The 62,376-nt window shown below is 43.4% G+C and overlaps 1 protein-coding gene across 1 annotated transcript; it reads left to right on the top strand.

The window, feature by feature from the left end:
- Positions 1-9,526: 9,526 nt before the first annotated feature.
- On the top strand, positions 9,527-56,275 carry LOC115464498 (vomeronasal type-2 receptor 26-like). Its single transcript, XM_030194865.1, has 6 exons — positions 9,527-9,630; positions 18,451-18,742; positions 24,443-25,231; positions 27,464-27,691; positions 47,481-47,607; positions 55,377-56,275. The coding sequence occupies exons 1-6, from the start codon at positions 9,527-9,529 to the stop codon at positions 56,273-56,275; spliced, it is 2,439 nt and encodes an 812-aa protein (XP_030050725.1).
- Positions 56,276-62,376: the final 6,101 nt, after the last annotated feature.

Genomic DNA, 62,376 nt, shown 5'->3' with positions numbered 1-62,376 from the left:
TAAAAAGACCACCAGGAAGAAAGGGGAACATGTGGCTAAATGAATTTAGGTCTGCTTTTGATTGTAAGCTCTTACGTGTTTAGTGTACAGCTCTGTGTATGTCTAATAGCACTATAGAGATGATAACTAGTAGTAGTTAGTGGCATTTTTGCAGTATCTGTGTTTTGCTTACTAAGTTAGGTGACTAGCTCTGAAATCCAATCCGATATTTATATTCCACCTTTTTTCAATCATGATTCAAGATGGATCAAAGTTAAGAGATTAACATGTTTGTGGTAAAAGTTTCAGTTACTTGAACCATCCATATGATCAATCAAATTACAAAACATTCTATCAAGACCCATATGATCTGGACAGGGTTGTAAAATGGTCAAGCATTCCTGAGAGAGGAGAAGTGGTCATCCCATAGAAAGTTTTCAACACAATACAATTAGTCTTAAATTGAATATGCACTTCTATCAGCACAAGTATAACTCCTTCCTCAAAGGCAAGGATGGGAAAATTAGGTTCTTACCATGATAATTTTCTTTCCTTTAGTCATAGCAGATGAAGCCATTACGTATGGGTTGTGTCCATCAACCAGCAGGAGGAGATAGAGAGCACTCAACGTTTCACAGTGCCTCATGGCCAGCTAGCTCCACTGCCTCTTCAGTATTTGAAGCTTCCAAAGCAGTATGGCAAACCGCAATGGGAATAACATGAACTTTCCTCACAGTGACCGATGGCCTCTTAACAAGGGCATAAACTCAACAAAAGGAGGGAATTAACTCACCCTCCTGGAGGGAATAAACTCATCCTCCCAAAACGTGAACTGGAGGGAATGAACTCATCCTCCTATCACTGTAACAAGAATCCTGAAGACCGTTTTCCGACTCCCCAAGGAAGGAATATAACTTCAGGAAACAAGAACAGCACCTAAAATCAGAATCACTGCAATACAGACAATCATACAGGGAGGGCTCATGTCTTCATCTGCTATGACTAAAGGAAAGAAAATTATCATGGTAAGAACCTATTTTCCCTTCCTTGTCATCAAGCAGATGAAGCCATTATGTATGGGATGTAACAAAGCAATCCCTAAATAGGGTGGGAAAAAGCCACACCACCTGTGCTCCAAAACGTGCATCCCTCCTGGCAGCCACATCCAGCCTGTAATGTCGGGCGAAAGAGAGCTTAGAAGCCCATGTTGCAGCACTGTAAATCTCATGAAGAGATAGTGCTCCAGTTTCCGCTCAGGAAGAGGAAATCGCTCTTGTGAAATGTGCCTTAAAGGCTTCAGGCGGAGCCTGGCCAGACAGCAGATATGCTGAAAAGATAGCTTCTTTGAGCCAACGGGCAATAGTGGCTTTAGACGCTGAAGACCCTCTGCGAGGACCTGCAAACAGCACAAAAAGATGATCAGAGGTCCTGAAAGAATTTGTAATTCGCAGATACTGCAACAGAGTCCTGCGCACATCCAAAAGGTGCAACTGCCCAAATGAATCTGGAAACTCCTCCTCAACAAAGGAGGGAAGAAAAACAGGCTGGTTTAGGTGAAACGCTGAAACCACCTTAGGCATGAAGGAAGGCACGGTCCGAACCGTGACCCCTGACTCTGAGAATTGCAGAAAAGGGTCTCTACAGGACCTGGAGCTCTGACACCCGTCTCGCCGAGGTAATGGCCACTAAAAAGACGGCCTCCAGTGTAAAATCTTTCTATGAAGCACGCCGAAGCGGTTCAAAGGCAGCCCCCTGAAGGGCCTTCAATACTAACCCCAGGTTCCAAGCTGGAGAAGGTGCCCACACGGGAGGACGGAACCAAAGCACCCCTCTAAGAAACCGTGCCACATCTGGATGAGCAGCTAAGGACACGCCTTCAACCTTGCCACGCAGGGAGGCCAATGCTGCCACTTGCACCCGCAGGGAATTATAGGCCAAGCCTTTGTGTACACCATCCTGCAAAAAAGTCCAGAATCGGCGAGACAGGAGCCCGCAACAGAGAAAGCGCTCTTGAAACACACCAGACTTCAAACTGGCGCCAAATCCTGGCATAAGCCACAGAAGTGGAGTGCTTACGGGCCTGCAGGAGAGTGGAAATTACCTTATTTGAGTAGCATTTTTCTTTCAATTGCGCCCTCTCAATCGCCATGCCATAAGACCAAAGCGGCAGGCATCCTCCATGGCCACCGGACCCTGTGACAGGTGCGGAACCAGAGGTAACGGAAAGGGAACCTCCAACAGCATCTGTCGGAGGTCCGCATACCAAGGCCTCCTGGGCCAATCCAGGGCGATGAGCACCACTTCTTCTGGATGCAGCCGAATTCGCAGGAGCACTCGCCCTATCAAGGGCCACGGAGGGAAGACATACAGCAAGCCCAGGGGCCAGGGTTGAGCCAAGGCATCCAACCCGGCAGAGCGAGGATCCCTCCTTCTGCTGAAGAAGCACGGGACTTTGGCATTGGAACTGGTCGCCATAAGATCCATCACTGGCTTGCCCCATTTGGCACATATCTGCAGGAATACATCGTCTGTTAGTTCCCACTCCGCTGGATCGATCTGATGCCTGCTTAGATAGTCGGCTTGCACGTTGCTCTGACCTGCAATGTGAGCTGTTGACAGGGACTTTAGATGCAGCTCGGCCCAGTGGCAAATTTGTTCGGCCTGCGCGGCTAGAGCTCTGCACTGAGTGCCGCCTTGTCAATTTATGTAGGCCACTGCTGTCGTGTTGTCCGACATCACCCGGACAGCCAATCCTTCCAGGGTCACTTGAAAGGCCAGAAGAGCCAGAAACACCGCTTTCAACTCCAGGCGGTTGATAGACCACTCCGACTCGTCGGGCGTCCACAGACCCTGGGCATGCTTCCCCTGGCAATGTGTGCCCCAGCCCTTCAGGCTGGCATCTGTCACCACTAGGCACCAATCGGGGAGCACCAGCGGCATTCCCTGCCACCACATGCTGTCCGAGAGCCACCAATCCATACTGAGGCGGGCCGCAGGGAGCCAAGAAAGTCTGCACTGATAATCCTGAGATACTGGAGACCATCGTTGAAGTAGAGAATACTGTAGAGGTCTCAGGTGCGCTCTCGCCCATGGCACCACTTCCAAGGTGGCCGTCATCGATCCCAACAGCTGGACAATGTCCCAAGCTCATGGGCGGGGCATCCTCAGGACCTGATTCTGAAGCTTGCACCGCCTTTGCTCAGGAAGAAACATATAGCCCAAGGCTGTGTCGAACCTGGCCCCCAAATATTCTAGAGATTGCGAGGGGGTCAGGTAACTTTTGGCCATATTGACGACCCAGCCCAGAGATTGAAGGACTGAAATCACTCTGGCTGTAGCTAGATGACTCTCTTTTTCTGAGTCTGCTCTGATGAGCCAGTCGTCTAGGTACGGGTGAACCCGGATACCCTCTCACCTGAGAAAGGCAGCTACTACCACCATTACCTTGGAGAAGGTTCGAGGAGCTGTGGTGAGGCCAAGAGGCAAGGCCCAAAACTGGAAATGTTTTCCCAACACCGCAAACCGCAGAAACTTCTGGTGCGGGGGCCAAATTGGTATGTGCAAGTAAGCTTCTTTCAGGTCCAGAGAGGTAGAAACTCTCCTGGCTGTACCGCCGCAATGACAGAGTGCAGGGTTTCCATGTGAAAATGCCGCACTCTTAAGGACTTGTTTAGCTCTTTTAAGTCCAGGATCGGGCGAAAAGACCCGCCTTTTCGTGGCACCACAAAGTAAATGGAGTAGCGGCCTAGACCTTGTTCGGCGGGAGGCACCGGGGTCAGAGCCCCTATCTGGCACAGACTGTGCAAAGTCTCCTCTACCGCTGCCCGTTTGGCGGCAGAACCGCATCGGGACTCCACAAACATGTCTCTCACCGGGGCATCGAATTCTATTCGGTATCTGTCTCTGATCAGGTCCAAGACCCACTGATCTGCGGAGGTTTTGGCCCACTCCTCGAAAAAGAGGGAAAGTCTTCCTCCGATGACAGGAAATGAGGCGGGGGCCGGCGCACCATCATTGAGAGGATCGCCCCTGAACTCCAGGCCTTGAACCAGCAGCTGCGGAACGTTTGTCCGAGCGAAAGGAGTTTCTCTGCTGAAAGTGGGCACGCAAAGTGAACCCAGCAGCACGCCCCGGGCGGTACCTTCTAGCTTCACAGAAGCGAGGTCTGTAAGAGGAGCGGACCGCCTGACCCTTAGAGGAAGGCTTCGGCCTATCTTCGGGCAAGCGCTGAGATTTGGAATCCCCCAGGCCTTTAACAATGTTTTCCAAGTCCTCACCAAACAGGAGAAGGCCTTGAAAGGGCAACTTCACCAACCTTTGCTTAGAGGCCATGTCCGCCGCCCAATGTCGTAGCCAAAGAGTGCGGCGAGCCGCCACTGCTACAGCCATTTGTTTAGCTGAAGCTCTGACCATATCATAAAGGGCGTCAGCCAAAAAGGACAAGGCTGACTCCATCCGCGGAGCCACTCAGATAGGGTCTCCGCTCCATCACCGGGCTGTTCCACTGCCTGGTGTAACCAAGCCAGGCAGGCTCTAGCAGCATAACAACTGCATGCAGACGCCCAAACAGTGAGACCTGCCAAATCAAAGGACCGCTTCAGAGCTGAATCAAGCCTGCGGTCTTGAATATCCTTCAGAGCAACACCTCCTTCAACAGGGAGGGTAGTTCTCTTTGTCACAGCCGCGACCAGGGCATCCACTTTAGGCATTGCAAAGCGAGCCAAATGTTCCTCACTCAGAGGGTATAATTGCCCCATAGCCCTGGCAACCTTTTAAAGGTCCCTCGGGGTCAGCCCATTGAGCCGAAATAAGCTCTTGGATGGAGCCATGCAAAGGAAAGGTTTGAGCAGGCTTTCTGGTACTAGCCATCCTTGGATTAACAGAGGAGGCTGTGCCACTCCCAGGATCTTCAATCGAGAGGGCTTGTAAGACATCTGAAATAAGCGCTGGCAGCTCCTCACAGTGGAAAATCCTTACCGCAGACGGATCATTAAGCTCCTGTGGCAATTCTGCACCCGACTCTGGCTCCTCAGCCCAAGAAGTTCTGCCAGACCCCTCAGAATCCTCATAGCCCGACCACAGGGGGGGGGGGGAAAGGGGGGGCACACTCAGAAGGGGAATTAGCCCTTCTGCGTTTATCAGGAGGATAAGAAGCAGGCAAAGCCAACTCCAAAAGGCCAGGATCCACCGGGCGGGCAGGCAGAGGGTCCGAAGATCCCTGTGGAAGAGCTCTTTTATGCATATACGCCCTATGCAGCATTAAAACAAAATCAGGGGAGAAAACTGCTCCCTGACCGCCCGGATCCTGCCCAGGGCTATCACCTCTTAGAGGACCCCCCCCCCCGGATTCAGGGCTCTCCATCGCAATGGAGGCCGCACCATGTGGAAAATCCAAAATGGCGTCCGCTGCCAGCTCAGAGCACAACAGATCGCCGCTCGCCATGCTCGGGCCGGCTCTACCGTCTGTAAAGCACGAATTACAGAGCCCCGCTGCTGATTTGCGCTTGCCACATTTAGAACAGCGCTTTACAGTCTCCGCAGCCATCGCCGAAAAACGGCAGTAAAATTAAAAAATGGCGGTTCGCGCCAAAAACGTCCCGATCGCGGGCCCACCCCGGAGGAGTCAGAAAACACTTACCTCACTAGACCGAGTATCACAGCGCCGGTCCTGCAGAAGAATCTCAAGAAAAAAAAACCTCTTTTTCCAAGATCGCTGCGCTAAAGCGCAACTTTATTTATTTATTTGTTTATTTATTTATTTTTATTTATTTATTTTTTTAACGCTGTGAGGAAAGCAGAGGCAAAAGAGGTAAATAAAAACACTCCGGAGGCTCAGATAAGTGGGAAAGGCAGGGAAAGGCGAACCAATGTGCCTGCATCCACTGAGTGGGAAAGGACAGGGAAAAGCAAGCTAATATGTCCACATCCACGGGGGCATGGGTAAGGCAGGGAAAGGGCTGACCTATGTGCCTTCAAAGTGAAGCTGCTATAGCCTCTAACACCCCGGCTAACAACTGGCAAACCAGGAGCCCCTCCCCCCCCAGGCAGATTTTTGATGGAGCTCGAAGAAGCTGCAGCCACCCTGCTTGGGGAGATAGAGAATACTGAAGAGGCAGTGGAGCTAGCTGGCCATGAGGCACTGTGAAAAGTTGAGTGCTCTTTATCTCCCCCTGCTGGTTGATGGACACAGCCCATACATAATGGCTTCATCTGCTTGATGACAAGGAACTTTCAAATTTATTTTGGCTATAAATCAATGTGGCAGCTGTATTCCGTAGCAACTGTAGCTCAGATAAAGATTTAACTGAAATCCCCCTACACAACAAATTACATTAATCGAAATGGGGGATAGAAACAGCTTGAGCCACAATTCTAAAATTGTCTTGGGCCAGAGATGATCGAATACTGCGTGATTGCCTCAGCTTGAAGAAAATCTTCTTAACGAGACTAATTCGGCCTCAGAAGTCAAATTAGAATGTAGTATAATGCCAAGGACCCTCGATTGGGAGTCTATTGAAAGAACAGTCTCTGTCCTAATACATTGTTTTTCAAATTCATGACCTATCCACTTTCCCTAATCTGCTCATAATTTGGCCAACTGAATTTGGCTAGGAAAAATAGATGCAAGTGCACCACAGGAAAATATGAGTAAAATAGTGCAAATAAAAGAAATGAAATGAACTCTGTTTCTATAGTAAAAACCATTTATTCAGGCATAAACAACATAACAGGTTTCGCCAACAGTCTGCTTCAGGGGTTATTGAATTATTCACAAAAGCTGTGTGGCAGTTCTGTTGTTAAAAGAACATCACTATTGATTTTGTAGAATTTCTTTTACAGTATTGAAAGGGTGATTATATCATTTATTGATTTGTGTTACAATAACCCTTGAAGTAGACTCTCAGCAATATCTGTCAAGTTGTTTGGTTCTGAATAAACAGTTTTTACTCTAGAAACACAGAGCTCAGTTGATTTCTTTTGTTCACACTCTTTTTTTAACCAACTAAATTCAGCCGTATCATATTTTTCAGTTGCTAAATACAACCTGATAGCTCAGTCAATTTTCACTTGTTGTGATCTAGTCGACTATCTCCTTATGTAGTAAGGTAGATTTCTAAAGGCCTTATATTAAAATATAATAATAATAAAACAAAACAAACAACCCCTCCCTCCCCCCCCCCCAAAAAAAAAAACCCCCATAGCAATGTAAGTTTTCTGCTGAAAATACATTTAAATTTAGGAGCTTAAAAGTTATGTCAGTAGTGCAGTGTGCCCCATGATATATTAATATCCCTCAATATCATTAGTTTTGGATGTCAAAGAGCAATATATAATAACAATCCATTACCAAATGAGCTAAACTGTAGTCAGTAATTTAATATTTGCTAACTTCCAGCCATTAGGAATGTTGGCTGTTTTAAATAATACATTACTACTAATATATTTGAATTCTTTCAGAACTTTGAAGTCAATACTGTACTATCTGGTCCCGATGATATACACATATATAGAGTCATATATTCAGAGCACATAGACTTGCAAAGTTACATAGAAGGGCTTTTTTGATATAATGTCTAACTCTAATTTGGGATGTTTTCATTAAAATTGTGAATTGTTTGTATGAAATGGAATCTTAATCTGGCACTCAAATCCTTGCAGAGTATACTGTATGAACCTCTATCAAGAGCTACACTTAAGGATCTATGCCAGGAACTTTGGAGCCCAGTGTATAAAAGCAAGAAACCACACTTATACAGACAGACAAAAGCAAAGCAGGCATTTATTTACAAAAGGAATCATGGCTATATCATCAAACTCAACATCATCTCAGAGCCTCTATGACCAGTCACACCTGAGAGCTTGGTGTGATAAAGAGTCTCTCCCTTCATCTTATAGTTCACAACAAACAAAGCAACTCATGGTCAGCCAGCATTGACTTCTCCCTTATTTATTTCCATTTTGCTCACACTTTTTTCAGTAGTGGCTCAAGGTGAGTTACATTCAAGTACACTGGATATTTCTCTGTCCCAGGAGGGCTCACAATCTAAGTTTGTACCTGAGGTAATGGAAGGTTAAGTGACTTGCTCAAGATCACAAGGAGCTCAGGTAAGCGGTGAGGGTAAGCACCGCGGCGGCGCCCTCCAGAGGTCGGCACTCCCCTGCGGTGCTTACCCCACTTACCGTATTGGCACGGCCCTGGCTTTGTGCAGCATGTAAAGCCTACACACTTGGGAAGGTTGGAAGAGGAGGGAGGTGGCCATGTAGATAATGAGGGAAAGGACAGAGAATGTCATGCACAGAGAGATCTCAGGCTTTATTGCAATTGTACTCACATGCATATCTTTGGTAGACACTTCATGGTTTATGGTTTATTTAAACTTTTTATATCACCCATACTAACAAGTAGAGCTGAGAGGTGTACAAGCTTAAAAACTAAAATTAAAAAGAAAATAATTAAAGAACTACAATATATGATAGGAAGAAGACACACAGTTAAAGAGAAATCTTAAGTAACTGACAGTGGGGAAAGCCCTAACCCGTCTAATTGATCAATGCCAAAAGGCCACGTCTTTAGCGCAGTTTTAAAATCTTTTAATGACAAAATAAAACAGAAAGTTAAGGGCAAATTATTCCATGTCAAGGGGGTCAAGAAATAAAAAAACTGAGTGCATCATTCATTCCATTCTAGCTTGTTTTGGGCCTAGAAGGACCAATCGGTATTCATTGATAGATTGAAGAACCCGTGTCAGAGTTTAGGGAACAGTGAAAATAGCTAAGTAACTTGGAAAGCCCATTTAAATGCTTTGAAGGTCATAAATGCAATTTTATAAGTAATTCTATGCATAACAGTCAGCCAATGATGTTTTTTAAACAATGGAGTAATGTGATGTAATTTTTTCACATCAGTTAACAGAGTGAATTGCTTTATTTTCTACAGTTTGCAACTCTTTCATTAAGAAATGTGTAAGACCAACATAGACAATATTACAATAATCCAATTTGGTGATAAATAGAGAAAGAATAAGGCCATAAAATATATTATCATCAAAAGATGTCTAACTGAATGCAATTGATGGGGAACGAAAAAAACTAGCTTTATATAACTGAGAAATTTGTGGAGCAAAAGATAACCTAGATTCTAGTATAATTCCAAGATATTTAAATGAATCAACTGGCACTACAGGCTTCCCAGATAGTGAAATAGTGTTTGTTGAGGAAGACAAGTGGCCTGTGATCCAACATGCGACAGTTTTGTCTTTATTTAACACAAATCTATCATTGAATAGCCAGTCTGCTATACAATTTAAGCAGTCCTAAAGTGGATGTAGCTAAGGTGAAAAAGGGTCTGCAGGGTACACAAAGAGGATGTTGTCAGCATAAAAATGAGCTAATATATCTTTAGATTGGATGAGAGTGGCCAAAGGGCTAAGGAAAAGACTGAAAAGAAAAGGTGAACGTATAGAACCCTGGGGGACCCCACAGTGTAAAGGCTGAGTTTCAGAACAAATCGAAGAAATCACTTTAAAAGACCATCCTAAAAGAAAAGATGACAACTACTCCAAAACAACACCAGAAATTCCCAAAGCAAATAATGAAAGGAGCAATGTTGGGTGAATCAGATCAAAGGTTGCTGATAGATCCAGTGAGAATGTAAGTATCACCTTATATTGGTCTGTATAAGAGCATATTTCACTAAGAAGAGCTGCCAAAACTGTTTCAGTTCTATAATTTTGCTGAAAACCGGACTGCCTGGGGTGTAAAGCCAGAATTTTTTCTACGGAAGATGAGAGTTGATGAAAAACAATTTTTTCTACGATCTTTGACAGAAAGCAAAGATTCAATACTGGCCCATAGTGTGCCAGGATAGCTGGATCCAACAATTTCTTTTTTTAATATGGGCTGAATAACAGCCATCTTCCATATGGATTGTACCTGACCAGAATTTAAGCTATGGTTAATAACTTCTAATAAAGGTGGAAGAATCTTTAGCTCTGGTAACATTACTCTATTCATTCCCAAAAGTGATTGCAAGTATCCACCCCTCACTAGTGATGGAACACATTTCAGCAAGTATCAAGGGAACCCACTTTACCCCTTACTATCCTCCCCCCTTTAACAAAGCCACACTAGCGGCTGTCGTGTGATAATGCCGACAAAGCCCATTTACTTTGAATGAGCTTTGTCAGCATTAACCCACCATCAGCCGCTAGAATGGCTTGATAAAAAGGGGCCTATATTTACAAAATATGCATCTAGACATATACCACCCTCACAATCTGCCTCCTGCTTCCTTGAAGCTTTCCCTCTCTGCTGCAGTCTGCCCAGACAGAAACAGGAAATTGCAAGGGGAACAGATTGTGACAGAGAGGGAAAGCTCTGGGGCAGCCAGAGGCAGCTTGTGAGAAAGGCCACTGCACTGTAGCCCCTCTGAGAAGGGAAATGAAATTTTAAAGAAGATCCTTAAGGTGAGGGAAAGGGAGAAGGAGATGGACTGTGGTGGGGAGAAAGGGAAAAGATGCCTGGATCGTGGGGTACCCTGGAGCTATGGGGCTCAGGGTAGCTGCCCTGTTTGCCCCCCCCCCCCTAACGCCGGCCGGCCCTGTCAATAGCAAACCCATGCTGACAGCCTTCTAAGTCTTGCCCCAGGCCAGAGAGGCACAAACCTTGGCCCAACCTCCTTCCACCACCACTCTCTGGAAATTTAGCTCTGTTTTTATTTTTGTTTTGCAGGAAAGTTGTGACTTCTACCTGTGTCTGAAACTCTCTTTGCAGTTGTCAAGTGTATTCTTTAATCCATCATAAAGATAATATTGTTTAAAATTAAAAGATGACAACGACACTACTTCATAAAATATGAAGGGAATGTAATGTCACTGATTATAATCATTTTCTTCTCACTGAGATTTTCTATATAATTAATAGTTGTTAGTTAATAAACATGCAATTTATATAAGATATATTAAGAAAGCAAAAAAAAAAAGTATACTTAATGTCAAACACATATATCTGGAGAAGACATCCCTTGAGTCTGAATCTTTCAGGAGCAGGACTCTATAAAGATTTAACAGTGTCCTCACCAGCTGCTGAATCACAGCTAATAATACACAGATCTGTGCAAGATCAGAATGAGACTTGTGCTGTCTTTCCTCAACCTCCTGTGTGTCTTTGCACAGATTTACTGGTCTGCACTTTGAAAATTCTTGGTCATAATAAGACTTTATCTGCAAATTATTTCAATATCTACGACCTCTTAAACTTCCTCCTCATAGCACAATTGCAGAGCAGGACAAGCAGGTGTTTCTTTCATAGGAAAAGCCAATTCACAACCTGAAAGACGGCAGCAACTCTGGTCCTGATTTTGATATTTTTCTACATTCAATGGAAGACCACAGAGAGGCAGGATCCACTATTAAAATATGGAAGCAAAAAACCAGGATACCACAAGGATGGGGACATCGTGATAGGAGGAATTGTTACAATGAGAAATTTAAGAATCCCCAAACCACTGTCCTTTACAACTTTTCCCACATGGAATTATAGTTACTTGTAAGTAGCACAGTAGTTTAGTTCCTATTGGACACACACTTATGATTCATATGTTTAGGATGGTCTCTGACTTTAACTGTCAATTTGATTTGTAGCTTAATGAAGGATCTTTAGATAAGAGAGTCCTTCTTGGGATTTTACATTTGCCTAACACCATTCAATGGGATGCTAGGAATTTAATCATAATCTGAGGGTTTACAGTTCTAAATCAATAAATTAATTGCCATTACCAAAACACGCAGAGGAAGATATTCAAAATCATTTAAGCAGTTAGCTTCAGATTTAACCACATTAGTCTTTTTGTTGTTGTTGTTGTTGTTGTTGTTTTTTTGGAGTTATCAAACTGAATACCTTAGGTCAGCTATCAAGATACCTTGTTTGAGTTATATATGTAAAAGGAGATGATGACAGAATTCTTCCCAGGGCTTAACTTAAATTCACCTGGAGAGTGGAGATATTCATCTCCTTGTTGGTCAAATTTATTCTGTTTAAGTTTAGGACTATATATTCATCGGTCCTATTTAAATGGACAGTTTGATTGAAACAAAGCATCAAAGCAGTCAGATAAGTCACTTGCTTATCTTTATATAGAGATCACCTTGCTGAATATCGACCTTACACTGTCCAGGTAAACAGATGAAAAACTGCTCAGCTGAATTCTTACTTAGCACAAGGTACAAAATGAGCAAAACTAGTGACCTTAAAAATGTCATATAGGGAAAATTTTTCCATCACCATAAAAATCTAAGAGGTCGGTATTCACAGTGGCATCCAACCAGTTAGTGCTGCTAAATATCATACTAACCACTAAAAGCAAAACGGCTATTTTGTGTGTTCAGAGAGCAGAGTCAGCACTTATGTGGTTAAGTGCTGCTAATCAGCACTTACATGCATATGATGACCTCATGAATCAGACTGGTTAAAAGACTTCTAGTTATTTCTATGACCTTGTTTCGTATGGAGCTTGTAGCAGTGGCATAGCCAGACTGCCAATTTTGGGTGGGCCTGAACCCAAAGTGGGTGGGCACAAAATTTTCTCTCTACCCCCCCACCTCCCCCAGCAAAATTTAGTCACATTTTCAGTGAGCTTTCAGAGGCCAAAACTTCCTGCCTCAGGTCAGTATAATGCTGTTATGGTATCCTCTCCTGACCTAAGGAAGGAAGTATTGATCTCTGAAACTTCATTAACACAGGTACCATATTACTTTATCCTAAATTAAAAATAAAATTATTTTCTTTACCTTTCTTGTATGGCCATTTACTTTTTCTCATTGTGTCGCTCCCAGTCTCTAGATTCTGCTTTCCTTCGTTTTCGCTTAACTCTTCTGCCACGGTTTCCTGGCCATTTCTCATTTTTCTCTCCTTTTTCTTAGCTTTCTTCAATATTTTTCTGCCTCTCTCTCTCTCTCTCTGTCCTGATTTAATTCATTCTTACTATCCATTCTTTAATTTCCTTCATCTACTTATGGCTTTTCATCTTTTTATCACCCTTGTTCTCCCCATGCCCCTTCCTCTTATTCTCCAATGTTTCACTACTCCCCCTTTCCATGCAGCAGCTCTCCTCTTTCTCTCCCCATCCTTCCAGTGTCTCCCCTCTCTCTCCCCATCCTTCCAATAGTCTCCCCTCTTTCTTTCTGCATCCTTCCATCCAGCGTCTTCCCTCTTTCTCTCCCCATCCTTCCACCCATCTACCCTCTCTCCTGATCCTTCCATCTAATGTCTCTCTCTCCCTCCTTCTAACCAGTGTCTCTCTATCTCTCTACCCTTTTCTGTTCAGTGTCCCTTCTCTCTCCACATCCTTCCAGTCTCTCCCCTTTCTCTCTGCATTCTTTCATCCATCTCCCCTCTTTCTCCCCATTCTTCCATCTGTTTTCCCTTTTTCTCTGCCATCATTCCATCTGTTTTCCCTCTTTCTCTGCCATCATTCCGTTTTCCCTCTTTCTCCCCATCCTTCCATCCGTTTTCCCTCTCTCTCCCCATCCTTCCATCCGTTTTCCCTCTTTCTCTGCCATCATTCCATCTGTTTTCCCTCTTTCTCTCCCCATCCTTCCATCCGTTTTCCCTCTCTCTGCCATCCTTCCATCTGTTTTCCCTCTTTCTCCCCATCCTTCCATCTGTTTTCCCTCTTTCTCCCCATCCTTCCATCTGTTTTCCCCTCTCCTGATTCAGGCCCGCCAGCCCCAGCTCCCATTGCTCCAGTTGAGCAGCAGGGCCGGCGCTACAAAAAGAAGAAGCGCTCAGCTGATTGAGCTGAGCGCCAACGCTAACGAGAAAAAATGTTTAAAAAAAAAAAGCGCGGCACCAGGTCCGCAGGCAGCCTTGAGGCATTGGCTGCTGGCTCTGCAGGCTCCTCCCTTCTCTTATGTCACTGCCCCTGGAGCGAAACAGGGGCAGTGATGTAGGGAGACGGGAGGAGCCTGCAGAGCCAGCAGCCAATGCGTCAAGGCTGCCTGCGGACCTGGTGCCGCGCTTTTTTTTTTAAACATTTTTTCTTGTTAGCGTTGGCGCTCAGCTCAATCAGCTGAGCGCTTCTTCTTTTTGTAGCGCCGGCCCTGCTGCTCAACTGGAAAAGCAGCAGTGGCCGGCAATGGGAGCTGAGGCTGGCGTGGGCCTGGAAGAAAAGTGGGCGGGCGTGTGTGTGCGATTGGGTGGGCGGGCCAGAGGTGAAATTGGGTGGGCCTGGGCCCACCCAGGCCCACCCGTAGCTACGCCCCTGGCTTGTAGGGATCTGTACCCTGAAACTTTTCTGTTTGGTTTCCTGTTTCATTTGCTTTTGAATCATGAAAGATCATTTGTTTCCATCAGTGTCCTGGTCAGTGCTTTTTTTGTAGAAAAAAAGGTGCCGGTACTCATTGTGGGCGGGGTCACCACACATGGCACTGCCCCTATTATAGCCACACCCACATTAGCCACACCCCTTATACCAGCCATGGCGCATATAAACAGACATCATTGAAAAATATTATACTAATATAGGAGAAAAAATAATGTGATTTTTTTTTCATTATAAATAATTTCTGTAAGCTGTTACAGCTCCAGTATACCCAGTGCAAAATAAGACAAATTCCAAACACTAAAATGAAAATAAAATGATTTTTTTCTACCTTTGTTGTCTGGTGACTTTGTTTTTCTATCCATATTGGTCCCAGTCTCTGATTCTGTTGCTCTCTATCTGTTCTCTTAACTCCGTTTCCAGGGCTTCCTTTCCATTTATTTCTTTACATTCCTCCTTTCTTCTTCTTTTGTTGCCTTGCATCCATAAGTAAAAGCTGGGTCCTCCTCCATGGAATTGACTGGAGGAGGTATAACATGGATCCAGCTTTTGCCTATTTTCTCCATCCATATGCAGTTTTTCTCCTCTTCCCTTTCCCTCATCTCCATCCATATGCATCTTCTTTTTTCTTTCCTCCCCTCCATCCATGTCTAGCATTTCTCATCTCTCTTCCCTCCTCTGTATCCATATAAAGCAATAATTCTCTCTCCCCTCTCCTCCATCCAAGTCAGCATTTCTCCTCTCTCCTAGCCAACTTCTCCATCCATCCATGTCCAGCAATTCTCCTCTATCTCCTGCTCTCCTCTCCATCCATTTCTAGCATTTCTCCTCTCTCCTCTCTCATCCATGTCCAGCAATTCTCTCTTCCCTCCTCCCCTCCCTGTCCAGCAATTCTCCTCTCTCCCCTCTCATCCATGTCCAGCAATTCTCTCTTCCCTGTCCTCCCCTCCCCGTCCAGCGATTCTCCTCTCTCCCCTCCATGTCCAGCAATTCTCTCTTCCCTGTCCTCCCCTCCCCGTCCAGCGATTCTCCTCTCTCCCCTCCATGTCCAGCAATTCTCTCTCCCCTGCCCTTCCCTCCCATCCCATGTCCAGCAATTCTCTCTCCCCTGCCCTTCCCATGTCTAGCAATTCTCTCTCCCCTGCCCTTTCCTCCCATCCCATGTCCAGCAATTCTCTCTCCTTTGCCCTTCCCTCCCATCCCATCCCATGTCCAGCAATTCTCTCTCCCCTGCCCTTCCCATGTCCAGCAATTCTCTCTCCCCTGCCCTTCCCTCCCATCCCATGTCCAGCAATTCTCTCTCCCCTGCCCTTCCCTCCCATCCCATTGATTTCCAGCAATTCTCTCTCCCCTGCCCTTCCCTCCCATTATTTCCAGCGATTCTCCGCCTCTCCCCTGCCCTCCCATCGACATGCAGCGATTCTCCGTCCCTCCCCTGCCCTCACCTCTCCCATATCCAGCAATTCTTTGTCCCCCAGCCATCCTCTTTCACTGCCTGCCAGCCAGCGTCGGACTCAGAGGCGAACGGTGCAGGCAGCGATTGGCTGGCAGCGTCGTAGCTTCCCTCTGCAAGTCCCGCCTACAACTTCCTGTTTACGCATAGGCGGGACTTGCAGAGGGAAGCTACGACGCTGCCAGCCAATCGCTGCCTGCATCTTTCGCTTCTGAGTCCGAGTGGCTGGCAGGCAGTGAAGGAGGACGCTGGGGGATGAAGAATCGCTGGATATGGGAGAGGTGAGGGCAGGGGAGGGACGGAAAATCGCTGCACGTCTATGGGAGGGCAGGGGAGAGGTGGAGAATCGCTGGAAATAATGGGAGGGGAGGACAGGAGGAGAAAAAGGTGCCGGTACGCCGTACCGTTGCGTACCGGCACAAAAAAAGCACTGGTCCTGGTTAACCTCTTTTTCAAGAAACACTCAATTGATCCTTCAATTCCACCAAATTATAGGCCTATTCTTCCTTTCTAAAGTGGTTGATAAAACAGTTTTCTCCCAACTCCTATGCATTCTGAGGCCACAAATATTTTCCTTCCACACCTATTTGGCTTTTGTGTAGACCATGGCATGGAGTCCATTCTGACTGGTTCTTGAGTGAGATTTGCTCTATCCTTGATGAGGGTCAGATTGAACACCTCATCTCTTTAGATTTATCATTGGCTTTTTATCTAATGAATCACAAGCTTCTTCTTTGCTGTTTTGTGAATTCTGAGCTCTCTGGTATGGTATTAAAGTGGTTCAACTCCTTTCTTACTGATCGTGCTTCTCAGTCTGTTCCTTGGGGTCACCCCTTCTTTTCCAAAATATTTCTTAGTCCTCTTGTCACTGATCTTCAGAATGAAGGTGTCTTGTATTACTTCTATGCTGTTGACATTCTTAAGTTTGTTCTGCAAAGTGATCTTACCCCTGAGTTTTCCTAGATTCAACATTGTCTCAATCTAATTTCTTTTTGGTTTCGATCTAATCACTTGATCTTGAATGCTTCTAAAATGGTCACCTGTTGAGTGACAGGTGCAAAGGGCTGCCTCTCATTTTCCCTTTGTTGACTAATTTAAATACCTTGCAGTTTACATCAACCAGCACCTCTCTTTTGAACCTCACATCTCTCATGTTATTCATATTTGCTCATATTTGCTCAGCAGTTTAGATAAATGTTGTCTTATGTTGACCAAGAATCTCAGATTATGTTCCTGCATGCTCACATCATATCTCAGCTGGATTACTGTAGAACTGAGTATGTCAGCTTCCAACAGCTACTTCTTCAATAACTTCAATCAATACAAAATACCATAATCAGACTTTGTCATGCACATAGGTCTGATCACACCACACCACTCCTCTGTTGCTATCACTGATGTACAGTTATGTTTCAAATTCAGTATCCCTCCCTGTTTGGCTATATTTATCGTACCATACTCATCTTCCCTTCTTTTACGTTCATCAAATTCCTTGTGGCTTTTCATACCGTTGTCTTCACTGATGTACCTTGATACCAGTTCACAAGCAACAGTTTTCTTTTTGTTTTTACTTTGTGGAATTTAGGTGGAAGTTATCAATATGGACTACCATTAAGTCAGGTTATTTTACTGTTAAGCCGGGTTATTAGTTACTATTGCATAGAATGGGACATCTGCTCAAACAGAAGAAGTTAGCAGTAGAATTATCCATCTTAATGGCAGCCCACATTGATAACTTCCCTTATTAGTATCCATTTAGCCACTGAGTGGGGTTTGTACTTGCTGAAGAAAGAGGGGACCTGGAGAGAGAGAAAATAAAAGACATCTAATTTGAACTATTTGAGAGTAACATTTCCCAGCCAGAGAACAATTAATGACCTGTAGATCAATTTTCAGAAGGATTTATAGGTACCAAATGTGCATGTAAATGATTAGATTAATGACTTATTCACTCGTATGTTGATACATAAATGCCGATATTCTGCTTATTCACTGTTGTATGACTATATGAATATCTTTCACAGTTCATAGTTAAAAGGTAGCACACAGATGGGTGGAGTCTGGGTGGATCACAGGCAGGTCTCACATTTATACACATAGGGATCGATTCAATCTAAATCGGTGCCCAAAAAAGCGCATGCAGGTATTCTATTTTGCATCTGAAGTTAGGTGTGGTTTATAGAATTAGTGCTTATAGCTGGGAATCATGTCTAGCCTTAGCTACATATCTTTAGCTATAATATCTTTAGCTACAGCCATTTGTACCAACTGCTCAGAATGCCCATGAACCATGCCCCAATTTTAGCCTCTCATGTTAAATTTAGGCGTGGATTGTGAGCCCAGATTTACTCACAAACACTTTTTATAGAATAAGGGGGATAACAGAAAATACTGCACACATCTTGAGGTATGAGTATTTACCCCCAGCTCTATGGCTGATATATGTGCTCACATCTTATGCTTATTTTCTGTAAAGGAGGGTAGGTTCCATTTTATAGAATTGCTCCCATAGTGGTGATATTCATCCTGTATACAGATAGACTATGCATTTAAGTTTAGGCCTAATATAATTATATTTTCAAACCTTTTAAGCTGGCTTTTAAGAACACACTCTGACCACTGGCTTTGAAAATAGTTCCACCGCTTTCTTTCCATCCTTCAGTGAGTGATTAATTGTCTGATCTTCATTGTTTTACAGTTTTCATGAAGAAAACTATTTTGACTACCTGGCCTTTGTTTCTGCAGTGGAAGAGATTAACAACAGCTCAGAGCTCTTACCCAACATCACACTAGGGTTTCATCTTTATGACTCTTACCTTAATCCATTCTTTGTATTTGGGGCTGCCATGAGTATATTTACTGGTATGGACACCTGGGTTCCTAATTATCGCTACAAAACATCTGGCATATTGGCCGCTATCATTGAAGGTCTTCAATCAGAGGAATCAAGTCAGATGTCCAATATGTTCAGGATGTACCACTATCCACAGGTAAAAGGACTGTTCTGTTTTCTTTTACTGTATAATCTATTAAGAAAAGAGTGAAGGATGGGGAATGCTGTGATACATCAGTTTCAATTAAAAAGAGCATTGGAATGGGGAAGTGGATAATTGCATTTAGGACTTCTTTTCAGTGCCTATGTTTGCTTACCAAGGGGCCCCTTTACTAATGAATGTGGGGAAGCAGTGTAGTGTTGGGGTGTTATGAATCATTATTGTTCTATACACCAATGACTCAATAAAGATATTTTCAAAAAAAGAAAGAAAATGGAGCTAGCATGCCCTTGCATGAAAGTGTTCCCTAAAAATGGCTTTTTTCTAATTTTTCCATTAATGACCATGTGTTAATGTTGCCATTAGTGTGCAGCCATTAAAAAAATTAGGTGGTAAGAGCTCACATGCGATTCCTGCGCTAATCAATAAGGCGGAAATTAAAAATATAGCACTGAACATTTGGTGCTGATAAAACTGAGTACTGAACACTATTATATACAGGGAACACACCCTTTATAGAATTGTATCTGGTGTGGATCCCGCACCTAACATTTGGGGCACTGTACTTATGCCTGTGATTTAAGTTAAGTACCGTACTTTATAGAATAGCAGGCAGTGAGATGCGCACACAAATTTTTAATACTGCCAATTAATATCAATAATTGGTTGTCAGAACCCAATTACTGATGCTCATTACTCAACGTATACACAAAGTTGAGTGAGGATGTTTGGGCATGACATTTAAAATCTGGGGGTTAATGCATAGTAATGAAGCTGCGTTAACTAATTAGCAAAGGAACACTTGCTCTTCACACGCCAACCAATTAACGCATGGTTAGTGCCTGAGTCCTTTCGCCTACTAAATAGGTGTCAGTAGAGGCTCACGTCCTATTTTCTTTTACCTCTTGCCAGATCCTTTCAATACTGTGACACCTAGAGGCTCATTTTCAAAAGAGAAAAATATCCAAAAAGTGTTATAAAGCAGCATTTGGTAAATTTCTTTTCAGAACCTCTAAATCGTTATTTTTGAAACCTATTTTGCAGATGTTTATCTATGCAATTGATCTGAGGTGCATCCAAATCACAAGGGGGCATGTCGGGGCACTGTGGAGGTGGGGCTTAGGTCGTGCCTAACAAATGGGTGTTTTATTGCGGTAATGGCGCAAAACAAAAACGTTTAGGTTGAAAAAGTTAATGTTTTGTTCTAGGTCTGTTTTTAGAACAAATAAGGGACAAAAAGGTGCCCTAAATGACCACATGACTACTGTAGGAAATTAGGGATGACCCCCTACCATTCCCCAAAGATGTGAATAAAAAAAGTATTTACCATGCCTCTGTGATTGTCTCAGATGTTATAGCCAGGTGCATTAGCGCAGAAAGCAGGTCCCTGGAGTCATCTAGTGGCCTGTGCAGTGCACTGTAGAGGAGGACCCAGGCCCATATCTACCTTACACTTGTGGTGGAAAGTGTGATCCCTCCAAAGCTCACCAAGACCCTACAGTACCCATATATAGGTGACTCCCTCACCTACAAGGACTATCGTAGTGTTGTACAGTTTATAGTTTGTTTGGTATTTGCTGTACAACCATTGCAAAGGCCTTTGGTCAAAGCAGGTTTCAATAAAACAGTCAACAAATAAAAGAACAAAATCTGAGTACAGAAAAGTTAGGTAATCATATGAGGAAAGGAGGGGGAGTCTGTTGAGTGTGTTCGTTGGTCTTTCAAGTGTAGGGCATTGGATGCATTGATTTTTTATGTGGGTTTTGGAGGGCTGAGGAGATAAGGGAGGAAAGGTGAGACGTGTACCTGGGAGCTTTTATATGAAGTCCAGTGCAATGCCCCCTATGGTTCCCCATTGCTCTCCTGGGTGTCTGTGTGGCCGGTCTACAGAGAATGCATCCCCACTTACATCCCAATGGCTTGATTTTCTACATTTTTCACCTGAACTTTTTTTCGAAAATCAACCAAAAAGGTAACACAGAGAGTACAAAAATATGCTACTTGTATTTAAAAAACAAACAAACCAGATAGACGTTTTACTTTTTTCAAAAATGGGTATATTTTCTATTCAGATATGGTATGTTTAGCGCAAAACTTCCAAAGTCTGACTTAAACATCAAATCGAAAACGCTACTCCTAGTGTCTTTCTAATCTCTCAAACATTTCCCTCTACAGCTACCTCAAAAACACTCCTTGGGCAGGATCTCTTACCATCTGTTCTAATCCATCCCACCCCCCAGTAACTCTGGAGACTTCTTCCATGATGTTTATAATATCCCCATTATAATAAGGGATTACATATGTTACAAATAAACATATTCAGTAACATACTTTAAAAAAAATAAACAATTCTGAAATGAAAATTACAAAATAAAGACAGGTGTATACAAGTCCACGTCACACAGATAACTGGGAGACAGCAATTATACCAAAATTTAAAAAGAAGAAAACCATTGCAAAGAACAATCAGGCACCATAAACATTAATTATATCTTGCTCATACAGATCAAAGAAATAAATAAATAAGAAATTAAACTTTCTCCTTTTCTAACAAAAAGTTTCCATGTAAATCGGGTCAAAAGAATTATTCTCTCAAGTGTTAGCAGGCACATGCATTGGAAATTTTACAAAGATGCCCCTGCTACTAAAACCCTAGTTTTTAGGTGAAGATAAGCTTTACGCCTCAACTGCGTGGGTCTGGCAACATCTGGGAGCATCCTAATAGTCTGCCAAAAGAAAGGAGCATTCTGTTTAGAAAAATAAGCTTGCATAATTACAAATTCATGTTCCTCTTTCTGGAAAGATACCAAAAACTTAGCTCTTTTAGTAATAGGTTCATGAGAAGACTCAAGATACCTAGACAAATGTAAACTATCTGAAACAGTTTCAAACGTCAACTGTACATAAGTACATAAGTATTGCCATACTGGGAAAGACCAAAGGTCCATCAAGCCCAGCATCCTGTTTCCAACAGTGGCCAATCCAGGTCACAAATACCTGGCAAGATCCTAAAAAAAGTACATTTTATGCTGCTTATCCTAGCAACAAGCAATAGTTTTCCCCAAGTCCATATTAATAAAGGTCTATGGACTTTTCCTTTAGGAAGCCGTCCAAACTTTTTTTAATCCCCGCTAATCTATCCGCCTTTACCACATTCTTTGGCAACGAATTCCAGAGTTTAATTACACATTGAGTGAAGAAAATGTTTCTCTGATTTGTTTTAAATTTACTACTTTGTAGCTTCATTGCATGCCCCTGATCTGCTATAGATTTACAGCCTGTCTCACTAACACAGACTACCCAATAATTACCATGGATTCTTTTGGATTTGTAATGAGTAAATGAAACCTTTATTAGAGGAAGCTAGATTCTACAATTGGTTAATATACATATATATACAGTAATGGTTAGCACATATACAGTAATTAGCTATAGAAACACAATGGTTAGCTGTATAAACAATCATGACATCACTGGTCTCTACATCTAAGCAATGCAAAGAGTTCTTTAGACCAGGAAAAGAAGCAAACACCCTGATTTGCTATATAAACAATAATTACACTATACATACAATCATCACTGGTTCTCCATTATCCAGGCTCTTAACAACAGCTGGGGGGGACCCGGTTCACGCAGCGTGAGAGCTAGGAGCTTTAGACCAGGAACATATCTCTGTGTAGTCCGTACGTTACTCACAGATGAACCCCAACTCCACTGTGACAGCCCTCCCTTTTTATTAGCCTGAGCTCATGTTCGGAGCTAAGGAAAATCAATCATAGAATACTTCTCTGCTTACATCTGTGGTAACATGATCACATGCTTTCCCAAGTTCAGGTGGCCAAGCTGGTCTTGGGAAACCAGTGCCACCCTCCCCTTTGCATACCAAATTAGTTAGAACTGTGTCTTATCTCCTGCAGTCCAAGAAAAGTTACTTTCGGTCAAAGACAAGATTTCAGAGTGTGTTAAACAATCATTTTCAAACAGAATTACTTCTAATCAGCAATACAGACCCCGAGTGCACTGGTCGGTTCAGACAGGGTTGAAAAACAGTCTTTAAAATTCTATTCCATTACAGCCCCCTAGACCTAATATTTTTGGAAAGAGTAAACAAATGATTCACGTCTACCCGTTCCACTCCACTCATTATTTTATAGATCTCTATCATGTGTCCCTTCAACCTTCTTTTCTCCAAGCTGAAATGCCCTAGCCACTTCAGCCTTTCCTCATAAGGAAGTCGTCCCTTCCCCTTTACCATTTTTGTCGCCCTTCTCTGTACCTTTTCTAATTCCACTATATCTTTTTTGAGATGCTGTGACCATGGGTGCGGTAGCACCATGGAGCAATACAACGGCATTAGAACATCCTCATTTTTGTTTTCCATTAATTTCCTAATAATACCTAACATTCTGTTTGCTTTCTTAGCCGCCACAGCACACTGAGCAGAAGGTTTCAACGTATCATCAACAATGACGCCGAGATCCATTTCTTGGTTGGTGATTCCTAACGTGGAACCTTGCATTAAGTAGCTATAATTCAGGTTTCTCTTTCCCACATGCATCACCTTGCACTTGCTCACATTAAAAGTCATCTGCCATTTAGACGCCCTGTCTCCCAATCTTGTAAGGTCCTCTTTTAATTTTTCACAATCCTCTCTCTATTTAACAATTTTGAATAACTCTGTATCATCAGCAAATTTAATTACCTCAGTAGTTACTCCTTCAAATAAATTTTATCAATTTCTAAGGAGTCAAAAAAATTATAACAGCAAAATTTAAAAACCTTACATTTAGGGCCCAAGACATGTTCTCCAAGGACTCCATTCATAAATGAATGACAAGACAATCATTGGTAATTGCAGAAACAGCTGATTGAGTAGAAGTCATCTGAGATTCCACCTTGTCTAACCGTTGTTCAAATATTTTAAGTATAGACTCATTAACATTAAATTTTGCAACAGCTTCCTCTGTAAACTTCACAAAGGAAGATACATTTTTATGCAGTGATTTATCCATTTTATTAATTGCTATCAGCAAATCCTTTAATAAAACTTCCTGCTGATTGGTCTTAACAGAGGAAATAGGAGTAGACACCAAAAAAGAAACTGATGAAGGTATCTTAACCTGGGCAGTCTGTCCAATCTCCTTACCAGGAACTGAGGAATTAGAGAGGAACTCCTTGTGGCAGCATCCTGTCCTCTAAGAACGTCAGCCAACCTTTAGAAAACAGCAGGTTATAGGGGTGGGGTTCGGACCCCAGAAGAAAGGGAGACATTGGGAGAAGAAGGCAAACTCATAGACTTTGAAGGTAAAGCCAGCATTGCAAATCTAACGTGCTGGTCCATAGGTCCCTTTTCAGCAGCAAGTTGTAGAGTCCTGCCTTTGTCCCCTTTCCATTTTCCCTTGAAGGTGAACAGAGTGGCATGCTTTTTGTTCCTCACGGGCTCTGAAGGGGCTTCAAAGGTGTGAGACCAGCCATTTTGGTCATGGCTCTTTGGGTGCATGCCAACCAGTATGAACCACAGACTATGGGCCACAGCATAAATGTTATTATTTAGTCAGGATGTAGGACCCCACACCAGGGCAAAGTGGAACAATCACCTGAATGTAGGAGCTTAAAAGTTTCTAGAAATTATTTAAGATTTGATCTCACAGTGGCAAAGATGATGATGTACTAATTATTATTATTATTTTTGTACAGATCAGTTTTATCTCGCAGAGTCTTCTAATGAGTGACACAGTTAAGTTTCCTTTTTTATACCAGACTGTCCCCAATGAACTGCACCTCTGTGCTGGGATTATCAGGTCACTGAAGCATTTTGGCTGGACCTGGGTTGGTATCATTGCATCCAATGATTATAGCAGCCTGAGGGCGATTCAGATCCTGAGAGAAGGGATTGAGCAGAATGGTGGCTGCATTGCATTCATAGAAATCTTCAGTCTGAGCAATTACATGATAGCAGAGGAAATATTTCGATTACAATTGATCATCTACATGTCATCAGCCAAAGTGATCATTCTCTATGTTAATGCAGAAAATAAATTCCATCTAGTCACATCTGTGATGATCCCTGGGAAGGTCTTGATCACCAAAACTAAACTGAATTTCTTCTTTAAAGGTGATCAAAAATCTTATATAAAGAACAACACCTTATCATTTTCAATTGTAAAGAAGAAGATCCCAAGCTTTACAAAATTTATCCAAGAGGTGAACTTTACCCTGCTTCCAAGTGATCATTTTACTAAGAAGTGGTGGACAGGCCTGTGTGACAGCCAGTGTCCAAAATACATCAAAAGATCCTGCAGTTCTGATGTAAAATTGTCAAACGTTCGACCCTGTAATACCAACGACATTGGGAAGAGCATTAGTGTATATAACGCTGTGTATGCCCTGGCACACGCACTGCATGACATGCTCATGTCTGGCTCTAGAAACATCACCACAAGGAGTAGAGAAATGTGGAAATTATCTGATTATTTGCCATGGAAGGTAACATCATTTGTTATGTTGTGTTATTCAGAAGAAAAAGAAAGTGAGAGAAACCAAATGTGAAAGGAAAGACTTTGAGGAAAAGGAGGCCGAGTACACTGGAGACTCTATGATCCCAGAGATACACTGAATCCCCATAGTCACACAATGCTTTCTATGATCAGATCCTTTACAAGAAGAATAACTAAAGAAGTGGGAAATGAATTGGGGAAAACATACAAAGCATGACTAATGTCATTCTTTTCATCTTTTTGCCACATATTCCCCCTAATTTTATATAAAGAGGGTCCTAATCGAACAGGGGTGCCCAAGTTGTCACGAGGGCGTCCTTGCAGGATGGCCCCATAAAGGGGCGGGGCAACCCATATTATCCAAACAAGATGGGGGTCCATCTTTCGTTTCGATAATATGGTCAGGGACGCCCAAATCATGAAATTTAGGTCAACCTTAGGATGGTCATCCTCAGGTCGTTTTTGAGATGGTTGTCCTCGGTTTTCGGCGATAATGCAAACCGAGGACGCCCATCTCAAAATCAACCAAATCGAAGCTATTTGGTCATGGGAGGAGCCAGTATTCATAGTGCACTTGTCCCCCTCACATGCCAGGACACCAACCGGGCACCCTAGGGGGCACTGCAGTGGACTTCACAAATTGCTCCCAGGTGTATAGCTCCCTTACCTGCTGTGCTGAGCCCTCCAACCACCCCCCCAAAAACCCAATCACCACAACTGTACACCACTACCACAGCCCTAACGGGTGAAGGGGGGCACCTTCATGTGGGTACAGTGGGTTTTTGGGGGGGTTGGAGGGCTGAACATTTACCACCACAAGTGTAAGAGGTAGAGGGGGATGGGCCTGGGTCCGCCTGCCTGAAGTGCACTGTACCCACTAAAAACTGCTCCAGGGTGCTGCATACTGCTTTGATGGAGCTAGGTATGACATTTGAGGCTGGCATCGAGGCTGGAAAAAATGTTTTAAAAATTTTTTGGGGGGGTGAGAGGGGGTTAGTGACCACTGGGGGAGTAAGGGGAGGTCATCCTCGATTCCCTCCGGTGGTCATCTAGTCAGTTCAGGCACCTTTTCGAGGCTTGGTCATGAAAAAAAAATGGACCAAGTAAAGTCAGCCAAATGCTCATCAGGGACGCCCTTCTTTTTTCCATTATCGGCCGAGGATGCCCATCTCTAAATCACACCCCAAAGGTGGGAGGGTGGCGTGGTTAAGAGATAGCCATCCTCGGCCAATAATGGAAAAAAAAAGGGCGGCCCTGATGAGCATTTGGCGGACTTTACTTGATTCATTTTTGTTCATGACAAAGCCTTGAAAAGGTGCCCAAACTGACCATATGACCACCGGAGGGAATCGGGGATCACCTCCCCGTACTCCCCCAGTGGTCACCAACCCCCTCCCACCCAAAAAAAATGAAAAAAGCCTCTTTGCCAGTCTCAAATGTCATACCCAGCTCCATCACAGCACTATGCACGTCCCTCGAGCAGTTTTTAGTGGGTACTGCAGTGCGCTTCAGGCAGGCGGACCCAGGCCCATCCCCCCCCCACCTGTTACACTTGTGGTGGTAAATGGGAGCCCTCCAAAACCCACTGTACCCACATGTAGGTGCCCCCCTTTACCCTTTAAGGGCTATGGTACTGTTGTACAGTTGTGGGTTTTGGGGGGCTCAGCACCCAAGGTAAGGGAGCTATGCACCTGGGAGCAATTTCTGAACCACTGCAGTGCCCCCTAGGGTGCCCGGTTGGTGTCCTGGCATGTGAGGGGGGATCAGTGCACTAGGAATGCTGGCTCCTCCCATGACCAAATGGGTTGGATTTGGTTGTTTTTGAGATGGCTTGCCTCGGTTTCCATTATCGGCGAAAACCAAGGTCGGCCATCTCTAAATCCGGCAATCTCAACATTTAGGTTGACCATCTCTAAGGTTGACCTAAATGTTGAGATTTGGCCGTTCCCGACTGTATTATCGAAACGAAAGATGGACACCCATCTTGCTCGATAATACGGTTGGCTCCGCCCCTTCCCGAGGCCGTCCTCGGAGATGGACACCCTTAGAGATGGACGGCCCCATTCGATTATGCCCCTCCACGGCTCTTGGAAAGGGTCCAATACCTAGAGAACTACATCCAGTCTCTAAAATCTGGTAGACTGTGTATATCAACAGAAATATGTTTGAACTTGGCAGTTAACTTGACAGATAAGTTCACTATTGAAATTATCATTTTTAGCTTCATCATCATCTGAAGAACGTCCACTTTAAGAACAATCTGGATGAAGAGATCTTTTTTAATGAGAATAGAGACCTGAACACTGGCTACAATATTATAAACCCGGTCTATCTGCCCAATGGATTAGTGCATCATGAAATTGTTGGAAGTTATAATCCTTATGCTTCCCAAGGGCAGGATTTCATCATCAATGAGAAGGCAATTGTATGGGAGAGTTCATTCACCCAGGTCAGATTTAAGAAACATTAGAGAATGAGGAAAGGCTCTGGATCATGTAGCATCATGCATGTTATTAACTGCAGCTGTGTAACTGGATTATCTCAATTTTAAATGAAGCAGAAATAAAGCAGTAGACCTTGCCAATAGGTTTTGAATTGATAAAGGCATGAATATTTATGTTCAGAGAAAATTGAAAATAAGAACAATTCTGAAAGAGGATATTAGAAAGGGTCAAAAAGAAACTAGATTAGACAGGAGAAGGCTAGTTTTCAAACTGATTTAGTTGACTAAGTAAAGACTTAGCTAGAAAGACCAAAGCCTTTGAAAATTGCTATTTAATCTTCCATATGCTCCTAACATTAGCTGTATAAATTTCTGGTAAGTGTAGAGATGCAAGAGTTTACTTCCCACCACTACAATTATCCCCTCCCATCCTTAAAGGAATCAATGGGAATGCCAGATCTTTGTGATCCTCTCTCTCTCTTTCTCCTATAGAACTTTGTAATGCGCGAGCATGCTTGGTTTTAATGGGGTGAGCATGCGTAGCACTGGAGGTGGTACTGGGCGCCAGGCAATGTAAGACCAGTGTGGGACAAAGGCCTTGGCTGGTGGGTCTGGGGACCCCCGCCAGCCAAACTGGGGGCCCCAGAGCCAATACGGTGGCCCAGGCCCCCGTGGCCCCCCGTAGCTACTCCACTGGTGAAAAAGTGATGCATGTTGGAAAGAGAAACCCGGATTATAGTTAAGTAAGAGTAGAGGAGTGGCCTAGTGGTTAGAGCACCAGTCTTGACATCCAGAGGTGGCTGGTTCAAGTCTCCAGTGCTGCTCCTTGTGATCTTGGGCAAGTTACTTAACCCTCCGTTGCCTCAGGTATGAAATTAGATTGCGAGCCCTTGAGGGACAGAGAGATACCCAGTGTACCTGAATGTAACTCACTTTGAGCTACTACTGAAAAAGGTGTGAGCAAAATCTAAATAAATACTAAATAAATACAAGGTTCCACATTAGGAGACACCGACCAGGAAAGAGATCTAAGCATCATCGTTGATGATACATTGAAACCCTTTGCTCATTGTGCAGTAGTGGCTAAGAAAGCAAATAGAATGTTAAGTATTAGTAGGAAAGGAATGGAAAACAAAAATGAGGAAGTTATAATGCATTTGGTATCGCTCCATGGTGTGACTGCACCTCGAATATTGTGTTCAATTCTGGTCACCGCATCTCAAAAAAGATATAGTGGAATTAGAAAAGGTACAGAGAAGGGTGACGAAAATGATAAAGGGGATGGGATGACTTCCCTATGGACAGAACAAACAGATTCCAAACATTGTCTACTAAATTGGGACGACAGATGTAGGAACACACTAGACAAAGTTGCACCATTACAAAAAAGGACTACACGAAGACAAAACTCAATACCTTGGTTCAACAAAGAACTGAAACTACTAAAAACACATGTTAGGAGACTTGAGCGAGCATGGAAGAAAATAAAAGATGAACAGACACTCAATGCATGGAAACAACAACAAAGAAAATACAAATACTCAATAAGGCAAACTAAGAGAACATACTACAAAACCAAAATAGGGCCAGACTACAAAGACACACATAAACTCTACCAACTCGTGAATAAACTAATAGACACTACACTGGTGACCACAACCAGCACAGACACCCCATCGGCAGACAACCTTGCCAAATACTTCAATGAGAAAATAATACAACTACGATCCACGTTACCACTTAATAATACTGATCACGAAAAATTCATGGATTGCCTTGACCCAACTCCCGATGAATAACCAGCAGATCGAATCTGGATTAACTTCGATCTACTAACCGAAGAATCCATCACTCAAGCAATCAACAAATTCTCTAAAACCCACTCCAAACTGGATATATGCCCCAGCAATCTAATGAGGTCCGCCCCCAAACGCTTCATAACAGACCTCACATCACACTTGAATTACATGTTACAACACGGACTGTTCCCCAAGGACAAAGGAAACATACTTCTTACACCTATACCCAAAGACCTAAAGAAAAAATTAAGCGACACAACCAATTATTGACTAGTAGCATCCATCCCCCTGATAGTCAAACTAATGGAAAGTATGGTAACCAAGCAATTTACCAACTACTTAAACAAATTCACAATATTACATGAATCACAGTCAGGATTTTGATCCAACCATAGCACTGAAACAGTGATAACCACTCTCATTACCAAATTTAAACAATTAATTGCAACCGGAAACAATGTGCTGCTCCTACAATTTGACATGTCCAGCGCGTTTGACATGGTCAGCCATCAAATACTCTCGAACATCCTAGATTACTTCGGGATTAGAGGAAACGTACTAAGATGGTTCAAAGGCTTCTTAACAACTAGAACTTATCAAGTGATTTCAAATTCAAAAACGTCAACACCTTGGAAACCCGAATGTGGAGTACCACAAGGATCACCACTCTCACCAACCCTTTTTAACTTAATGATGACACCTATGCAGACAATGTCACGATATACATCCCGTTCAAGCACGATCTAACCAAAATCACAAATGACATCAAACACAGCCTCCAAATAATGAACTCATGGGCGGACGCATTCCAACTAAAGCTAAATGCAGAAAAGACGTGAGTGTCTCATCCTATCCTCACAATATAACACAAATAAACACAATACCATAAACACCCCGGATTACACCCTTCCAGGCTCCCTGATAGTCAAAAAATTCTGGGAGTCACAATTGACTGAAATCTCACACTTTGAAGACCATGCGAAAAATACAACAAAGAAAATGTTCCACTCAATGTGGAAACTTAAAAGGATTAAACCTTTCTTCCCAAGGGAAATATTCTGCAGCCTAGTACAATCAATGGTGCTAAGCCACCTAGACTACTGTAACGCCATTTATGCCGGATGCAAAGAACAAATCATTAAGAAACTTCAAACAGCTCAAAACAAAGCAGCTAGACTCATATTTGGGAAAGCGAAATACGAAAGTGCTAAACCCCTAAGAGGAAAACTACACTGGCTCCCATTAAAAGAATGAATCGCGTTCAAAGTTTGCACCCTGGTCCACAAAATTATACACGGGGAAGCCCCGACCTACATGTCAGACCTTATAGACCTACCTACTAGGAACGCAAAACGATCAGCACGCACATTCCTCAATCTACACTACCCCAACTGTAAAGGACTAAAATCAGTGGTGTGCTGGAGCCGGCTCGCACTGGCTCGCAAGAGTCGGTTGTTAAATTTTCTTCCGGCTTGCGAGCCGGTTGTTGAAAATAGCGAGCCGGCTCTGGCTCTCCTCCCTCCCTCCTCCCTCCCTCTGGATCTGCTTCACCGCCCGCTTGTTTTTTTAATTCTTCGGGGCAGGCAGTCTTGCCTGCCCACTTCCAGCGCTGACTGTCCTCCCTTGCCGATTCGCGCTTTAAAAATGGCCGCCGAGACTTCCAGAGGCGGCCTCGCGAGACTTCGCCTGAAGTCTCGTTGGCCATTTTGAAGCACGAATCGGCAAGAGAGGACAGTCAGCGCTGGAAGCGGGCAGGCAAGACTGCCTGCCCTGAAGAATTCAAAAAACAAGCGGGCGGTGAGGGACCGGATCGGGAGGGAGGGAGGGAGGAGAAGAATTCGTGAAACAACTCGGGAGGGGGTGGCAGGGGGGAAAAGGGAGTCGCTGCTGGGCATGGGTGGATGGAGGGGGTCACTGGGTATGGGTGCATGCAGGGCAGGGGAGAGGAGGGTACACTGCTGGACATGGGTGCATGCAGGGGAGAGGAGGGTCACTGCTGGACATGGGTGCATGCAGGGCAAGGGAGAGGAGGGTACACTGCTGGACATGGGTGCATGCAGGGCAGGGGAAAGGAGGGTCACTGCTGGACATGGGTGGGTGCATGCAGGGCAGGGGAAAGGAGGGTACACTGCTGGACATGGGTGCATGCAGGGCAGGGGAAAGGAGGGTCACTGCTGGGCATGGGTGCATGCAGGGGAGAGAAGGGTCACTGCTGGACATGGGTGCATGCAGGGCAGGGGAGAGGAGGGTACACTGCTGGACATGGGTGCATGCAGGGGAGGGGAAAGGAGGGTCACTGCTGGACATGGGTGCATGCAGGGGAGAGAAGGGTTCCTGCTGGACATGGGTGCATGCAGGGCAGGGGAGAGGAGGGTACACTGCTGGACATGGGTGTATGCAGGGCAAGGGAGAGGAGGGTACACTGCTGGACATGGGTGCATGCAGGGCAGGGGAAAGGAGGGTCACTGCTGGACATGGGTGGGTGCATGCAGGGCAGGGGAAAGGAGGGTCACTGCTGGATATGGGTGCATGCAGGGGAGAGAAGGGTCACTGCTGGACATGGGTGCATGCAGGGCAGGGGAGAGGAGGGTACACTGCTGGACATGGGTGCATGCAGGGCAGGGGAAAGGAGGGTCACTGCTGGACATGGGTGCATGCAGGGGAGAGAAGGGTCACTGCTGGACATGGGTGCATGCAGGACAGGGGAGAGGAGGGGAGAGAGAAGAAATGCTGGACATGGATGGAGGGGAGAGAAGAGTGAGGAAGGAGATGAGATAAGGGAAAAGGAAGAGAGGCAAAAAACTGCACATGGATGAAGAAAATAGGCAGAAGCTGAGGACCAGAAATGAAGAAGAAAGGAGGAAAGAAATAAATGGAAAGGAAGCCCTGGAAACGGAGTTAAGAGGACAAATAGCAGCAAAATCGGATACTGGAGACAAACAAAGCAGATCAATCAGTGATATGGTTCAAAACTTTATTTTCAGAGATTCGCCCGACACAGACTGTGCTTTCCTCAGTCAAGATGAGGACATCAGCTCAATGCACAGGGTAAGTCTCTGGTCGCATTTTCCAGCAGCTGAGAGATGCGACCAGAGACTTACCCTGTGCATTGAGCTGATGTCCTCATCTTGACTGAGGAAAGCACCCTGCAGGTTTTTTACGTTTCAATCTCATGTCCTGCTTGGACTATTAGCCCCTGACGCAGCCCTTGTGGGCGAAACACAGTCTGTGTCGGGCGAATCTCTGAAAATAAAGTTTTGAACCATATCACTGATTGATCTGCTTTGTTTGTCTCCACGTTGGATTTTGCGGATCGCTTGCCATCTTGTTTCTTAAAATCGGATACTGGGCCAGCATGATCAGAAAAACAGTCACCAGACAACAAAGGTAGAAAAAAAATCATTTTATTTTCATTATAGTGTTTGGAATATGTTCACTTTGAGAATCAGGTGCTCAACATTAAAAGTTTATATTTATTTACTTATTTATGGCATTTTATCCCACATTAAACATGAATTAGATTGGAACCTGGGATCATTTAATTTTTTTTCCTGGAGAGAGTAATGCATTGCCCCACCCCCGGGCTATAGCCAGCTCTGCAATTTGGGGGGGGGGGGGTGCAGAGGTGGACAGGGGGGCACAGAGGTGGTTGGGGGGAGGTGCAGTGGTGGACGGGGGGGGGGGGTGCCGAGGTGGACCGGGGAGAGAGCCTGTTGTTAAAAATTTAACAGCACACCACTGACTAAAATACAAATCCACATACGCAACCAGCTTCTCCTACATTTGTACACAACTATGGAACACACTACCGAAGGCCATAAAAACAACGCAAGACCTAACTATCTTCCGAAGGCTACTGAAAACTGACCTGTTCAAGAAGGAATACCATAAATACCCATCCAAACCATTAAAATAATAAGAATGATTGTGAACCAGAAGGAACCGAACTCTTATCACTTGACTGACCAACCTCATTACTATCAACGGACAAGCAATACCACTTTAATACTAATGTCGAAAATTATTTTTATATAATTGATGACCTAACAAATGTTACAAACTAAACTATTACTCTGGAACCTACGTGAAATACCATAATGTATTCTTCTTTACCATGTATGTATGCACCTTAATGCAATACCACTTTAATCCTTATATCGAAAACGATTTCTCTGTATTTGATGATCTAGCATATGTTACATTCCAATCTATCACCATAATGTATTCTTCCTTATCATGTATGTATGCACCTTAATGCAATACCAAATGTAATTCTGTTACCGGAAATGGCAGTCGCCAGTACGGCAAATGTAAGCCACATTGAGACTGCAAATTGGTGGGAAAATGTGGGATACAAATGCTACAAATAAATAAATAAATAAATAAAGTGGCTAGGGCTCTTCAGCATGGAGAAAAGACGGCTGAGGGGAGATATGACAGAGGTCTATAAAATAATGAGTGAGTGGAATGGGTGGACGTGAATCGGCTGTTTACTCTTTCCAAAATACTAGGACTAGGAGGCACGAAATGAAGGTAGAAAGTAGTAGATTTAAAATGAATCGGAGAAAATATTTCTTAACTGAACGTGTAATTAAACTCTGGAATTCGTTGCCAGAGAATGTAGTAAAAGCAGTTTGGATGAGTTCCTAAAGGAAAAGTCCATAGACCATTATTAAAATGTACTTGGGGAAAATCCACTGTCTATTTCTAGAATACATAGCATAAAATTTATTGTACTGTTTTGGAATCTTGCCATGTACTTGTGACTTGGATTGGTCACTGTTGGAAAGAGGATGCTGGGCTTGATTGACCTTTGGTCTGTCCCAGTATGGCAATACTTATATATATATATATATACAGTGCTTTTTTGTAGAAAAAAAGGTGTCGGTCCTCATTATGGGCAGGGTCACCACATATGGCTCTACCCCTATTGTAGCCACACCCACATTAGCCACACCCCTTATACCAGCCATGGCGCATATAAACTAGGACTAGGAGGCATGAAACGAAGGTAGAAAGTAGTAGATTTAAAATGAATCAGAGAAAATATTTCTTCACTCAACGTGTAATTAAACTCTGGAATTCATTGCCAGAGAATGTAGTAAAAGCAGTTTGTGTCACGTCTGTGGTCGTGACTCCTCTCAGACTCACCCTATTTCCGGTAGTCAGCTTCTGAGCTGACTTCCGTCTGTTCTTTCTGAGTTAGTTCTGTCTCTGTTTCTGTGTGCTGGCTGCATTGGATTGTCTGTGTGCTGTTTCCCGTTCCAGACTTCAGCCCAGTCCAGTCCGGATCTTACAGCCTGTCAGACTTGCTTGGCTTTTTGAGCCAGCACAGCACCCGTACCTGCCTGGTGATTGCTGCAGCTGAGTCTCAGCTGCTGCTGGGCTTATTAGCCATTTGGAAACTCTCTGCTTGGCCTTTGCATCGCCTAAGGCCCTGGTATGTTGGGGTGCTAGTGCATTTCTGCCTAGTGCAGTTTTAGTCTGTAATTCTTGCCTGATTCTAGTTTAGTCTTTGTGTAGCTTTGTGTTCTGTATTGCTTGTTTACTGTATTGCTTGTTTCCCAGTCTTGTTTCTTATTTGTATGTCTTTGTCTAGTTCTTGTTCAGTGGCTGCCTGGCAGCTTTTAGTCCTGTCTCTTATCTATCAGTGTTTGTTCCCTGTTTCAGTGGCTGCTTGCAGCTTTCAGTTCGGTCCCTTGTCTGTCTGAGAGTCCTAGTCTAGTATTCTGCCTAGCCTCCCTGTGTGTTCTAGTCCCTGTGTGTATCCTGCTGGGGTCCAGTTCCGGCCCTGTCCAGCAAGTCCTGCCGGCCACCTGCACCCAGGGGCTCAACTCCTGGGGAAGGGTGGCTAAGTGCAGGTGAAATCTAGGCGTCCCTGTCAGAGTTCTGTCTTAGTCCTGTGTGGGGTGGTTTTGCCTGCCACTGCTGCTCCTCGGCAGTGGTCCAAGGGCTCAGAATCCGAGTTCCTGCTTTTGAAAACGTGACAGTTTGGATGGCTTCCTAAAGGAAAAGTCCATAGACCATTATTAAAATGTACTTGGGGAAAATCTACTGCTTATTTCTAGAATACATAGCATAAAATTTATTGTACTGTTTTGGGATCTTGCCATGTACTTGTGACTTGGATTGGTCACTGTTGGAAACAGGATGCTGGGCTTGATGGACCTTTGGTCTGTCTCAGTATGGCAATACTTATATATAGAGATATTTTATTTATTTAGATTTTGCTCACACCTTTTTCAGTAGTAGCTCAAGGTGAGTTACGTTCAGGCACTCTGTATATTTCTCTGTCACAGGAGGGCTCACAATCTAAGTTTGTACCTGAGGCAATGGAGAGTTACGTGACTTGCCCAAGATCAAAAGGAGCAGCAGTGGGATTTGAACTGGCCATCGCTAGCTAGCTAGCTAGCTAGATAGATAGATAGATAGATAGATAGATTTATATATGTGATTTAAGGAGTAAGGTTTTGGAGGGTCTGGACTAAAGGCGGCAGATTCACGAAGCATTAGTGCTGCTTATTTTTTGAGTTCAATTTCATTATTAAGGGGCCCTTTTACTTAGCTGTGGTAAAATGGGACTATACATACAAATTAGCAGGACATCCTGGTACCCTGGTTACTATGCACTTTCTATCTCAAGTTTACTGGTTTCTAACCCTAGAGAAAGATGTCCAAGATTTTGTGGCAGCTTGCCCTGACTGTGCCCGGCACAAGCCTGACCACACAAAACCACAAGAGCTACTTCAACCACTACCCATAACTAAGAGACCTCGGATCTATCCATGAATTTCATTATCGATCTTACCCTATCTGATGGACATACTGTAATCTAGGTCGTGGTGGATCACTTTTTGAAGATGGCTCACTTAACACCTCTCGTGAGCCTTCTGCCTGCAGTGGAGCCCTCGCAACACTTTATTTCTGACATATTCTGCCTCTATGGATTGCCTGAGACTATTACTTCTGACCAAGGAGTACAGTTTATCTCCAAGTTTTGGCATATCCATAATCGAGCTCTGGGAGTAAAATTGAATTTCTCCTCTGGATATCATCCCCAAAGGAATGGATAGACAGAACGAACCAACCAAAGCTTAAAACAATTTCTATGAATGTATGTGTCCACTCTTCAAGAAGATGGAATACAATTGCTACCTTCTGCTGAATTTGCTCATAATAAAAGTTAGTTCTGCCACAGGAGCAACACATTTCTGCATTATCTATGGACAACATCCACGCATCCCTCTACCATTAACGTCAAACAATGAGGTCTTGGCCGCCACCAGAGCTCTTGCCTCCTTCAAGCAGATATGACAGACAGCCCAAAACACTCTTCGACAGGCCTCTGGTCGAATGAAACATCAAGCGGATAAGAACACGTCAGAGGTCCCCACTGCCATCCCCGAGACTACCCGACATCTTCGGTTAAAGGTTCCTTCTGCTTGATTTGCTCCTCAATTTGTGGGTCTCTACCCTGTATTCCAACAGATAAATCCTGTCACTTAGCAACTCAAATCCCAGCCAGCTTACAAATACATAACACCTTTCATGTGTCCCTCTTCAAGCCCATAGTTCTAAGGAAAACTGACTTGTCTCCACCATCACCACATCCAGTGGTATCCGCTTCTGAACACCATGGCCCAAATTCTTTTCAACTGAAACTGAACACTGAAAAAACACACTGCCTCATCCTCTCATCTCAACACAACATGTACAAACCCACAACCTTAATCACCCCAGACCACACCCTCCCTATCTCAGACAGTCTGCAAATACTCGACGTTACAATCAACCGCAACCTCACATTTGAGAGTCAAGTGAACCACACAACAAAGAAAATGTTCCACTCAATGCGGAAACTTAAAACGCGTAAAACCTTTCTTCCCGAGGGAAATATTTTGCAACCTTGTACAATCAATGGTTCTAAGCCATACAGACTATTGCAACGGAATTTATGCGGGATACAAAGAACAGTGACAAAGAAACTTCAGACCGCTCAAAACAGAGCAGCCAGGTTGATATTTGGTAAATCACGATTCGAACGTGCCAAAACCCTCTGGGCAAAACTGCACTGGCTTCCAATCAAAGAATGTATCACCTTTGAAATCTGCACCCTGGTCCACAAAATTATGTACGGCCAAGTCCCAGGATATATGAAAAACCTCATTAACCTACCGATCAGAAACATATCTAGTTCATCTCGAACATACCTAAACCTCTACTACCCAAACTGCAAAGGTCTCAAATACAAAGCAACCTACGCATCCAGCTTCCCCTATATAAGCACACAATTATGGAACGCATTGCCAAAAGCTGTGAAAACAACCTATGACCACCTAAACTTCAGGAAATCACTGAAAACCTACCTATTCAAAAAGGCACACCCCACCGACCCAACATAGATACCTACACTCGGCAACACAGCAAAACCAAAGCTCGTAATTGGACACTATCATGCTTATTTTCGAAAGAGAAGGGCGCCCATCTTTCGACACAAATCGGGAGATGGGCGCCCTTCTCGCAAGGACGCCCAAATAGGCATAATCGAAAGCCGATTTTTTTTTGACACCCTCGACGGCTTTCCGTCACAAGGACGACCAAAGTTCATGGGGGCATGTCGACAGGGTAGCGAAGGCAGGACTGGGGCGTGATTAGGAGATGGGCATTCTCGGCCGATAATGGAAAAAAGAAGGGCATCCCTGACGAGCACTTGGCCGACTTTACTTGGTCCATTTGTTTTCATGACCAAGCCATGAAAAGATGCCCGAACTGAGCAAACGACCATCGGAGGGAATTGGGGATACCTCCCCTTACTCCCCCAGTGGTCATTAACCCCCTCCCACCATAAAAAAACAGCTTAAAAATACTTTTTTGCCAGCCTCAAATGCCATATTCAGGTCCATCGCAGCAGTATACAGGTCCCCGGAGCAGTTGTAGTGGGTGCAGTGTACTTCAGGCAGGCGGACCTTGGGCGGGTTTGGGGGGCTCAGCACCCAAGGTAAGGGAGCTATGCACCTGGGAGCAATTTCTGAAGTCCACGGCAGTGCCCCCTAGGGTGCCCGGTTGGTGTCCTGGCACGTGAGGGGGACCAGTGCACTACAAATGCTGGCTCCTTCCACGACCAAAGAGCTTGGATTGGGCCGTTTTTGAGATGGACGTCTTTGGATTGCATTATCGGCGAAAACCAAGGTCGGCCACCTCTAAGGGCGGCCATCTCTAAGGTCGACCCAAATGTTGAGATTTGGGCGTCCCCAACCGTATTATCAAAACAAAAGATGGACGCCAATCTTGTTTCGTTAATACGGGTTTCCTTGCCCTTTCGTGGCACCATCCTTAGAGATGGGCGCCCCCGTTTGATTATGCCCCTCCACATAACCTTTCCTCTCCTCAACCCTCATTGTACCTGATATACATATATCTTTATTCGACCACAATATCACCTTGTATTTGTCTCTTTACCGGACTTGGCAAACGCCGTTATTCAACCACACTATCACCTTGTATTTGTTCCTCTACCAGACTAGGCAAAAGCCTTTACGGTACTATGTAAGCCACATTGAGCCTGCAAATAGGTGGGAAAATGTGGGATACAAATGCAACAAATAATAATAATGAGGAGTATGAGGAACAGAACATATTGGATGTACGGAGACTACTGGGACAGCTACAGTACCTTATTTCTTGGAAAGTATATGGACCTGTAGACAATTCATGGGAGCCTGCCACCCAAGTCCATGCTCCAGTACTGATAAAATGTTTACATTGCCTCTTTCATTACAAACATAAACCAAACATTCAGGGTAGGAGGAGCACTAGAGGAGTGGATACTGTCACGGTCCTACCATTACTCGGATGACGGTCCGTACAAGCAGCACACAATGAGTATCTGGTGGTGGGCAACATTGCCAGAAGGAGGAGCTCCATTGCAGTGCAGGAACTGAAGCTCCAGCACATTCATGATGTCAGATATTATGGCCTGATTTAACCCCACCAGTCCAGATCTTTGATGCCTTCACGTCATAGCCGCCTTGTGCAGCTATCCACTGTTTGTGCAAGTGGGTTCCAGCCTTGATTTGCCTTGCTTGTGTTTTTGGGTTCCAGTATCATGCCTTGATATTGTCTGTGTGGGTTCCAGTGCAGTGCCTTGCTGCTTGTATGTGTCTGGATTCTAGTTAAGCCTTGCTTCCTGTGTGAACGAGTTCCAGTATAACCTTACTTCCTGTGTGTTTGAGCTTCCTTGTTTCCACCCTGCCTGGTGGTCTGCAGCCACCTCCTTTCTCTGCCTGTGGGGATTCAGTCTTTCATAACTTTCTACTGCAAACCAAGGGCTCAAAACCCCGTGCCGCGAGACATAACAGTAGTACAGCCCTACCAGTATGCTGTTTCCCTTCACATCTGGAATTTCAATCCATAAAGATTCCATGCTGCTATCTGTTTCATGTGTAATGTTTATCTTGTTTTACTCAATTCCCTCTTTAAGATAGAGAACAATCCCCCCCCCCCCCCCACACACACACACACAATTTGATCCACTCTATCATTTCAATTTAATTTGTACCCTGCAAACACAGTGTCCCATTGATTGTTCTCCTTCCACCAGGTCTCTGAGATGCCTATTATATCTACATCTTTCTTTAGTGCTATATACTCCAAAAGGAAAGAAAGGACATAATAAACCTACACAACAAGAGAACAGACAACTTAAGAAAATCACCACAACTACGAACATAAAAGACCCATACCAAACAATCCAGGTAGGATACATTAACACCAGATAAGTAGTAAATAAAACAACAACAATAACTGATTGGATTACAGCAGACAATCTTGACCTAGTACTCATCAGCGAAACCTGGATACACGATCACAAGGACCCCATAATCCTAGAACTCTGCCCCCCCAGGATACAAAATCACACACTGGACAAGGAAAGAAAAAAGAGGAGGTGGAATAGCACTAATCTATAGATCCCACTTCACCGTAACAACAACTGCTGAGTCAATAACACCAAAACTCGAAATTGCCTCATTTAGAATCCACCATGCTACCCTGCTCGACCATCTTAACGTGGTCCTGTTTTATAAACCACCAGGAAATTGGCAAGAATGCCAGTCAAACTTTATGGACTTTATATCGAAAACATGTATATCCAACTCCAACTTACTCATAATAAGTGACATAAACCTACACCTGGAAGACCCTAATGTAACCAATACACGTGAATGCAAAGACTTCCTACAACTATGGGATCTTAACTTGCCTAACATGCAAGCTACACATGTCAAAGGACACACAATAGACCTCATTACATACAAACTATCCTTAGACTCAAACCTTATACTAACAGATACAAAATGGACGGCCATACCATGGTCAGACCACCATAAATTAAACATAGCCCTACAATGGCAGAAAAAAGACATGTAACCCAAGCAAGAATGCACAACCTACACCACTAGAGGACAGATTGATCCCGATACATTCTGGAAACAGATCTACAAAGATGAATGGCTAGCACAGACAGACTCCAAACACTATCTCCAAAATTGGGATGACAGATGCAGGAACATACTAGACGAATTTGCACCACTACAAACAAGAACCACAAGAAGACACAGCTCAATACCTTGGTTCAACAAAGAACTGAAAAAACTAAAAACACAAGTCAGGAGACTCAAACGCGCATGGCAAAAAATAAAAAATGAACATACACTCAAAGCTTGGAAACAAATGCAAAGAAAATACAAATATACAATAAGACAAACCAAAAGATCATACTACAAAACCAAAATAGGACCAGACTACAAAGACGCACACAAACTCTACCAACTCATGAATAAACTAATAAATACCATACCGGTTGCCACAGCCAGTACAGACACCCCATCGGCAGACCAACTTGCCAAATACTTCAATGAGAAAATTATAAAACTTCAATCCACATTACCACTCAATACCAATGATCATGAAAAATTTATGGAGTGCCTGAACCCTACCCCCGGTGAATACCCAGCAGACCGAACCTGGAATGACTTCGATCTGCTAACCAAAGGTACCATCACTCAAGCACTCAACAAATTCTCCAAAACCCACTCCAAACTGGATATTTGCCCCAGTAACCTAATAAGATTTGCCCCCAAACGCTTCATAACAGACCTTACATCACAGCTGAACTACATGCTACAACAAGGACTTTACACCCATACCCAAAGACTTAAAGAAAAAATTAAATGACACAACCAACTACCGACCAGTAGCATCCATCCCCCTGATAGTAAAACTTATGGAAAGCATGGTAACCAAACAACTCACCAATTACCTAAACAAATTCACAATACTACATGAATCACAGTCAGGATTTCAATCCAACCATAGTACTGAAACAGTGCTAACCACTCTCATAACCAAATTTAAACAACTAATTGCAACAGGAAACAATGTGCTACTCCTACAATTTGATATGTCCAGTGCGTTCGACATGGTCAGACACCAAATACTGCCAAACATCCTAGACTACTTTGGGATTGGAAGAAACGTACTAAGATGGTTTAAAGGCTTCTTAACAGCAAGAACTTATCAAGTGATCTCAAACTCAAAAACGTCAACACCATGGAAACCTGAATGTGGAGTACCACAAGGATCACCGCTCTCACCAACCCTTTTTAACTTAATGATGGCACCTTTAGCCAAATCACTATCCAACCAAGGACTCAACCCATACATCTATGCAGATGATGTCACAATATACATCCCATTCAAACAAGACATAACCGAAATCACAAATGAAATCACACAAAGCCTTCAAATAATGAACTCATGGGCGGACGCATTCCAACTAAAACTAAACGCAGAAAAAACACAATGTCTCATCCTGTCCTCACAATACAATACAAACAATACCTATACCATAAACACCCCAAACTACACACTTCCGGTCTCAGACAGCCTGAAAACATTGGGAGTCACAATTGACCGAAATCTCACACTTGAAGACCACACGAAAAATACAGCAAAGAAAATGTTCTACTCAATGTGGAAACTTAAAAGAATCAAACCTTTCTTCCCAAGGGAAGTATTCCGCAGCCTAGTATAATCAATGGTGCTAAGTCATCTAGACTACTGCAATGCCATTTATGCCGGATGCAAAAACCAAAACATTAAGACGCTTCAAACCGCACAAAACACAGTAGCCAGACTCATATTTGGAAAAGTGAAATATGAAAGCGCCAAACCCCTAAGAGAAAAACTATACTGGCTCCCACTAAAAGAACAAATTGCGTTCAAAGTCTGCACCCTGGTCCACAAAATCATCTACGGGGAAGCCCTGGCCTACATGTCAGATCTTATAGACCTACCTATCAGGAACACAAAATGATCATCACGCACATTCCTCAATCTCCACTATCCTAATTGTAAAGGGCTAAAATATAAATCCACATACGCGACCAGTTTCTCATACATCTGCACGCAGCTATGGAACGCACTACCGAAGGCCATAAAAACAACGCAAAACCATCTTCCGAAGGCTAATGAAAACAGATCTTTTCAAGAAAGCATACCATAAACATCCATCTTTAAACACTACATAATAACATTATACACGATCTATACAAAACCGAACTTCTATCATATGACTGACTAACCTCTTTGCTATGAATAATCAAGCACTACCACTTTAAACCTTATACCAAATAGGGTCTTTCTATAGCCGATGACCTAATGTATGTTACAATCCAATTTACTACTCAGGAAACTTAATGGTATACCATAATATATTCTTCTTTACCATGTATGTATGCACATGGTGTATATATATATATATATATATATGTATGTATACCATGATCTGCTCCATATATGTTATGTTCCATGTATGTTACCATGTATGTTTGCACCTTAACGCAATACCATTTGTAATTCTGTTACCCGGAATGGCAACCGCCATTATGGCAAATGTAAGCCACATTGAGCCTGCAAATTGGTGGGAAAATGTGGGATACAAATGCTACAAATAAACTCTCCCATCTTATCTTTTAGGCTTCTAGCACTTCTATACAGACACTTCAATTGAATCCATAATGGAGCCAATATGGCACCTTCATTTATATTTACCTAAAACTATGCCTGAAAAGAAAAGCCCAGTGATAACCTTAAAAGTTGGGAAAATTAACTCCTTCACGTAATTTAATGCTTTTTAATCTTTTGAGTACGATATGAGGTCTTTGGTAGCTCCATAAGAATTTAGACAATAGGGTCTCAATCCTATTGAATGTTTGTCTATTGAGAAGAAAAGGCAGCTTACTAAATATATAGTTTATTTTGGGGAATAATCATCATTTTGATAGTATCTAGTCAGCCCCACCAGGACAGATTTATATATCATTTCTATAATCTAATTTGTGTTATATTCTATGGTTTCCTCTATTATAGGACCAAAATATATTTCCAAATAGTTAAGCTTATTAGGGGACAATTGAAAATCAAATTTCTTCACATCAGCAGATAGAGGACCATTCAATGGCATGATCTCTGGTTATTGGAAAAGTAATGGAAGCGATGCTGACGGAAAGAATAGTGAATTTCCTGGAATCCAATAAGTTGCAAGATCCAAGATAACATGGTTTTACCAAAGGTAAACCGTGCAAAATGAATCTCATAGAATTCTTTGACTAGGTGACCAGAGAATTGGATCGAGGATGTGCGATAGCTGTAATCTACTTAGATTTCATCAAAGCCTTTGACACGGTTCCCCATTGGACGCTCTTGAATAAACTTCAAGAAAGGCTGAAGATAGGACCTAAAGTGGTGAACTGGATTAGGGAAGGACAGATGCCAGAGGGCGGTGGTTAATGGAATTCACTCGGAGGAGGGAAAGCTAAGTAGTGGAATGCCTCAAGGTTCGGTGCTGAGGCCGAATCTGTTCAATATATTTGTGAGTGACATTTCTGAAGGGTTAGAAGGTAAAGTTTGACTTTTTGCAGATGATACCAAGATTTGTAACAGAGTGGATGCCCCGGAGTGAGGTCCCCAGAGGGAAGGAGCAGTGAAGCACAGACCAACACAAAGCCTAACGGAGATAAGTGGCTTTTTTCATTTCTAAGTCACTGTAATACGCTATCGTTAGAATTACAGAGAGGTTTTTTTCCACCTATGATTACTTTTTAAGTGTGCGCTACCTACATTATTCCAGGATACAATATCCGAGTAGGGCGACAGTAGTATGAGGTTTTTTCCTCTCTTTCACATAATATGAGCAGCACATGGTGGTTATTTATGTATTAGTAAGATTCACTATTTGGTTTTGTTACACAACGATATTCACGTGAATTGAGATCTATTTTGAGTTTCTGTAAATAAACCAGTTTCTTGACCAGATGCAATCAGATGATCAAAATATGCCATTAGATATGAGAGTAGTGTGTCTTGAAAATCTTGAAGGAATTCCATGGTAAGACTGTCTGAACCAGGTGCTTTTTCTTGCCATATCATGTATTATATATGTAACACGCGTCTCGCCCTATGTGCTAGCTCCGACAACGGGCCGAAGCAGATATCAGAGCTAATCCCTTCTATAGACCTACTTGAGCAAAAGTCAAAATATGAGCAACGAACAAATAAAATGGGGAAAAGGCCCTGTCCATGCACCAACTCTCCACACATTTCCATGGGCAACTCAGTTGGAAAAGGGAAGAAAGTACAGAATAGCCCATTGTGTTGTTGTAGCAGCTGCAGCAGTTACTGGACATTTTTAGAAAGATTGCACATTTTTTTCCGATAGTGTGGGACTGCATGAACCATTGCACATGTACAAACTTTTCATGAAAGAGTGTACATTCTTTCTGAAATGCTGTCTGCTTACCCCATGACCACTATCCCCAGCTCAGCTCAGGTCCACCTGCACCTGCCGCTCATGCTCTACACTAGCACCCTCCTCCCACCGACTGGGTGGCAACCTCCTCTGGGCAAGTTTCCCGCACTCAAATTATCCCCAGTGATTTCTAGGTTACTGGAGCAAACCAAAAAAACCAAAAAGGCACACAACTGCGTACAAAACAGTAGATAAAAACAACAAAGTAGTGGAATCAAATGCATTTATTTGGAATAATACCCGACGTGGCCACGTTTCGCTCTCAGGCTGCGTCAGGGGTACAAACTATCAAAAGTGTATATAAGTATATCATATACACTAGATTTTTGGAATAACTGTTCTCATCTCAGTGCTAGTGTATATGATATACTTATATACACATTTGATAGTTTGTACCCCTGACACAGCCTGAGGGTGAAACGTGGCCACGTCAGGTTACTGGAGCAACACTCCCAGTGGTCCCACAGTTCCCAGAAAGCACTCACAGACCCAACACACAAACCACCAGGATTCTTTTTCAGTCCAGACAAACAAAGAAAATATTGAACAGTGGAATAAAATAGTGCAATTGGCAAGCAATAACAGGTAACTGAAATAAGGATCAATCATAATACTAACTAAATACTTGCAGACTTCCTAGAAAGTACCTGGGGAGATCATGGCATATATCTATTCACAGAGCTTCAGCAAAAGAAATCTCTCTCCCTCTTTCTCCCAGGCTGAAACTGAAACAACAGCCAGCGTCTGCTGGGTAATTTCAAAGCTTCAGGCCAAACAGAGCCCAGAACAGTCAAGTTTCAAATACAAACTGGTTATGTCACTACAGGCACTTCCTATTATCTGTGTGCTAATTAAAAGATAAAGAAGTCAGTCCTCTGTAACAGCTTTTAGCATAAATATGCACCATATGCTGGCCAAATAGGGGAAATACACTTCAGAACATAATCAAGGCAGGAAAATATCCAATACATTTTTACAGGCTTAAAACACACTGGGTACCTCCCACCCCTAGCGCTCTGTCATATCCGGCACTACAAAAATATATTTATTTTTGTAGTGCCGGAGTATAAATACTACTACTACTACTTAACATTTCTGAAGCGCTACTAGGGTTATGCAGCGCTGTACAGTTTAACAGAGAAGGACAGTCCCTGCTCAAGGAGCTTACAATCTAAAGAACAAATGTATAATAACATGGGGAAATGAAAAGAAGAAAAAATAATTTTTTGAGCTGCCCATTTCTATTTCTTACTAAACCAAGTCTGTTGAAAGGGAGGAGAATATTGTGTAAATAGCCAGTTGCAGTTGGCCTGTGCCTAATTCTTGTCGCTTATAATTACTGTCCTTTATTGCTGAAAGAGATAAATTGTAAGTAAAGTTGCTGGTTCAGAACTCCAACTTGAGACTATACTGAATTATTGAAAGCAAGAAGGGTGCCACATGAGTGAATATAAACAGCATAGTAAGGAGGGGCCTTAATGTTAAAAGTAACCAGTAAAATAAGAAAGGTCAGTACACATGACATTTCCATTTCAAGCTGAATTTCAGATTCCAAAGGCTTGAAAGTAGAAATTGGTCCATAGGTGGACCAGTGGCGTAGCTACGTGGGGCCTAGGGGGGCCTTGGCCCCCGTAGATTTAGGCCTGGACCCCCATGCCGCCAACGCTCTCGACCTCACCCGCAGCCAACCCTCCCCCGTCGTCGCCGTGGGCTACCTTTGCTGTTTCTGTGAGTCTGACGTCCTGCACGTACAACGTGCAGGGACGTCAGAAACAGAACGAAACCTTCGCGGGAAGAAGAGGACCTCCTCGGCTGGTGGGGATTGAGGTCCCCCGCCAGGAAAGGTAGCCCATGGTGATGGCGGGGGAGGGTTGGCGGCGGGAGGGGGGATCGAGAGGGTCGTCGGAAGCGGTCATCAAAGTTGGCGGCAGGGGCGGGTCAATAATGGCTAGGGGGGCGGCGGCACCGGGGGGGGGGAGTAAAATGTGCCCCCTCACCTAGGGCTCTGGACCCCCCTCCTGCCAAAGTCTGGCTACGCCTCATAAGGTGGACAGAATGGAAACCTGCATTTTAACAATCAGAGGTGAAGGTTATATCAAATTACCCAGATTTTTCTTTCAATATTTAGACACCTCCTCAATCCAAATGCAGTGAGAGCTGCCCTCCTGGCTTCAGAAAATCAACCAGGGAGAGACAACCCATCTGCTGCTTTGACTGTATTCCATGTCCACAGGGAGAGATCTCCAACCAAAGTGGTAAGTGATATCATGTGACATGTCAGTGACTGTGGGTTATTTGCTATGGTGCTCAATGTTAAAAGAGAAAAATGTCTCAAACGTGACACAAAGTGGCAGATGGACATTTTTCTCACAAAACGTCTAAATCGCAATTTTCAAAGGTCAGAATTGCAAGGGGGCATGTTGGAGGTGTGTTTTGGGTGGAACTTGAGCAGGCTTTAAATATGGATGTTTTTCTGCTACAATGGAACAGAAAAATAGGTTCAAGGCAGAAAAGAAGTATGTTTTTCTCTAGCCCTATTCTAGTTACAATTAAGTCTGAAAAAGGTGCTCTAACTGACCAGCTGACCACTGAAGGATGAAGGCAGACTCCCCCTTAATCTCCCAGTGGTCAGTGACCCCCACCCACCTACCCACCCCCAAAGATGTGATAGTGACAGTAGATACCAGGCTGTATGACAGCTCCAGATGTTATGGCCATTTCTAAGACAACAGCAAGCTAGTGGATGGAGTAGCCTTGTGGTCATTTCAATGGACAGTGATTAATGGGACCCAGGTTCAATTTCCACTTTAGCTCTTTCATTTCAGTACAAATATGTGAGTCCTCTTGAAACATAGAAATATATATAAGTGACCCAGAAGCCTGAGGGCTATTGTAATGATGGACTTTCAGATAGAGTAGGTTTTCTCTGATCCTGGAAGGCTTAGAAGGGGTTTAGGTGGGATTTGTACCTGGGTTCTTTTCAGCGGCATAGGCAGACCTGCCAATTTGTGTGGGCCCAGAGCTAACCTGGGTGGGCCCTTCCAACCCCACCCCTACGCCTGTACATACATACATACAATATAGTGGGATTTTTTAATGACCCGACATCTGCCCATTTCTCTCTGAACCCCCTCCCCCAGTCCTACCTCAGAGCCATTGCCCATCACAGTTCCTATAGGCAAACTAAGCCATCCCTGCAGGCTTCCCTCTACCACATTCCCACCAAAGAAACAAGAAATGACATCATTGAGGGCAGGTCATGATAGAGAGAAGCCTGCAGGGCTATCGCAGGATGCCTATAGGAATTGCCGCCGGCAGTAGCTCTGAGGTAGACCAGAAGGGGGCTTAACAGAGAGAGACAGGCAGATGCCAGACCACGAGTGGAGAAGTGGGAGAGAAAGTAGTGAGGCGCCACCACTGAAGAGTTTTGAGGGCCTCATGGGCTGCTGACTGGGTGGGCCTGAGGCAAGAATGGGTGGGTCTGCGCCCACCCAGGCCCATCCTTAGCTACGTCACTGGTCCCTTTATGTGAAATCCACTACACTGACCACTAGGCTGTCCCTCTGCACTGCTGGGATGTCTGTATTGTCAGTTCACTAGGAATACTGCCAGACAGACCTCCCTATGGCTTACTATTCTATGTTTATGTTTATTCCTGGGACTTTTTTTTTTAGAAATGATACTTACAGATGGACATGTTAAGCCTGAAAACCTCTGACACAAAGCCTAAATTGAACAAGAAATTTAGACGTTTTTATGGTTGAATTATGGCTGTGTGCTAGACATTGTATTGAAACGTTTTCAGCAAAACTTCTCAATTCGGACTTGGATGTCATATCAAAAATGCCCCTCCACAGCTCCTACTGCAAAAAATTATGGAAAAATAAGAAATCTACATAGACTATAGTCATCCATTTTTCTCGATGGCATGAGTGCCTGTTTTATGTTGTAGTTTGAGGAAAATTGCCCTCGATAATAATTCCCAAGCTCACCCTCTATTTTAGGGGGAAATTATCAATGTGGGCTATCATTAAGAAGTGTGTTTTACTGTTAACCCCAGTTATTAATAACTAGGTGGTATGTGCTGAAACAGTACAGGTTAATAATTGCCCAGATTAATAACTGCACCTTTGAGTGGTAAAAACACATCTTGTCGATAACTATTCCCCGTAATGGCTTAAAATTTGGAGAACTGAAACGTTAGGGGAAGATATCAATGTGGGCTACCATTAAGAGGTAACCTGGGTTATAAGTAAGGTGGTATCATTGCATAAAATGGAACTGTGCTCAAATGACACGTTAGTGGTAAAATAACCTGTCTTAATGATAGCAAATATTGATAACTTCCCCGTTACCTGGATTTAAACTACCAGATCATTGTGCAATGGGAATGTCAGGTTTATGATTGGGATGGTCTATCTGGTCAATTTGCTATTTTGCATTTTGAATTATTGGTTAAATAATTGTCATTAGTGAAAACTGAGTTTCTTGATTACAAGAAAATACATTTTCCAATAAATAAAAAAATGGTTTGTATAGGAGAAAAGCCGCTAATGTTAAGCTTAAAGTTAGGCACCATTTATAGAATAGCGCTTAGCACTGGGAACTGCAACTACAATTAGGTGAGACCGTTTACAGCAGGGGTTTCCAATCATGTCCTCAGGACATGACTAGCCGGTCAGGTTTTCAGAATCCCCACAATGAATATGCATGAGATAGATCTGCCTGGCCTACTTCCATTGTATGCAAATCTATCTCATTGTGGGTATCGTGAAAATCTGACTGGCTAGGTGTGTCTTGAAGACTGGGTTGAGATCTCCTGATTTACCCCAAAACCTTGGTATAAAACCCTGTGCATAAACTAGGCACACATCCCCTTTATTCTATAACAGTGCACATAAATTAAAGAATGCCCCCGATCCACCCATGTCCCCCACATGACTGTGCCCCCTTTTTATCACCAATAATTGCTTGTTAAAACCTCAATTATTGGTGTCAGTTTGGTCATTACTCAATTAAATTGCTTGCACAAGTTGGGCAGAGATAGGATACCCTATCTGGCTTTAAACTGACATTACCTCTAAATGTCAGCTGTCCATATATGGTTGGGTGGTGAGTTGAGGGAGGCCTGCCGGGGAGGAGGTGGGGGGGGGGGCTTCTTTGGTAATTCAGCCCTTGAGGAGTGGGTTACATATGATGGATAGTTGCCCACAATGTGGTGCAATGGTTGCCAGGGAGCAGGCATCAGAGGGATTGCGAACCGGCAGATGGCATCAAGAGGGTTTCCTGCAAGGGGCTTGTATTAAAGGCTTTCCAACAGAGGGGTGGAATGGATACCTTTGGAGAACTGGGGGGATTGGACATCAGAAGGTGTTGATTATCGGGTGGGGATTGATGTCTGGGGACTGATGCAGATGGCAAATGTTTCTTACAAAAATGTTGCTCCCTGTACTTCTCTATTGCTGTAGCAGGAGAAAGTTCTTCTTAGATAGCTTTCTACTCTGAAAGGGGTTTATGGGACCTTTTATTTCACCAAAGCATATAGAGAAGATGTATGTGATAACAGAACAATGATTGTCCCTTTGATGTCTTTTATCCTCTGAACTTCATCCTTCATGCAAAATTATTGTCTTCCTCCTGTTGTCTGTCCGATATTTGACTTTAACCCATGCACTTTTCCTTTTTTATTTTTGAATGTTAAAACAACTTATTGTCATTGCTTGTGAAAGCAGTACAGCAAACACTGAATAAACTAAACTCTGGCCCCCACCTACTCAGCTTGCAGCTTGAAGAAAAAAGAAGGTGATAAAAAACAGGGGGGGGGGAATAGAAAAAGAGAAAGAGAGGCAGTGGTGTGCTGGTAAATGTTTAACAACAGGCTCTCTCCCCGGTCCACCTATGCGCCCCCCCTGTCCACCTCTGTGCCCCCCCTCAAATTGCAGAGCTGGCTATAGCCGGGGAGAGAGCCTGGGGGGAGGAGCAGCAATGCATTACTCTCTCCAGGAAAAAAAAATTTAATGCTCCCAGGTTCCAATCTAATTCATGTTTAGTGTGGGATAAAATGCCATAAATAAGTAAATATAAACTTTTAACATTGAGAACCTTGTTCTCATAGCATGATGTCTGTTTTAGAAGCCCTTTACCAGGACAAAACAATCTCTGCAGTATACCCAAAATGACACAAACCAAATTAGCATACAGACCAGGAATTAGGAGAACAGACAGTCTTGCCAACTCTGAAAAACAATGTGTTATCAAAATCTCAGAACCTAACAAGCAGATCCCTATTCAGACACTTGGCCTTGCAGTCATACCTGCAGAACAGAGATAGTCCCTATTCAAATTCTTCAAAAATTAACCTGAAATCCTAAGAAGCACAATACCAGAAAAACAGAAAGAAACACGTTGCTATACACTGCAAAATATGATAGTAGATGTAAATTCTCAAAGTGGACACTAAACACTAAAATGAAAATAATTTTTTTCTACCTTTGTTGTCTGGTGACTTTGTTTTTCTGATCATGCTGGCCCAGTGTCTGATTCTGCTGCTCTCTGTCTGTTCCCTTGACTCCGTTTCCAGGGCTTCCTTTCCATTTATTTCTTTTCTTTCCTCCTTTCTTCTTCATTTCTGGTCCTCCGCAGACTTGACTGTGCAGTGGATCCAGCTTCTTCCTATTTTATCCATCCATGTGCAGTTTTTCTCCTCTTCCTTTTCCCTCATCTCGTCTCCTTCCTCTCTCCTCCCTCCATGTCCAGCATTTCTTCTCTCTCCCTTCCCTCTCCTCCATCCATGTCCAGCATTTATCCTTTCTCCCCTCCATTCATGTTCATCTCACTTCCACTCTCTTCCCTCCCCTCCATCAATGTCCAGCATTTCTTTTCTCTCTCCCTTCCCCTCCATCCATGTGCATCTCCTTCCTGTCTTCCCTCCCCACCATCCATGTCCAAAATTTCTCCAGCCGTCCCCTCCATCCATGTCCTGAAACTCTCCTCTCTCACCTGCCCTCCCCTAAATCCATCCATGCCCAGCAATCTCTTCTCTCCCCCTGCCCTCCCCTCCATCCATCCATGTCCAGCAATCTCTTCTGTCCCCCTGCCCTCCCCTCCATCCATCCATCGCTGGCCAGCAATTCTCCTCTCTCCCCTGCTCTCCCCTCCTCTCCAGCGATCTCTTTTCTCTCCCCCTCCCCTCCAGTGATCTGTTCTCTCCCCCTGCCCTCCCCTCCTTTCCAGTGATCTGTTCTCTCCCCCTGCCCTCCCCTCCATGTCCAGCAATCTGTTCTCTTCCCCCTGCCCTCCCCTTCATGTCCAGTGATTCTTCCTGCCCTCCCTCAGCTCCCCGACAGCCCTCCTCTCTGTTCCTTCCTACCCCCCCCCCAAGTGTTTAACCCTTGTACTGTCTGTGGCAGCAACGTCAGTAAAGAAGAAGGCACTGCAGGCTCGCCTCCAGCTTCTCCCTTCCCTCTTCACACAGTGACCCGCCCTCGCGGAAACAAGGAATGCATCATTGGAGAAGGCAGGAAAGGGAGAAGCTGGAGCTGGAGGCGAGCCCGCAGTGCCTTCTTCCTCACTGACATCGCTGCCATGGAAGGTAAAACACATGCGGGGGGTGGGGGGGAGGAATGGAGCTGAGACAGGCTGCCGGGGGACAGGGAGGCGGTGAGAAACGGAGCTGAGTTGGGCTGCCGGGGGAGGAACGGAGCTGAGTCAGGCTGCCGGTTGGGGAGCTGAGTCCGGAGGGAAAGAGCCCTGCGCTTGTGGGGGCAGCAGGGAAAGGTCACGGTTGGGCTGGGGAGGCCTAGCCTCCCCAAGCCTCTTTTTCGGGGCGCCCATGACCGCCGGGTTGCGCCACCCCTGGGAGCCGGCTTACCTGCCAGAACAACTGGCTCGCAAGAGCTTTAAAAATTTAACAAACAGCTCTTGCGTGCTGGTGCAAGCCGGCTCCAGCACACCACTGGAGAGAGGTTTACATTCTCTTTGCTGTGCACAACACAGACACTTTAACAGACCTACGAAAAAGTCTTTCACCCTAACACTTCATTGTCCTCTAGTGCATTTTGGTAAATAAAGGAACTACAGTCAGATCAAGTAAATAAAGTGTTGACCTTCTATTAACCATGGAAGATAATAAATCTCTCCCCTCTATATTTCTGGCCTTGATAAAGCTCGTAGTATTTCAATAATGAAAAGATGCACATCAAGTAGGAATCTGAAACAAGATCAGACCCTCTTAACCCCATTACACCCATTTACTGTAATCCATTCCACTGACCACTACTCCATACTTCCAAAATAAGATGCAAAAAAATTCATCAACCTTAGTCAAGCAGAGTAGACTCTGTAGACCTCAGCTGCAACTGCCAAAAGGTAAAAGCAAAATAAAGATGAATTCAGACTAGAACTATGAAAATAATTTACCGTGTAAATCTTTTTTTTTTAATTTTTCTTTCTATTTATATTCTTTAAAATGAGACTGGGGAGGTGGGATTTATTATTCAGAAGCAATTCGGCCAGGTTATACTTTCAACTTCTCAACCGCCTTGATATGGAACCATCCTAACCCTATTGTCTCACAATTCATTCCTTCAGATTCATGTGTCTGGTTGATATTATCTATGGTGGCACAGATACTATAACAATGCAAACAAAACAGATATTCTAACACATACTCTTGCTAATTATTCCATATTTTGATTTTCTAAAATAAATAAAATGATTTCTTAAGATACTGATTGAGTTTCCAATTTGATTCAAAATGATTCTTGTATTTGGACACCAAACATATTTAGGGTTGATATTAAGGCAGCGGTGGTGAGCATTTTTGTTTTAGCTGAGGCCAGCGTTATTCCTGGATATTCAATACTGGGCCATGTCCAGGCACCGGCATTGAATATCAAAGTTTAAGCTGTCGGCTATCTTCTGTTCATCACTTAACTATCCATGTGACACTGCATAAAGGTAGGGCTGTGTTTTATACAGTCCTATTTTTTGCTGGTGATTTGGCTGCTTAACTTAGGCAATTAAGTGCTGAATGTTGGTGCTTATCTGCATAAGTTCTGACTCCATCCCCAGACCACCTTAGCGTTAGCCGGCTTTCATTTTAGCGATCTGTGATGATATTCTATGGAACTAACCAGTCAAGAGCAACTGAATATCCATAGATAGCCCTGAACAAGTGAATTAACTAGCCAGAAGCCATTTGCAGCTGGTTAAATAACTTTGAATATCAATCTTACAGTGTTAATCCAAGCCCAGAAAACAGAAACTACCTACTCCTACTGCAAAAACACCATCTACACAGCAGGATTTAGCTACCTGGGTTCCAAATGGTGAAACTCGATACCAAATACCGTAAGAAGCATAACAAATCTCCTCCAATTCAGAATAGAAATGAAAACCTACCTCTTCAAAAAAATTCTATAGCTAATCACAAAGATATTGTTGCCTTCCTCTCAAATCTACCTCTTCAAAAAGTATATGAATAAATATCACCAAAATTCTACAATTGAACACAAAAGCTACCACTACCTCTTCCACTTAAAATCTCTCTTCAAAAACTCTATGAATAACTACACAAACTATAGAGGCCCTCTCAACACTATTGTAACTCCACCAAAATGTAAATTTTAAGCCACTTTGAACCAAAACTCGTGTTTGGATAATAATGGGAGACAAGAATGCATAAATTAATAAATAAATAATGTTGCTCACTTTCTAGAAAATAGATCAAACATAAAGGGAAGAAAAAGAATGAGATATATATAGGAAACAATAGCAGCCATGTTTTTTTTTTATTTATTGAGATGAGTTGAAATTATTCTTGGCAAAGTGTCTGTCTACTGTAAATATTGATTCTGATTTGTAGCTGGTTGATGTGCATTAAAACTACTTCACCATCCTAAACATCAGGATATTATAGAGAAACATTATCTGCTGTATTCTGAATTTAAAGAATTAACTTAATATTCATGCACTATCCCAAAACCACTGCTGTTTATATTGAGACAATATTCATCTTCTTCAGATATGGACAACTGTGTGAAATGTCGAGAAGACCACTGGCCCAATCATAAGAGAGACACCTGTATCCTAAAACCAATAATTTTCCTGTCCTATGAAGAGGTTCTTGGGATAGCTTTGGCTACCAGCAGCATTTTCTTTTTTCTTATCAATACCGTCATTTTGGGAATCTTCATTATTTACCGAGATACACCTATTGTGAGAGCCAATAACCGGGGCATCAGCTATATCCTCCTCATCTCCCTTATGATCTGCTTTCTATGCTCCTTGATGTTTATTGGCCACCCTCAGCCTGTGACCTGCATTCTCCGCAACACTACCTTTGGGATGACTTTCTCTCTCTCACTCTCTTCCATACTGGCAAAAACCATCACTGTGGTTATGGCCTTTCATGCAACCAAGCCTGGAAGCAAGCTCCGGAAATGGATGGGTTCTAGGATCTCATATACCATATTACTTTCCTGCTCTCTTTTTCAATTTACACTCTGTCTCATCTGGTTGTTTTCTGCTCCCCCATTCCCATATCATAATATGCAATCAGAAACTGGGGCAATACTACTTGAATGTAATGAAGGGTCAATGATTGCATTTTACTGTGTTCTGGGTTTCCTGGGATTTCTGGCTGGTATCAGCTTCATCATTGCATTCTTATCAAGAAATCTACCTGACAGTTTCAATGAGGCCAAGTGCATTACTTTCAGCATGCTGGTATTCTGCAGTGTTTGGATAACTTTTATCCCAACCTATCTGAGCACAAGAGGAAAATACATAGTAGCAGTGGAGATATTTGCCATACAAGCTTCCAGTGCTGGACTGCTGGGATGTATCTTTATGCCCAAATGTTACATTATCTTTTTCAGGCCTGAAATGAACAGCAGGAAATATCTAACTAAAAACAACTGAAATGAATGCTTTTTTGAAATGTTGTGGAAGTTAAAACTGTGATATTTCAAATTTGTGGAATTGTCTTTCATTTGAATCTTTAATTCATATAATAATAGATTTTTCTATACCTTAGTCATGCATTCACTCCTAGGACCCAAATACTCAAAGGTCCCATTATTCAATGTAGGAGTGGCTCCTGCCCTTATAAATCCCTTGGGGCCGCTTAACCCCCAATATTCAGTGGCACTAAACTGGAAAATGTCACTGAATATCACTTCTGACCGCCGCTAAAAAAACATGGACATTAAGGGGGACTGCATTAGGGAAGATCCCAGGGTTATGCTGGGTGCCTTTAATATTCAATGCCATCACCCACAACACTCAGCAGCCTAATTTAGGATAACTCAAAAGTTATCGGAAATTGGGCCTCTGAGAGATGCATGTGCCAGCAATGAATATTGGCTGGCACCTGATTAACTTTTATAATGTGCTTTCATTGCTATGAGCCCCCTCATGAGTCCCTGCTTTCCTTTTTTCCCTCCCTCTCTCCAGCTTGAACCATACATAAACTAAGTGCCCTCCCCCATGAGCTGTCATGAAAAGTAGCAGCAGCCATTTTCTCAGCCCACCCACAAGGGGTAGGAACGATGGGGGCTGTGCACTGACCCCTAATTACCCACTTGACCACCAGGCAGCAGAAATAGGCCCAAGGGGTACCCACCTAATCTGTCATAGGAAGGGGTGGGGGGGGTTGTATGTTGGAGGCTGGTGACCTTCCGGGGTGCTTGGCTTATACATGGCTAGGGCTGGAGGGAGGGAGATTAGGAAGAAAGAAGGGTGCCAGGAGGGCATTGCAATAATAAAAGTACATTAAACGGTTATGTGGGTCCTGACTGATATGCAGGCCCCAGTTGAATCTTAAGCTCTGGCAGCCATCTCCACCATGTATAGCCCTGGTACTGGTTCATGCTTTAAAAAATGCTGTCTACTGCCGGCTAAATATCAGAGGTATCATTTAGGGAGTAAATCTCTTAAGAAGGTACCAAAGTTAGTAGTAGTTGAATATGTAAGAAAAAGAGATTAGCCTTTATAACCCACAGAAGACTGAAGAAAGAGCAAAAGAGATGACAATATCTGAAAAAGTTAAGAGAAGCTGGTAAATTAATCAGGAAATCAAGGATACAAATGCAAAAAAAAAGAAAGTTAACATGGTAAAATGGGGAACAAGAGTCTTTTTGATATATTAGTGATAGGAAGAAATGCAAAAATGGTACAGTGAGACTCAAAAGGGAAAGGGGAGAAATATATAGAAGCTGATAAAGAAAATGGAATCGCTTAACAAGGTGTGGTAGACCCTTAACAATTTGCAGAGGAAGTGTTGGAGATGAAGAGTGAATTCAAGAAGCTTGGGCCAAGTAGATACGATATCTAGGTGAGAGGAAGGGATAGTAGATGTTATGGATGAGCAAATTTGATAGGCCACATGGTTTTTATCTGCCTTCTTTTTCTATGTTTCTATGTTTTAAATTCACATGTAAAAGACCAAAATAAAAGTACATGTGAGTATATTAGGGGTTAATTCTATAAGTAGGTACTAAAGTTAGGATTTGTGCATTATTTTATAAAATACTAGCATGACATGGATGCGTGTATATGTGCCTAAATATGAACACTTATTCCATCCATATTCATAGCTAAATTCAGATGGTGCACATGTAACTCATCACACAAAATCCGAAGGTAAAGGTAAAGAACCCTATGTATAATCCCTTGACGGGGACGTTCTGCGAGGATGTCCTCATGAAAACTTGGAAGTCCCTTTTGATTATGCCCCTCTACATGTCCTGATCTTCCCAGTTACTGTTTAGACAATATGCAAATATTTAGATAGTTTTATAACTGATCTATATTTCAGTTACCTGTTATTGTTTGCTGATTGCACATTTTTTTGTCCACTGTTCTTGTTCTGACAATAAACATTTTCAGTTTGTTGACTCTGCCTGTTTGGACTGATGAAGAATCCTGGTGGTTTGTGTATTGGGTCTGTGACTGCTTTCTTGGAACTGTGCAACTACTGGGCATGTGGCCTCCAGTAAACTAGAAATCACTGGGGATATTTTGAGAGTGGGAGACTCACCCAGAGGTGGTTGTGACCCTGTCAGTGTGAGGAGGATGCTAGTGTAGAGCACAAGCGGCAGGTGCAGGCGGACCTGAGTTGTGCTGGGGATAGACTGACCGTGGGGTAACCCTAGGTGGGTGGCTAGGCATTTTGTCACAGCCCCTAAATAATGGAATGATATCCATATATAAATCTTTTCAAAAACTTCACTCATCAAACTGTACACTGCTGATAAATCAGAATACATGGGATACAACAAGACCGTGTCAGCAGAGAGAAATACTATATTTTCAATGACTGAAACATCTTCCTCAAACTTCTCAATTAGATTTTATATAAAATTGATGAAAGCAGGGAGCCTTGAGGTGTTCCCTGTACCATTCTCCATTCACTTGAACATTTTTCCTGCCAATTTACTTGGATAGCTCAGTGCTTCAAAAGACCAGTAAACCAATTTAATATGTTGCCTGAAACTTCTATATCACTCGGATATAACAAAAGAGAGGGAACGAAGTACAAACTAAAGTCCAAACAAAAAAAACAGCACCACGGGCCTTTAAAAATGGAACACAGTTCTTTAATGAATGAGCCTTGACAAAAAGACCCGACACGGGCCGTGTTTCGGTGACTAGCACCTGCGTCAGGGGTCACAGTGATGACGTGGAAAACTTGGGGAATAACTCGAATATATTCCTCTACAATATATTATTCCTTACCCCACGTCTCATATAGTAAAAGCTACAAAGCACCAAGGCACTTTCACTTTCTGTATCCATTTTACTATATGAGACGTGGGGTAAGGAATAATATATTGTAGAGGAATATATTCGAGTTATTCCCCAAGTTTTCCACGTCATCACTGTGACCCCTGACGCAGGTGCTAGTCACCGAAACACAGCCCGTGTCGGGTCTTTTTGTCAAGGCTCATTCATTAAAAAACTGTGTTCCATTTTTAAAGGCCCGTGGTGCTGTTTTTTTGTTTGGACTTCTATATCACTCAACATATTCAACAGACAATTATAATGTACCAAATCAAAAGCCACCAAATAAGTCCAATTGCATTAAAAATAATTTGAATCCCTTTATCTAAAATCAGCCTGGCTTTAGTCAGTAGAGTCACCAAAGCTGTTTCAGTACTAAATTGTGACCTAAACACTGATTGCATAGGGTCTAATATTTCATGACATGCTAGGTAATCCTGAAGTTATTTGGCCACTATGGCTTCCACTGTTTTTGTTACTCTTGGCAATGGGACAGTAGTTACTACACATAGGCTTAAGTTAGAATTCTTTAACATTGGGACCAAAGTCATTTGTAATGATTGATGTACCATAAGAGTTAGTACATAAGTAAGTACATAAGTATTGCCATACTGGGACAGACCAAAGGTCCATCAAGCCCAGCATCCTGTTACCAACAGTGGCCAATCTAGGTGACAAGTACATGGCAAGATCCCACAAAAAAGTACAAAACATTTTATGCTGCTTATCCCAGAAATAGTGGATTTTCCCTGTCCAGTTTAATAATGGTCTATGGACTTTTCCTTTAGGATGCCGTCCTAACCTTTTTAAAAATCTGCTAAGCTAACCACCTTTACCACATTTTCTGGCAACGAATTCCAGAGTTGAATTACGAAAGAATCAGGTAAATCTTTTAATAACCATGTTGAACATGGGTCAAGTAGTCAATTGCCCTTGGCAAACCTTTTTATATATTCTTCCATTTGAAGAATAGTAACTGGAAGAAAAGTATCCCAATAACGATCACCAGAGAAACCCTCAACTTCTGCTCTTTGTTTAAAAATTAATGCATCTCTAATGCTGCTGGATCACAGGAATATTATATATAATCTGAAAAAAGTTGCAAAATCTTCAGTCGTAGCATCTATATCCATTTGTTTAATTAGACCCCTCTGACGTTGCTGCGCTCCTCTGGGGTCTTCCTGCAGGGGCAGTGACGTGGAGGGGAGAGGAGGAGCGGCTGCAGTGATGACAGCCAATGCCAGATGGCTGTCTACGGAGCCACGTTTCAGGTTAAAAATCTTTTTTTGGCTTTTTTCTTTTTGTACCAGCCGCTGCTGCTCCACAGGAGAAGCAGCAGCGGCCGTACAGCGTTAGTATAGGCGGCTGCGGGTGGTGAGGGAGTTGATGTGCCCGAGAGGTGGGGGGGTAGGGGCTTTGGTGATGCGCCGGGGGGGAGGGTCTTGGGTGATGCGTCGAGGGGAGGTAGGGGCTTGGGTACTGCGCCGGGGCGGAGGGGCTTGGGTGTTGCGCCGAGGGGGGGGGCACTGAGAGCTGATTGGTAGGCAGGGGGAGAAGTAGGGAAACATCATCTCCGGTCTATTAGTCATGTCTTGGATTTCACTTCTCTTCACACCCTCATTCATACATTTATTAATTCACAACTTGACTATTGCAATTCTGTTCTTTGCGGTATTTCTTCTAATCTCCTTTGTCGGCTACAAATTTTGCATAATTCTGCAGCTCGTTTTCTGTGTAAGGCTCAAAAATATTACTACTACTACTACTATAAATCATTTCTGTAGCGCTACCAGTCATACGCAGTGCTTTACAATTGAACATGAAGAAAAGACAGTCCCTGCTCAAAAAGAGCTTGCAATCTAAATCAGGACAGACAGACAGGACAAATAAGGGATAGGGTAGGTCAGACAGAGGACACATAGGGAAAGGGACTATTGAAGAGAGGAAGACAAGATAAGTTTACGAGCAGGTGACAAGTTAGGAATTAAAAGCAGCATCAAACAGGTAGGCCTTTAGCCCGGATTTGAAGGTGGCCATGGATGGAGCTTGACGTAATGGCTCAGGAAGTCTATTCCAGGCATAAGGTGCGGCGAGATAAAAGGAACGGAGTCTGGAGTTAGCAATGGAGGAGAAGGGAAGCAATTAAGAGAGATTTGCCTAGTGAACGGAGTATCCGGGAAGGAGTGTAGGGAGAGATGAGGGTGGAGAGGTAGTGAGGGGCAGCAGAGTGAATGCACTTATAGGTTAATAAGAGGAACTTGAACTGTATACGGAAACGGATAGGGAGCTAGTGAAGTGACTTCACAAGAGGGCTGATATGGGCATAGCGACTTTGGCGAAATATTAATCATGCAGCAGAATTTTGAACAGATTGAAGAGGAGAGAGATGGCTGAGTGGAAGACCTGTGAGAAGCAAGTTGCAGTAATCCAAGCAAGAGGTGATGAGAGTGTGGATGAGGGTTCTGGTAGCATGCTCAGAAAGGAGAGGATGAATTTTGGTGATATTATAGAAGTTGGTTTAAGTGGGAAGATAAGGAGCTCAGTTTTGGACATATTGAGCTTCAGGTGGCGATGAGACATCCAGGCAGCAATGTCAGAAAGGCAGGCAGATATCTTGGTCTGGATTTCTGCCGAGATTTCTCGTGTGGAGAGGTAGATCTGGGAGTCATCAGCGTAAAGGTGATATTGAAAACCGTGGGCTGAGATCAGAGCACCAAGGGAGGAAGTATAGATGGAGAAAAGGAGACGTCCTAGGACAGATCCTTGAGGCACACCCACTGAGAGCGGGATAGAGGAAGAGGAGGATCCACCAGAGTATATACTAAAAGTACGCTGAGAGAGATAAGAAGAAAACCAGGAAAGAGCAGTGTTCTGAAATCCAAGTGAGGACAGCGTGCCAAGGAGTAGGCTGTGATCAACAGTGTCAAAAGCAGCAGAAAGATCGAGAAGGATGAGGATAGAGTAGAGCCCTTTGGATTTAGCCAGGAATAGATCATTGGAGACTTTAGCAAGTGCTGTTTCAGTTGAATGAAGGGGGCGAAAGCTAGATTGGAGTGGATCAAGAAGAGCTTGAGAAGAAAGAAAGTCGAGGCAGCGACGGTGGACAGCACGTTCTAGTATCTTGATAAGAAAGGGAGGACAGAGATGGGGCAATAGTTGGAAGGAGAGGTAGGATACAGAGAAGGTTTTTTGAGAAGTGGGGTGACCACGGCATGTTTGAAGGCGTCAGGGACAGTTGC

This window comes from Microcaecilia unicolor, chromosome 3 (genome assembly GCF_901765095.1).
Source record: "Microcaecilia unicolor chromosome 3, aMicUni1.1, whole genome shotgun sequence".
Classification (NCBI taxonomy): domain Eukaryota; kingdom Metazoa; phylum Chordata; class Amphibia; order Gymnophiona; family Siphonopidae; genus Microcaecilia; species Microcaecilia unicolor.
The sequence above is the reverse complement of the archived record's forward strand: the minus strand, read 5'-3'. Positions and strand labels throughout refer to the sequence as shown.

Coding starts and splice junctions, on each gene's coding strand:
- LOC115464498 (XM_030194865.1), top strand. CDS start 9,527: ATGACAACTACTCCAAAACAACACCAGAAATTCCCAAAGCAAATAATG. Junction 25,232..27,463: donor CTGATTATTTGCCATGGAAG/GTAACATCATTT, acceptor TATCATTTTTAG/CTTCATCATCATCTGAAGAA. Junction 27,692..47,480: donor GGGAGAGTTCATTCACCCAG/GTCAGATTTAAG, acceptor TTCAATATTTAG/ACACCTCCTCAATCCAAATG.